Source organism: Opisthocomus hoazin, chromosome 17 (assembly GCF_030867145.1).
Source record: "Opisthocomus hoazin isolate bOpiHoa1 chromosome 17, bOpiHoa1.hap1, whole genome shotgun sequence".
Taxonomy (NCBI): domain Eukaryota; kingdom Metazoa; phylum Chordata; class Aves; order Opisthocomiformes; family Opisthocomidae; genus Opisthocomus; species Opisthocomus hoazin.
The window spans coordinates 8,370,813-8,442,901 of NC_134430.1; the positions used below are offsets into that span (position 1 = coordinate 8,370,813).

The window sequence follows — 72,089 nt, forward strand, 5'->3', positions numbered from 1 at the left end:
ACGCATTTACTGCCTCAGCTCAACTCAGGTGAGCATTTGATGCTGCCTTGTATCAGCACTGCCATCAACGGCAGAGCGCCAACACCCTTCTCTCCCTCTCTCCCCTCCTGTGCTCCCACATTCACATGGTTTTGTGGCAAGGACTGAACAACTCATCAGCATTAAAACACTTTAAGCCTTTCTTGTCATAGTTTTTGCCTAACAGTGCATTCTGAAGGCAAGCAGGTTCCCTCCTTTCTGAACTGAAGATGTTTTGGGAAATAGAAAGTTACAGAGCCCTACAAGGGACCAAATATTTATTTAGAGTCAAAACACTCTCTATTTGGTATCTGTAATGTTAAGTGAAGACAGCACAGGCACTGCTGAATTCCACAGAGCTTGCCCCAGCACTCCTGGGGACACACGCACCATGCAGAGCACGCAGAATGTGTAACTTGGTAGAGATGCACTAAGAGGGGTGTTAACGAATGCTCCTTTTTAGACAATTATTGAGGGAGCATTTCATTATCGGTCTTATTCTATCAGTCTTATTTCTACCAGTCTAAAGTATAACAGAAACTGTCTGTGGATTTTTAATCATTGACTTTTAATAAAATAATGCCAATTTAATTTTCTCATTTTCTACCAGTTATCATCTGTAACTATTTAGCAGAAGGACCTGTCACATACATTAAAACCCAGCCTTATCTTTTCTGTAATCTGGTATGTCCCCCCAGAAGACATACGATCCCTGCCAACTGCCATGGGCGACAAGGCAGTGCTCCTCTCGGCGAGCTGTTACTCGCTGTCGCTTCTCTCCCTTCCTAGAGGAAGATTCAGCAACTCATCTAAGCTGGCCAAGGGAGATCACCCCTGGCACCACACGGCTTCCTGACTAATCCCTTCCCTACTTCCTTCCCTGTAATTGTAAATCTTAAGACATTTTCAGGGAAGAGCAGCAGCTCTCCTACCCCACCCTCACCCCTCTAAACTCATGTGGGCATAGGGAAAAAACCTGGGGGAATACTGCTGTGGGGAGCCAGGATAGCTGAAGGGCTCAGGGCACCAGCTGTGAACTCCAGGGGAGATCTTGACAAGACATTCTAGGACTTAACTGGAAATTGAATTTCCCTCAAATAATTCACTGCATTCAGGATGCAGAATTTGTGAAATACAGTGTCACAAGGCTTTATTGGCATCATAAAACTCAAAGATCTTGCATGAACAAGGACAGCCAGAAAACAACAGACACGTGAAAACACTGCGCTAACCCGCGGGCTCTGCGGAGACCCCTGCCAGAGGACCCAAGTCAGCCTACAAGGTCTCTCTTTCTAACGGCATTCAGTTTTTTACTACCCATGGGAACATGGCAGGGCAGCCCACAGCCTGAGGAATTTAGGCACGCACAACCAATAAACATGTGGTTTTCCTATAAAATCTACGCATCTGAAGACAACAATTTAAAAAAATGTAAGCAACATACCATCATTAGGAACTAGCACCTACATTTTCTCAGGTATATGCTGTTGACAGCAAGGATCCTTTTTTAGAAAGTCAACGTGATGGTGTTCCCTTACTGCAGAACAAATGGTTTCTCCCGTAGGTGTGAAACCCAGAAGCTGGAAATGTTGCATCTTCACTGGGAGACAGGTTCTGGTGGCACTTGGAAGGAAAAATGATGGCCTACTCGATGACATGAGAACAGAAATAGACAGTAAAACCTCTTAACTTCAGAGCTTTACCCTGTTCTGGCCCCCTTCCCCCGATACCCACCAGTGCTAGGTAATTAGAAAGATCAGGTCAAGCAGCCCAAAAAGAAATCGGGATCAGGATGTGGATTTAATGTGTACAATTTTGATGGTGTAACATCTATTACCTCACCAAGATGGTACTGCATTTTGTAGATTATAAAGAAGTGGAGCTCAATAGCTGAAACAAACTGTTGGCATCTGCAATGGGTGAGACATTATTTCTGTAACTAGGACGTAGCTGACAGACCAGTGCGACCCTGGCATCTTTCAGCAGACATACAAATACCACTTGAGACCACAGTGTTAAAAATCCCAGCAGTGCACGGGATGCCACATCATCGGGGAAAATGCCACTGAGATGCTGCGTACGACCACTGCGGAGAACCCACTCGCCACTTTCTAAACACAATTCTTGGTCTGAAGAATACCGTGGGACCTGGCTCCATACCTGACAAAAACGATGTCTGTCTCTTTAGCTTGTCCTGCATCATATTCAAGCCCATGGAAATAGCAGTAACTTAAGGAACAGCAGTAGCCTGCTCAACGGGATCTATAAAACACTTCAGAGATGCACTTTGGAAAAGCCCGCCCTGTGTATAGTGGTGGTAATTTACACACACGCAGTAACTCTTGTTTGGTAAGAGCAGAATACCTTCAAGAAATTAAAAGTTTCACACATGACTGTTCCTTGGGATCAAAGAACTACAACTGTCACAGAATTCATGCTTAATATGCAAATTTGTTTATACAACAAGTGGCAGGATTAGTTTTTTTAATAGGAAAGCTGAACACCGAAGAACTTTAATACACAGCTTAAACACAGTAGGAGTGTACTAACGTGATTTTGTATGACTTGGTACAGTTCTTTGGTGGCACGTTTGCAGCAGAGCTTGTCTGACCAGTATACAAGAAACGCAAACTCATTCAAAGTCATTGCTTTAAAGTGACCCCTGACTTGGGAGCTCGACAGAAGCAAGGAGGAAGCAACAGTCCAAAAGGAGAGGCAAGGCTGCACTACTCTGTATTTTATTTTATTTGTTAGGCACACTGCAAGGACACACGGTACCTCCAGGCAGCCTGCACTCTGAGTTGCTGCTTTGGACAGCAAGTTGTGACCCCATCCCGACAGCCGTGTCGGAACGGGCGGACAGATGCACCGTCAGTTACAGTGGAGAAGACGGACATTTGCCATCAGCCTTCACTCACGTGGCAATTTATCCAACAGCCTTAGGGCAACTCTTCTGAAGTTTTTATCTTTCACACAGAAAAGCTTCACCCATGCCAGGCAGAAACTCTTTTGTTCCTTATTTCTGGACAACTTCTGTGTCCCAGAATATTTTTAATTATGAGAAGAATTAATTCACAAACTCCCTGAGGTTGTTCACTGGGGATCTGTGATTGTGGCTTCCTATGGAACAGAAAGTCATCAGTGCGGACTCCAAGAGGCAACAACAGGAAAGAAAGAAAACAACTTGAAGAAAGTTGAAGTACAATCAAACTTGAGTATTGGTCATGTGTAAAAAGAAAGAGAAGGAAATTGTGACCAGGCAGTTAAAGTGAAATCTCACCCGGCTTCAGGTATAAAATACAGCATGGACAACAGGGGAAAGGCTCAGACCTGCAGTTGGAGCCGTACCATTCCATAACATCTCTGCCCTCCAAGAACCTCAAGTATTCATTAGAGGAAGGCCTAGTGAATAGTGTATGAATGACATCTAAAAGAATAAATGCAAACTTCTCTGAAAAGTTTTCTTGTGTATAGGTAAAATGATCCCACTGAACTGTTACCCTCGTTAATCAAATTGCTACCTGTCAGTTACGCAACTGTCAACCAACCCAATGAAAATGGAAAGCAAAAAGTCTGTGTTTAAATGTCTTCAGGTTTGCAAAGACATTATAACTACTCCAAAACTACTATTAAAAAATAGTAAGCTATAAGATAACATGATTTGCAACGTACTACCTTAAATACCCCATTTACCAAAAGCTGCATCTACACATAAAGCAGCACTTTATGGGAAATAAATCCCATTTTGAAGGTTTCTTGTTTTCTGGCTTGTGTAAACATGGAGGAGTATCACCTTTCAAATTTCTTATGAAAACCGAGTTGTCCACAGGTCACTCAAGACAACTCCCGGTCCTTGCACAGAGCAGGCGTCCGTCAGCGCGTGCTCACGGATGGAAGTGGCAGTCAGCATCAGAGTACGCACTTGCCTCAGAACACACAGACGTGTTACCTTCGGAGGGGACTCTGCTAGCCTAAGGAGTCATCACAAAATTGTCTCCGAACTTTCAAGTCTGCAGATACTTGCTTTGGTGGAATCTATTTCTGTTTCTTTGCTGTTCCCCATGTAGAAAGTTCTTCACTGCTTTCTTACAACTCAGCAAATTTCTTACCACATTGAGTCTTGCATTTAATCATTTTCATTTTCCTGACTGTACTCACAGCATTTTAAGAGGTACAAAGCAATCAATGACATCAAGACTACTTTTTAAAAGATGTGATGTATTTTTAGGACTACACAAAGCAAAAGCTTGCACACTGCCGTTGTCTCACCACTTCTCCAGTCTGTAGCATACACACATTCTGTGTCTCATTTCATTCCTGCATTCTCATCTAATTTCTCTCCTTCAAAGTAAGTATTTTAAGTGCCTGAATTCATTCATACTGTCGTATTCGAAGCTCTGGTTATCTAGTCAAAATACAACTGCTTGATCTGAAACTGAGGACTCAAAACCTCCATCAAATTCACTGTTTGTGCTGACCAGTTCTCTTTCTCAAGGCACGGAAAGGGACAGATGGCTTTGTGGGACGCCCAAACACCCAGCGGCGTACTGCTACCTCTCCAGGCCCAGGACCCGCGGCAGTCATCACCTGTTTACTGAGTTCTCCATTAATCTCTTCTCCTGTTTTGAGATCCTGAAGATTGAAGTATGTTTGAACATGAAGAAAACTTGACATTAAAAGGTAATTTTTTTTTTTTTTAAGAGACAAAATCACTTTGGAACACAGTTCAGCTACTTCGGGTGTCTGACCCTGTTGCAGTATTTAACCTTTTGAACCTAACTTGCTTCCATTTTTAAAAGCTAGTGAGAAGAATCACGCACCATATTCCTTACATTACAAGAAGCCTACAGCTTAGAGAAACTACAGGAAAAGATATGCAATAAACTACACTTCTCTGCTTAGTGTATGGATTTTAATCTAACTTTAAAGAATGCCCAAACAACTTTTCTAAGTGTGGGATGAAGATGCTGTTTCTGCCTAGTTCTGGTCATAGCACAGTTCTCCAGATAGCTTTTTAGCCAGCCTTCTTCATTCCTGCATCCAGGCAATATTCACAGGCTGTTTTAAATGACGTTTCCCCAAGTCTTCTCCATTTCCTTTCCACTCCTACTTTTTGAGATCACAGTATAAAATCCAAACCACCCCAACAAAACCCAAGCCCTCAGTCAGGAAGAAGCTGTGATTGCTGCTTGTTCGTTAGCATCCTCATGGAGATTGCGAAATACCACTAACAGGGGAAGCAGACTCTGGGCCTCACAATGTATCCAGAAGTACGGCAAGAAACACGACACAGACGAATGAGAAACAGATCTTAAAATACTAGATTACTCTTCTGGTGAATCTTCCAACTAGTTTTTATTTATTATCCAAAAAGCTAACCAGGGAACCCAAAACGTGCACTGACACTTCCATGTAACACAACTCTATCGGAAGTCTGCCAATGCACTTCAAACACTGGTGGTGTATCAAGCACGCCCAGAAGCATCTCCATCCTTTAAAGGGAAAGGTAACTAGGACTTTCTCATCTCTAAGTGGCAAGTGCTTTCTGCCTGTACTAATTATAACTCTTTCAAGTCTGAAAAAAGCACAGAGAATATTATAAAATAAAAAGTAACACTTTACTTTTCAGTATCTATACTGTTTCATCAATCTGATAAATTATCTACAAATGCATAAAACTTACGCGACATTGTCCAATGCACTCAGAATGGTCCCAAATTCAATTACAGGTAAATGACATTAAAGACTTACTGTACAGTAAACAAATGGGTGAAAAACTGTAATTTATTGAAACTCATAACTCAAAAAATATAAGATGCTGTAGTGTACAATATGTTACACAAAGCACCCTAGGGTGCACATTCAAGTCAAGTAATAACTCCATCGCCCCCCAAACCCTGGTACCCTAGTACTTGTTCCATATACAATCATGCACATTTACTCTTTAAGAGGAAGCCCCCAGTATTCTGATGTGTTGTTAAATAGCACCAAAATCTGCGTAGTCCATTGAAAAAAATGGGGAGCTAAATTAACTTGGCCAATACTTTTGACAGATATTATACATTCATGGAATTAAACAGCCTAAACTAACCTAAACAGTGTGTACTGTAACAATTATTGTTTTAATTTGAAGTTCTCCCCATATAGCAGTAGTGGAGGCAATCTGCTCTAAGCGAAACTACTTACGTACTTCCTACACAAAGCTCATCTGCCTTTTTTGTTGGAAATAAGTCTATGAGGGAAAATTTGGATCTTTCAAGAACAACCACTGGTCTTAAGTAATGAAGCTGTTTTAAGGCAAGGTCTCCACAGTCCGTTAGTGCCTTGTCTAAGATTGCCCTCAAATTTTCTAAAGAAGGGGCAGATGACGATTCTGACAACAAGGGCTGGATCTCTGTTAACCGCCCATGATTATTTTGGGGTATGATTACAGTTTTGTCATTTGCAAAGTCATTTACTGGTGTATCCCCTTGACCGCCTCCTTCTTTTTGCAAGGTTTTATCTACTGGCAGCTGCTCAGGAGACTCCCATTCTACAACCTCATCAAGGTCATCATCATCATCGTCATCTTTTCCCTCACTTTCCTGAATGAATTTTAAAAATGAAGACTCAAATCCCATTGGTTTATACGTCTTTAAATCAAATGGTTTGGACACTGGAGGCTTCTGAAATTTGTCTTTTGTGGCACAAAGTACACTTCTTTTTGCATTTTGATTAGCTACACTATGTTGATGTCCTTCTGGGTCTTTCTCTCTTGGCAACTCTAATTGTAAACTTGAGAAGTAAGAGCCATCCCCTCTCTCACTATTCTCAGAAAACTCTTCAGGTTTACCCCCAACTGTCTCCCTGACGTTATGCTCTTCAAAAGAGGTGTTCTTTGAACTGTGGTTGTATTTTAAAGTGCCCGAATACATAAAGGCATTCGCATCAAAACTCACACTACTCGACGGAGATCTTTTTTGGTCTTCATTGCTTACATCTTGAGGATCACAGTCCGTATTTGGAACAAGAGGTTTTTCACTTTCCTGCAGGTACTCAGGATTAGCTGATTTATCCTCTTTAACTTCTACATCTTTTTTATCCGAGTCTAAAGCCGTTTCGGAGCAGGACTGTTTTTCAATCATTACGCCACATTTCACACAAACAACAAGTTTCTGAATCCGCTGCTCTATATACATATTGGTCATCTGATGTGTGCGCTTATAGTGCCTTACTATACTGCTTTCCAATTTGACAACAGACAAACATCCCTGAACCATGCAAGGGTACTGGGTCTGGTTAGACTTCTCTTTGCACATTTGTAGGGCTTCCTCTTTCGTCTTGAAATTCAACAAATGCTTTTCTCTACTTCTGCTAATTCTTTTAGATTTCACTTTTAACTGCTTCCCATTCTGCTTGCTCATGTCCAAACCGTCTTTCAAATAACTCTGTTCATTTTTATCTTTATCTTCATTATCTTCCTCCTCCTCCCGCCGATTTCCAAAGAGACTATCGTAATACTCACTGTGTCGGAAATATACATGTTGAGAGTAGTGACTGTAATTTGTGAAAATTCGATCACAGCCATTAAGGTCACAATGGATTTCAAAATCTTTGTCTAATTTTTCTTCATTGGCATGTTCTTCTATTAGGTGCTGTTTAAGCTTATTAAAGGTATAAAATACAGCAGGGCAATGGGCTTGGTTACAAGCAAATCTTGCAGATTCAGCTTCAGAAAGCAGTTTTTGATCCTCTAAGTGTTCATCGTGGAAGTCGCTACAATGCTTAGCAAGAGCTTTAGCACATAAAAAACGCTTACCACAATCTTTGTGTTTGCATGCAAATATTTTTTTACATTTGACAATTTCCCTTTTTGTTCTGGCTTTGTCTTTTTCTAAGCAGAGCTGTTCCTTATTATACTGGTGAACCGTTCTATAATGGCGAATCAAACCCTTCTGGTTGGTAAATGCAGAGTTGCAACTTTTATGTATGCAATGAAATGGTTTGTGGTACTTATGCAAGATGTAACATAAGTTTCCTTTAGCGACTGTTCTTTTGCTTCCTCTTCCCTGTCTTGCTTCCAGTACTTCCCTATGACTGTCCAGAGAAGCCATGTTAGATGATTTTCTTGTTACATTATTGTCTATCTCTTCACTGGACTCCAAATCCGTCTCGGAACTACAGTCATCCTTTTTCGGATGACACAGCTGTTCAGAGTGGCCTGAATGTTCAATGAATTCAACGTTGGTTGCACAGACAGGTGTTGGAACAGTGCTATTTTTATGCATGTTGTCTGTACATAAACCTACATGGTCAAATTTTTCATTAGAACATATCTTGTGAGCTACCCTCTCACAGCCCATTTGATGTTTGTTTTTATAGTGAATTCTCAGGTGTGTTCTTCTTGTAAATGCTCTTTGGCAAATATGACACTTAAATGGTGAGTACCGATGCTGGAACATATTTAACTGAAGAACCATTTCCTTGGAATAGTTATGCTTTTTAACATAATGCATTAAGAGAGCTTCTCTGGTCACAAACTCACAGGTACATCCTTGACGTTCACAGAAAAATGGTTTAGCTGCCAGTTGAGTAAGGTACTGGCTGGTTAAGTTATCTTGTTGCTCTTGAAACTGAAATTTTGAGGTAGTTTCATCTGCTGACTCAGGGCACTTGGCATCCCTAGATGAACAGGACCGTAAAGAGCCCAGAAAAGGCTTGTGTCTTGAAGAATTCTGAACATTAGAATTTTTTAAGCTTAGATGTTTCAAGCCTAACATTAGTTCCAACATGTTATCGTCAATATTTGTTTCTGTAGAACTGCCATAAAAAGATGTTTCGGGGGAAGCAGGACAAGTTTCCTCCCTCAGGCCATTGCTTCCTTTAGCATCTATAGTGCAATATAGGCTTTCTGGAGAGTCAGCATTTGTATCTGAATTATGACCTAACTCTGTACTAATGTCTGTAGGGGATTTACTGCCCTGAGTGTCGTTCAACAGATTGAGAAAGTCTTTCGTTTTCATCTCCGTATTTCTTCTACCTTTAAAGCGATATGGATGGGCCCTGCGAAGGTGTTTTTGCATACTTCTGGAACTTCTGTGTGTGGAACAGCAGCCTTCAAAACCACAGGAAAGGTTTTTTTCATCAAAGCAAACTGCCACATTGGAACACTGTTGCTTCACATCTGCTGGATGGAAGACTCCTTCCTGGGACATGAGAAAACCTGGAACTGACTGATTGTGAGCCGTTGTTTCAATCAGCAGAGGAGACGCCTGGCCTTGGTTCACTGCAGCATCGGTGCCGTGGTCTCCACAGTGAAGACTGCAATTACTTTCACTGTCTAGATCTTCACTGTCAGAGAGCTCTTCTTCCTTAATCTGTGGAATTTCATGAGAGCCTGAGGGATCCAAGTTACCATTCACACTGGAATTTTCCGATTGTTCAAGCAGTTGAGACTCTGGAAGATAACTGCATTTGTCTTTTGAAACTGACTTTTCGAGTTTTAGTGTCTGCTTCACTTCCCCATTTGACACGTCAATATTATGCACTGCAAGGTGATTCTGAAATTCAGTTTTTGAATAATAGAACTTTTTGCAACCAAAGAAGCTGCAGGTATATGACGCATCTCTGAAGTGCTGTGCCTCGTGATGGTAAAGTTGCCCTAAGTCACTGAAAACAATATTACAGCCATTTAGCTCACATTTATAGCGAAGATCATCATGCATTTGTTTGTGATTGAGAAGCTCATTAACTGACCCAAATCTAGCATAACAATCCATTGACACACACATATAGGGCTGAGGTCCACAGTGCACGCGTTCGTGCTCCCGCAAATGAAAGGATGTCATGAAGTGGCGGCGACAGAAAGCACACTTCTCTCTCCTGTTTTTCATATCCAAGTAGTGTTTTGCATTCTCGTCGTTGTTTTGGTGTTCAGCTTTCAGATGTACACTTAAGTATTTAAACTGTTTAAATACTCTAGAACAATCCGTTCCAGGGCACGGATAGATGTCTCTGTCCTGTAGCTGGCAATTTTCCAGGTGGCTAAAAGTGACGTATTCCTGTGCGTCGTTTTCAAAGTTTTTGGGCAGCTGTGGCTGATGCGACTTTTCCTGAAAGACTGGGGGAGGGCTGCTGGAAGCTGTGGTGTTTTGTGGTGATCTCTCTTTTTTCAGCAATATTTTCTTTTTAGGTCTGTGTGTTCTACTAGGTGGCATTTTAACATGTTCCATTACATGTGGTACAAAAAATTCCTTTCTCTTGAACTTCTTTGTACACACTGGACACGTATAAACACCATCTTCCATATGCATCTTAGAGTGGTGCAGTATTCGAGCCTCGATACACTCCCTTTTGCAGAGCACACAAAAAAATTTGTATTGAAGCCATCTCTGGTATCTTTCTGAAGAACCAATTGGTTTTTTCACTCTTGCTTTTTCTTTAGGGTGGTTTATTGTGTCTTTCCCATCATAATATTTATGTTCTTTTGCCTCATCGTAGTCACTAAAGAAAGTTTCTAACATGTCGGTTTCATTGATTGACATATTACAACTTGCGTCATCCTCCGAGTCAGAGGCTACTTTCCCTAACAGTTTAAGGCAATGTCGCTTTAAAGTCTTCCAGTCCCAAAATTCAGGATCAAATGGCCAATATGCTTTTAAAGCTAACAGCAGCTCACAACGGAGTGAATTGGGAACCGGTGCACTTTCTTCATCAAATTTTTGATCTGGTTGCATATAGAGCTCTTCCAACACATTAAATCCACTCAAAGTTGGCTCAAGTAAAAATTCTGTAAGCTGACAAGCTCTTCTAACTTCAAGGTCTTCTGGTAAAAGGCATGCAATTGTTTTACATACTGATGTCTTCATTTCATCGCTTCCGTTCGATCTGATCTGAAGGGCTCTCACACATAACAAAACAGACACAGCAAGTCCTGCTTCTTCCGCCTGTTTAAAAAAAACCAAACGAACAGCCACAAAACAAGTGTTAATTTTCTTTGACAAGTACTAGAACTGCTCTACGAAAAAAACGTGCAGTGAGAGCACCCAACAGACTCCAGCCCATTCAGAATGTGTTCAGGCTTCTGAGCGTTAAGCGCCCGAGTCACTGAGCATACTCTAAAAAAGCTGCAGTTTATTTTATGTGAGGAACCTTTTTTACTTTCAAAGTGAGGGGAGCCGCTTCCCATTTAGTGCACTCTGCAGAGGAGTCACTCGACCTAGTCTAGGCATTTGATGTTGTGAAACACCTAACTCCTCCGTCTCTTCAGGGAGCGACTCTCAATCACAGCGAAGTCAGATGTCTAAAAGAGAATGCTGTAAATGTTCCATATAAGTTCCTCCTGCAGCATCCACACAGAATATTAATTCAGAACATGCGGTACTGTGTAACAAGGAAATTAATGTGAATTCACACCCTGAAGCAAAATAGCCTTCAACAGCAAAAGCAGAACAGTAGCACAAATGATTCCTGATGAAGATAACTGGCATTTCACTTCCAAACCTTTTCTGAGGAGTCTATGCAACTTTGCGGTGCTGCTCAATAGCATCAGAAAGATACCTACAAATACTATTCGCATGCTCATTTTAAAAAATAATAGATTCCAAATTCTACATGGACTAAATTGAAAGTTACCTTGTTCCAAAAGCATACTTTCAAGCATAAAGAATCTGAACGCATGAAGTAACTATTTAGTCATTATTAGTAAAGATTAGTAACAGTTAAGCTACTTATGAATAGTGCAGACAGATGACATGTGGCTCACACAACCACCTCCATGCCAGCTCAGGTGGTAAAGATCCAAAAGAACAAAGAACAAGTTAAAAGAATCCACAAGCTCTTACACACACTGTGCACTGCCTACTGGAAGTCGCACAATACCACCTTAATTCAGTAACAGCATTCATTTGCTAGCCAGCAATAAAAAAGCTACTTCCCCAGAAGAAATTTTAATATGGTTTAGCAGGGAATAGAAAGAACTGGCATCTAATTAACAAAGTATTACGCTTTATATATAAAGTGCACATTCACACGTTTAAAAAGTAAAAATAGGCCAACTTCAGAGAAACTGGGAACAAACATTTCTCTGTGCAGTCATCACTGGAATTCACCTTTGCCAAATGAGAGTTCTGGACTTTCCTCTATGATCTGTCAAAAGGACAATCGTGTCACCTTCCTAATCTCTGCTTTGACTCTAAGACAGGGCTCTGGTAACTTGCTGTCCTCTTATCAAGCCACACGTGGTAACTCCCTGGGTTCGCAGGATTAACTCTAGTCAGTGAGAGAGACTCCCAGACAAACAAACCTGAAGCTGGTGAGAAATTTAACTGTAAAAAAGAATCGTGTCTGTTTTATCCATAAAGCATTTGATGCTTTAATTCTGAATTAACTCATGTCCATGTAAGAATGCAGAAAGATGAGCAAATTCGGAGTGGTATTATTAATTGAAACATTCATAAAACTGCAGTTCATGTGGCAAATTCTACTCCACACGTGCAAAACTACACTGATTTTCAGGAAGAAATGTGTGAAATCTTTTGGAAATGGTGACATTCCTAAGGGAAAATCCCGTATCTAATTTTAGGTCCCTGATCTGTGTAATACTGTTACTAAAATAGTTAAAATCCTATTATTATCAGCTAGCTTATTTTTCCTCCATTAAAGTGTGCCTGACTAATTTTTATTCATAACTGCCCTCCACCAGTCTACTCCCATGCAGCGACCAGGCACAAGAAATTTCAGTCTACCCAGTTCCGCGGGTCAGAGCGGCCATCCCAGGGAGATGGACACCTCCTGCTGAGCAGCCACCCAGACTAACCCCGGCTGTCCCTGCTCCTCTGCTCACCGAGAGCACGCTCTGCTTGTCTCCTGCCTAGGTGGCTCAGTTAACGCCTTCTCAGTGCTCCTCAGAGATTACCAGTTTATACAAATAGCTGTTAAACATCTCTTGAACGTTTCTGCAGCTTTCTAAAGACAGGCATCTGAATAGAAGTCCAGATTGTGATTGTTTCGAGGAACAGGTATTTTTACAAAAATATGAGACACTTCAGCCAAGTCTCCATCTCCTGGAGACGGGGCAGAAAATGGTGGGTGTGCTCCACTTCTGAACAGGCATCAGATCAAAACACAGCTATGCTCTGTTTGCAAAATACTGTCATGCTGTATTTTCAGAGTAACAAACAAACCATTCCACGCTGACTGAAGGTCACTTCGACGTGTCACACTGACACAAAACTGCAATGGCAGGCATTTTGCAGATATTGTTATTAGTAACTTGTTAGGCACTTAATCAGAAAGTATGAATAGTGAAATAAGCTTTATTTCACATCAGTTCAGTAAAGTTATTAAGAAATTAATGAATTCACGTAAACAGTTCTGGCTCTGTCCAAAGACTCTGGACTGCAGCTTACTTACTTCAGACTGTATGACTCTTATCAAGAAAAATAAATGCTGTAGTGTCTTGGCAATGATGCCAAACTGACGACATCTCTCCAAAAAGGAATCTAAAGAAGGATCTATTCTTCTCTGCAATTTGCTCCAGAAAAGTGTCAGTTCCCTGCAAAAAGTTGAAAGCAGAACGTAAGAAAAGTGCAGATACACACAATTTGTCCAGAGCCTACACACTTCAGTTCAGAGTTGACACCACCACAGTGTAAGCATTATTAACAAACAGCACACGCTTCAGTCAGCTCTCCATCTCCAAGAAATGCTGAAGAGAACTGTTGTTGTGCCTTACTCCTAAACAAGCATCAGAACAAAGTAGTTTCTCTCCTGCCATTTAACAGGGAATCACACTGGCAATGGAATTCATCTTGCTTAATGCAGGCACCTGTAGCTGTACAGCCTTCCTCTCTAGACTAGAAAAAAACTCCCACACCTCCAGAGCCTTAACTTTTCACACAGAGATTTAACGTAGGCACGACGAATCGTAACATAAAGCTCTTCTCTCCCACTAGGCAAGCGGCTTCAATGCCGACACGTGCATTCAAATGGCGTAACCGCCCCTCGGTGCCGTGCAGGACACCTGGAACAGGACACACCATGCAGAGTGCCAGGTAGGGAGAGGTAAGCTCAGGGCTTTGGGTGCTGTCTCGGGGCAGTGAGGTGTCTTACTGCTTGTACAAGCTGAGCACAGAGCTGTTCTGTTCAGCAATTTATGGCAGCCAAGGACACACAGCCGTGGAACGATGCAATCTGTCACTTTGTGCTGCTCTGTCATCACAAGGAGTGCCACAGCAAAGCAGCAGAGCAATAGGGTCTGTGTTTTTTACACCACTTGAAAGTTTTTCTTCTGGTCCCTTAGCAGAGCAAACTTCACCTTTGCTAACTTAACCACCCTGTGCATCAGATGATAGGCGTAGGTTTCCAGATACAAGGTCAGTCACAGCCTCCAGAACCCAAACCAGAAAATACAGCTAGGCAAACTCTACACTGAATACTGGCAAGGTTTTCCCTTCAAATTATTGCAGTCCTACTCTTGAATGATATGTGAAAGGGAATGAGGCCATGTTATGGATCTGACCTGGGAGACCTTTATTGTACAAAAAATGACCAATATTTACTGGTAACATTTTTGGGGGGCTTTGTTTGGTGTTTTTTGTTTGTTTTGTTTAAAGGCCTAGAAATGCAATTAAGAGCCTTTCATAGTCAGGAAGAGACAGCTGAGAAGCTAGGTAGGCCTACACAAAATTAACACATGCGGTATAATTCAAGGTGTTTTCATTTCAAATCCTAAAGCAGAACTAGAGATGGAAAAAAGGTAGACACCCAGAATATTGGAAACTTTTTCTACTACCATTTAGCCCCAAAAAGCTGATAAAATACAAAATTTAATTGAATATCAGGATGACTAACATGGAAGAACTGTATGAAGGGAAGCGAACGCAATGAAGGCACAGAATGCATATATATATAAAAGGTATCACAAAAACTTTAACTCAGTACCACCATAACAGAAACAAACAACTTTTTAAAATTTGTTTTATCAAGACATCAATAATTTTGTCTATTTATTCAGTACATTTACATAGTTGGAAGAAGAGCAAGAAAAGGGCTTCGCTCTGGATAATCCCTTCTTCCTCAGAGTTTCTGGCAGAGCAAAAAGTTTTCTGCGTTTCCCTGTTCTCTTTCTCATCCCACCCCTTCTTTCTGCAAAGCTAAAGTACGTTGTTGGAAGGGCTCCTGAAGGATGGGGACGTAGAGGTGTTCCTCAGATAATCTTCGCACATATGGATAGGCAAGAAAAGACAACTCTCAGGATTTGGGCAATTTTCCATGTCAAAACTGCTGTGAGGCCGAGCAGAGAGAACTCCAGACAGACAGACATTAGTAACAGTCAGAAGTAAAAAAAATCTTCCTAGCATATCAGACCAGAGAGAAGTTTTTTGAAGCTGTGCTTTGCTAGAGTTCATACTTAATGCCACTGGTGTTAATGCTAAAGATCACATTATATTACGGACTGATGACTTGCCTGACTCCTTGGAGACTACGCCACCAGCTAGCTCAGAACTACTGCCCAAAGCAGCACTACTTCTTAAAGCTCCAAACACGGCAGATACCGCCAGTCTTCAAAGTAGCATTAGACACTATTTTATGATTATCAGCAACAATCATTGCAAAATCTTCCAATTTTGGTGAGGAATAACATACACAAACCTAAGTTTGCTTTCATCTTCATCTGTGAAATGAAGCTTCACACCAACAGCATTAACTCCTGTACATACACGGTTTACGAATCTCCTCTTGGAGGTACAGACTTGAGGCTATCGGATAAGCTGAGCAAGCTTATGAAATAGCTTGACTTCTCCAAACATGCAAGAACAATAGTAAGAGGTTTGTGCTGGGTTGGAGAGTTAGCACTGTGCCATCAGGCAGATGCCAGGGCAGTGAGGATGGGAGGGAAGGGAGGCAGATTCTCCCTTTCTAGACTGAGAGTGATGTTGCAGCTGAACAGATTTAACAGCTTACACCTTCCAGAAGAACCAGTGCTGCCCTTTGCTGGTACTTGTCTGACCACACAGTAAACTAATCAAGCATTGATCTGTAGTCAGCTGTACAGTTTTGGCTGGGTTAATGAGCTGAGGCAGACCCATGCAGCTAGCACAACACTACAGCAAGAACTTATCTTCTGCTTTTTGGCAGCAGCAAATGATTAGGACTGGCTCAAGTGTGAGTATGGCACCAAAGCTCCACCTTCACCTGCTGTACAAGACACTCTTCTTTCACCTGCTGTTCACAGCTGTCAACAGGCCATTCTTCCTTTGTCTAAACCAGAATACTTTTAATCTGGATCACTTATGCTGGTTCACTCTGACATTGCATAAAGCAAGACTCGGAGCAGAATAATGGAAAGGGTGGCTGGCAGCAAGCAGGACTGCATGGGACTACATTGCTTGCTTGCAGGGTCTGTTAAAGGCCAGCCAGGGGCTAGCAGAAAATGTTTTGTCAATGTACTGCTACTCTAAAAATCAAGAAGGATGTGACCCAGAAAATTATGCAGGAAACAGTTTTATTTAAGGATCCCAAAGATGAGTGGAACATGTCAAAGTGCACAAGCTAGAGCTTGTCTGTTGAACTGAATCCGTAACAGCACAAGGGGAAGCTGACCTGCAAGCAACACCCTACCAGAGGGTCTCTGCTGTTCTTAGTCCCTGCTCTTCTCTCAAAGATACTCAGTAAATGTTTTAGTCACTACCCAGTTCTGGTCTATCAAATTGCATAATGCACCAGAAGTACACTATGAAAACCAATTAAAGCTTAAATCGTTTATTGACTTGAAACATCTTTACGCATGCCTATGATTAAATACACACAACAAAAAGTTATATTTTATTACTAAATCAAAATCCAAAAGTTGTTAATGATATGGCTAGAAAAACTCTAAGTAGAGTCCAAATCATCAGTAGATCAAGCATCACAGAGCAAAATAACCTTTCAACTACAATCCTGTCTTCTGGAACCACACAGGACCTTCCTTGAAGTGAATTAAGCAATTGCTGCCCCTTAAAACCAGCAGTTGGTCACAGAAAGGAGTATATCTCAGTTTATGTATTCAATTTAACTAAGTATTATACGTGTGTATTTATGCCTTATACTTAAGCATATATTATGGCTAGCAAGCAACCTCTAGTATGTGACTCCTCTGCCTTAATTTTAGCGGTAGGATTAGGCTAAACATGCATATTTGCAGTGAGTCCATCTTAACATCTCCTGTCCTTCAAGCCAGCTCTGACATTTGTCACGCTTTTGACTGAGCTCAATTCACTAAGGCAGAGAAGCCTCCCCATTTTGCGAGCCATAATATTCACTACATCTCTAATGTGTGATCTCATACCTCATCAGTAAAGGTGGCTGATCTGACAAAAGTAATCCTCTAAATTAAATGTTTTATGTCCTATCAGCCACCTGAATTCATCTACCTTATGGCTAAACAATCACTAGATCTGCATCCATCACAAGGAAAGCAGGTGGAGGTCAATAAACAAGGCCACTCCATGAAACAGCAGTTCAGCAGCAAGGCATCCTTATTTGCAAGCAACAGTGCTTTTCAAACAGACTTAAAGGTACAGCCTCAAAGTGACAAAGCAATCTGACTGTCAAGAAGTATTACACCATTTTCACAAGACAGGAGTCCATCAGCTAGTGAACTTCTTCAGTATGGGCTCCAGCATCCTGGAAGCTTTGCTCTTCAGTGGGCACGGACCGCACAGGTTGTGTGAAATTCTGTTGTACAAGGAGTGCTATGTACGGTACCAGAATTTGAATTTATACACCTATACAATTTCAGTGTCAGACAGAAGACTTCATTCTCCTGTCTCGTCCCTGGAAGAAGGCAGCTGGAACTTGAGGAGCTTGTCCAGACGGCAGCAGAGGGGGCAACTGTGGCGTACATGAACATAGCAGCACAGTTTAAACCAGCATCTTCCATTTGAACAACCACTGATGACAGTGTAGACATAACGATATGACTCCAGTACGAGGGACACAAACCTGCTAACACCTTCTGTGTTGCTAAACAGTGCTAACATTTGGATCTTCAAGCCTTCACTGCTTGCCACCTAGGCTAGCCAATTTTAAAGCTGATGTGGAAGGACCTGCTCTACGTTACAGCTGCACAGTGTTTTGTGTAGACTTAACCTTCGGCAGGGCCCATCATGACTGGCATGAGGATGAGAAATCTACATTTTTAATTGACCTCTCCTGACTCATTATTGCTAGACAGCATTACAGGACCTGAAAATTTCATTCGAATTCTGACTAATTTCAGGTCAGACTTTGTAATGCAAAGCAAAAAATCTACCCACAATTGTCACAAAAAAGAGATGTTATTCAGTAACAATAAATGCTACATTCCTGAAGTCTGTTCTCCAGTCCCAATGGTTTAAAAGTCTCAGCTACACGCAAGTCCAACTCTCTTCATCTGCACCCCAGGGATACAGCTTTTAAATAGAACTGTTTAACAAGTCTCCTTGGACAACAGCAAATCGTTTAGTTCTCCCTGAAAGAATGTTAGTAGTTGTTGGGGTTTTTTTTGTTTGTTTTGTTTCCTTTTTTCTTTTAAAAGGGATCATGGGATGGACTTCAGCCTTGTATCTCTTTGGACATGGGCCTAATCTAATCTCTAGTGACGCATTTCAGTAGTGAAAAAACAGTCAGCTTCTACAACTTCCAAGTGTGGTGGATTCTCCCCTCTTGAGTCTTCCACAAGTTTCTCTTTACAAGGTATGCTTTTGCTCAAAAAGACATTTCTGGCCTCAAACAGAAGCAGTATGTAAATGATTCTGACCTTTTTGTACAGATGATTGGACCAGGTTAAACTATGAATCATCCTGCTGACACTTTATTGCTACAAAGATTTTTCTTAATGGCTTTAAAATGTGGAGTAAATGAACAATGCCACAGCTGACTGAATCCAAATTCCTGAGATACACTTGAGATGTCTGGTAATGTAAAGCTTTATCCAGATCAGCCTTTAAACAGGTGAAAATTACACATTTAGCCATGCCTTGAAACCCAAACTGCAAACCCATTTTGTACGAGGCAGAAAACAGCTTCCCTGTTTTGGCTCTACCAGTTTGCCACTGCTGAAACAGAGATGCAAGAAGTTTCTGTACCTCCAGCCAGTTAAGAGGGCAGAGAAGTTTTATAGTCACAGTTTGGCCAAGATCTAGTACTAGAATTTTCAGAATTAAGAAATTATAAAACTACAAAAGGCTCCTGGAAGGGGAAGAACAACTGAGTTACAACATACTTTATGGAACCACAAAGCCTAGGGGTTTAGTATCAACCCAGACAGCACTGATCCAGCACTACTTACACAGCTACTATATCTTGCTGAAGCATTACCGTTAGTGCCAACAGTATGGCTGCTGTTTCATTTTTAAATAATTTAAACATTACTTTTGTCTAATTACTCTATTACTGTAGCAAGATGAATCTGTATTATTTTGTCACAAGTTATCTAGAAAGTACTTCAGTCTGATGTACTTCTGAAGTTAAAGATACATCCACTTTCTCTACAAATTTTTGTACTATATTAGCTCAATTCTCTTGCACTGAAACCAGTGAGGAACAGTTAGGAGCAGCAGTAATACTTATTACTTACCAAGAGCAATACACATTTGCTGTCTGAAGCTGATGAGTAAGGTATGTTGTACAAAGAATAAATGCAGTGTTCTCTTGTCCCTCAGCTTCCAGATTACATATGATGTCCAGTACTTCTTTGCAATCCACCTTTGCAATCTTAAAAGAAAAAAGGAAATGAAAACAAAAGGCACTTTACTCTCAGCATGTTTACAGAAGAAATACATGTTTACTGTATCAAAGCAAATGGTCTCGCAAACACATGAGCAGAACACTGTATCTCCTTTTAACACCCCCAGTTCATACCACACCTTTCAGCCACAGCATGGCATGAGAAGTTCCTGTATGTTAGTTCTCATCCCTTCTCAGTATTAATTTTCTTTGGGACCATCTTCTGTTTTGGGCAGTTTCGCAAAATACTTCCACACAGGCAATCTTATCTAAAACTTCCCATACCTCCTCTGCACTTGCAGGCATACCTGTTTTCTTCTTGAAAATCAACCCCAGGTCCAAAAAGGTCGAGAGATATGAAAAAGCCAGTCTCTTAGCCTCTTTGTGCATAAGTGCTGATTGCAAACAATCACACCTCAAAGCATGATGTTAAAAATAGAAGTGTTTAGAGGAGAGAGAAATCCCATGGAAGTCTGGAAAGCCTACTTAAAGGTAGTACCTATGCACGTATCAAAACAGAGCATTACCTTGGTTACAAGCCAAGTATTTTAGACCACAAACAGTACGAAGTTCTTTTACTATTAAGACAACACTATTTTTAATACAATTTTTCCACTGGATCTATTCCACATCACAGAATAGGCTGTACTCAAGCAACATCTACTTTAATCAGCTGTTGCTACTATAAATGATTCAAACCTCTTGTTAATCATGAAAAATAATGATATAGAAAGAACAAAGGGAAGTTAAAATGTACCAAACTCATTTTCACAGACATCTCATTCAGCAGGAAGAGCAGAAGCAGGTATACTACCCCAGTTTTCCACACAGGCTTGACACTGGAGTTCACTGAGCAATGTCAACATTTTCTAGGGTCTGCTGACTTTTGGTGTTCCAACTTGAGACCCATGACTGACCTCCTGCAGCAGACATTTTTAGAGCAATTCACAAGCTGCTTTGCTAATTAAGGAGGCAGACATCATTGCTCCTTGCATGTCAGAGATAACATGCACTTAGAATATCCACAAATCAACTGCCACCTCCTTCAGGTTGGGAAAGATGAAAAAGCAAGTCCATACCAATGGCCGCATGAAAGAATTCTGAAGGTGTTCACCACTGCACAGGAGAGAACACAGCTGTTCTAGCTTACAAATCGGAAAATAGGCTACTGTTGGACACCATCTCCCTCTCACACCCTTTGCCAGCGGTACCTTTTTTATGTTCACCCACCTTTGGCACTTACAGGCATCCAGGCTTTCAGCTCGTGTGGGAAGTCTGACTGAATACACGTCTGATAGCTGGGCAACTCCAGCCTTCTCACAGTATTCTACCACCTCTCTCCACTTCGTTATTCCTATTCTTTATAGATTACGATTTCCATCAGCACATTTTATAAAGCAAATTAGGAAGACAAAGCTAAGTGACCCAAATTTTTGTCTCTGGCAGTTTCCACGACTAAATGCAGCCACCTCCTCAACAATACAGCAAGCATCCTAAACAACCCAAGGGGCTGCCTCCAGTGATTTGGTACAAACCTGATCTTCCAGATCTTGGTTTCTAGAATAACAGAAAGTGACAGTGCACGTAAATATGGGATGTTTCCTCCACAAATCTCAAGACGACGTGGCAGCCTATCTGTGATTTGCTTGGCAGAGACTGTGCTCAGTTTCTCAGTTCCATTAAATGAACAATCACTGAACAACACTGTTTTAAAAACTACAAACTTAAAACCTACTTACTAGGGTTTCTTAGGCTACAGAATGATAAAACCCCACATTTTTCATAGCCATCAGTTACTCCTTGCTCAGACTCACACTATAACAAGACCTGGACCTTCTGCTGTGGGCTGGACCAGCAAAACAGCACAAGCATCAGCTCCAGAAACAGGCAGGCTGCAGCACCTGGAGCAGCCTGCAGTCCCACAGCACATTGGATTCACTCTCCTTCTCGCATAGAAACTTGATTCTTCTTGGCTCAACTTGCTCATATTCAGGACATTAACTACTGAGTAAGCAACCAGGCAATTTGTTGTCAAGTCCTGTTTATTTCAAACTTTGTCAGTGGTCCATCTCCTTTCAGATCTTGGGGCTTTTGGGTTTTTTTGTTTGTTTAAAACAGTATTTAAGACAAAATGTCCAAATGCACAGTTTAAAATCATTCAGCAATATCCAGTCAGTCACTTAAGTGACAAACCAGACACTTACTAAAAGAAAGTGGCTTTACTAAACCTGGAATGCTGACCAGTGCTTCTGGTGCTCTGTTAGAAACCCAATAAGACCAACAGCTGAAGGAAGTTCAGAGGCTACAGAATGAAGTGTATTAAGGTATTTTAAATTAGAATTATTGAAAAATGCTGTCATCCTCCCCATGTTCTGTTAACAACAAGGATGCCAGTTTATTTATCAAAGTTATTCCACGGAACATACAACCATGTAGGATTTATCTTGTCTTCCATGTCATTTTAGCTTGAAGAAAAAGTTTTAATATTACAAAGATATTTCATTTCTTATGTCATCATAAAAATTTCCTACTACTAACCTAAGCCTTCTACCAGTTTTTTAGTAGGCCGTCGTGTTAGTACTCCTTAGAAAAGGGGAACCCAACTTGCTTACCTAGGGAGACTTGCCCTCCTTTCAGGAGCTAGAGATACACCATGAGCTGAGTAAAACCAATTTCATTTCAGCTCAGAGACTGTAAATTCCTGCCAGCTGAGTTGCGACAACATACTCTTGAGTCTGTAAATGCAGGCTACTCTTTTGCAGAATATTACCTTATTTACATTAAACAATGCTGCTACAGCTGCAAGAATTTGGGAGCTGCTGCCTCAAAGTTTAATAAAAGAACATGTTTTATATCAAAAGTATTTCAGTAAGCATAGATAGTTTGCAGAGCAAGGAAGATTTTGGTTAAGTCCTTGTAATCTTTCAATCAAATTGGAAATTACAGAGGGAAGAGAACACGTAGCTTAACTTTACAGTGGAAACCACACAGCAACTAAGAATATTTTTGCAAGCAAACTCATGATAAGCAACTATCCTTCCCCAGTGTTTTATCAAGCTTCACTGCCTTTCCCTCTTGCTCTTCTAAAGATACAACCCAAGAATAATTCCTTATTCTGTAGGCAGTATCTGGAGAGGGCCTCCAAAAGATGACTTTTCTTTAGCTTCCCAGCTGAATTTTTATGAATGGGATAACAGACATTTGCTTAAATTTAGACTTCAAGTGCTTCACACTCAGATTTTTGAATGGTCTTTCCCAAAGAAAGCAGACTAAAAAAGTCCGACTTTGATGATAAGAGATGGCTATACAGAGCTCAGCTGCAACCTAGCCAACAGCCACTCCGACATTCTACGGAGATGACCAGTTACAGCTCAAAACAATCAATCTGGCTTTCATTTAAACTGGTTGTTTCAGTTGAAAGCCTGTTTTATTGCTGCACACGGCTGGCACTTGCCTTGCAGAGAAAGTCATCTTAGTGTCTGTAACAGTAGTTGACAACACCATTTACTATTGCAAAAAGCATGAAGCCTCAAATATTAACTCCTGTGTAGGAGAAACTATTCAATTAGCATTTTAATTGGTTCAATAAAATTGGAAAATTCAAGCCAAACACTGGAATCAGTAAGCCAGACAGCAATTCTTAGCTCTGTTACTTTCTGTTTCTCACAGAGCAGCATGAGATTATTGTGAACAAATAGTCATACAATTAATTATGTGTGTGCCTTAGGATCAATTCAAGGTACCAGAAGGTAGCAGAAATGCGAGGCACAACTTTGTCTTAGTGTACAAACACAGACAGTTACAACCATATATACACATACATATATGCACACACGTGTATGTACGGCGTTTCCTATAGACATGGACGGAAATAGTTCGCTAGCCTTAACTTCTAGGAGCTCAGCAGCTTCCCGTCCAAGCTTGACCTCGCTATTCCAATCACTTCTAGTTGCCGGGAAGGGATGGCCACACATTAACTAACCTTTCAAAACAAATTCTCTCTCTCTCCAATCCTCCTCAAGCTGTCTTCACTCATCTTCACCCTTTGTGAAACATTCACTTTCTCAGCCAAGTGCTGTTCTTCCATCTGTCCCATCCTACCCTGAACTTCAAATTTCACTTCACCCTTGTTTCTCTCATTACAGTTCATTCCCTCTTCCCCCCTCTAGGTTTTCGGCCATTGCCACCTCTTGTTCCCCAACAGCTGCCATTCTTTGCGTGCTTCATCTTTCATCCATCTCTTTTCCCTGCTTATGATTAGACCTGATAACTTTCTACCTGAGGAAGATGACAGGCAACATGAAGATACAACACAATAATCACATTCTGAAAACAAAGGTGGAAACAAAAGTGTTTTAGAAGTCTCAGATTTCAGCAATTCTGTAAAGAGTGCCAACTATGCAATTTCTGTGACCCAGCATGCAAAGAAATACGACTTGCAAATCCTCATATTGCAAATTATTTACGTCAACTTTCTGGTGCTGTAACACCACTGACTTTATACTTTTCAGAGTGTTGGCTACAGGTCCAGTTAAGTGCTTAGTGGCTTAATTTTCCCATAAAGGTTTAATTAGAGCAGTTACCATAATTTGATTCAATTAAATCAATCTGTATTCTCATTTCTATACTTGACTAGCAAGTAAAGAGACTTTTCTGAGTATCTAGGTAAAACAGAGACAGCCACACTTCACAACTCTGAAACGAAACTAAAATCTGAACATAATTTCATGTGATTTCTACACCATTCATCATTAGCAGCTAATCCAATCCAGTGACATGCTGCAAGTCACCCACAGAGCTGGGCCCCTCCAGCACGCAGGTCGTGTCTGCGGTGAGGTGTTCCATTGCTCCTACAGTACAGCACACTGAGGGGCAGCTGGCTCGGAACGAGGAGGCTGTCTCGGAGTAGGCCAGCCAAACACTTCTTTTTCAAAAGAAGCACATTTAAAGGAATGCTTTTTAAGCAGTGCACGTGTACAACAAGAACACTCCACACAAGTCTGCCACTCACTCAGCAAGTGCAGACATCAGAGTTGTATTTTTTTTTTTTTTAAATATGTGAAACTTCCCCCAGTTTCACAGAGCCTTACTCAAAATGTTCAAGTCCCACATTTAAAACCCACACAACTAACAAAACCAGGGAGGTTTATAAAAAAACAGCTGTGCGAGATCAAGAGGCAACAGAGGCCAGAGTCGTCTGACCGCTGTTGCGACTGCCATGTGTTAACACAAATCATTACTACGTCTGCTGCTGTAAGAGGAAGACTAACTGCTAAAAACAAGTTTAGGGTTCTGAAGCAACAACTCGAAAGGGTTTTCTGTTTGTTTTGTGGGGTTTTTTGTGGTTTTTTAAAAAGCTTTTCTTTCCTATGTCAGAACAGCTACAAGTAACCGCTCTCGGATTTGAGCCAGAAAAGGCAGCCTTCTAATTTTATTTTGCTTACAAGGGGTACTAAAGTTCCAAGCTTTATTTTAAGCTTTCAAACACATCTAACCTTGAATGCAAGCAGGTAGCACACACTTCTCTACACCAGCAGTTAATGCAAATGTTCTTTCCTACTGCAGCCTGCAAAAGTTCGTTTCTCTTTTGGAACTCTGCTGCAACAGTTTGATTCTTCAGCTTCAGTTCTTAGCATTGCAGAAATAAATTCTAAAATGCTTGATAAACAGACATTAAAAAGCGACTATGGATTACTAACCTCCTTAATGGAGTCTTCACTGGGCAGCATAGAACACACACATGTGATGTAGGCTTGGCGAAAAGATGAAACGTTTGCAATTTCTGGAGAATCTGCACACAATTTTGACAAGAAAGTGGCTTGTGGGATGCAGTTTGACTTCATCAAATGTTTTATTCGCATCTGCAGAAAGGAAGGCCCTTCTCGTGTAATCAATTTATTAGCTAGGAAAAGAAAAAAGCCTTTGAGAATACACCAATTTACAGCTGACACTTCACTGAAATTGTCTCACTACATTCACACTTCATTTTATTACAAACTTGTGTAAGTATGGTCAGCTTTATTAGGAAACCGTAGATGGGATAAAAAGTGACAGCAATAAACAGAATATTTTCTCCCAAACAAATTCAGACCAACTGTGTAGGGAGAGAATGCTGGGCTATAGAAAACGGACCGCCTCCCCCCAAGCACAAGCTACCATCCATCAAGGCAACACAAAGTACGCCAACGCAGTGGCTGAAAGACGCTGACCAGACCATACAGTATTTTGAACAAGGTACCAGTAGATTAGCTGAGACTCAAAATATTCAACTTTTAGTTGTAGCTTCATATGCTAAAGAACCAAAAATATTTCAAAGCAAGCATTATGTACTTTTTAACTAGAGATTTTTCCACCCACGTTGTTAAAACCCCACATAATGCCAAAACACACCAAGTTGAGGGTGAAAACGTTATCTTTGTGGTACTTTGGAAGAATTGTGTTTAACACACACTAGGCTTATGGTCTAGATCAACCAAATACAAGTAATCATTATGAGACTGGACGAACTAATTCAACAGTAAAAATGTAACTTCAGATTATTTTCATAAGCAGCTAGCAAGATTTACTTAATCTGACTAAAAACCTCACAGATTTAGTTTGATTCTCCTCCCAGGTACTTACCACCGAAACACAGAATATATCTCCAGTTGGAAGTGACTCACAAGGATCATCGAGTCCAACTCCCTGCCCCTCGCAGGACTGCCTACAACTAAACTGTATGACCAAAAGCGTTGTCCAGCTGCTCACTGAACTCCGCCTGGCACGGTGCCGTCACCACTCCCCCAGGGAGCCTGTCCCCATGACCACCAACCCTCTTCATGAGGAACCTTTCCTCATGTCCCATCTGAACGCCCCCTGATGCTGCTGCATTCCCTTTCCTCGTGTCCTGTCGCTGGTCACCAGAGAGACCAGTGCCTCCCCTCTGCTGCCCTTCTTGCAGAAGGTGCAGATGGCAATGAGGTCACCCCTCAGTGACAAGGCCACCCCTCAGCCTGCTCTTCTCCAAGCTGAACAAGCCAGGTGACTGCAGCCACTCGTCCTAAGTCTTGCCCTCAAGACCCTTTCCCATCTCGGTGGCCCTCCCCTGGACACACTCCAATAGTCTGATGTCCTTCGTGTGTTGAGGCACCACAAGCTGCACCCAGTGCTCGCGGTGGGGCTGCACCAGTGCGGTGCAGAGTGGGACAGTCCCCTCCCCAACCAGCTGGCCGTGATGGGCTTGGTGCACCCCATGACACAGCTGGCTCTTTGGCTGCCAGGGCACACTGGGGACTCCTGTTCCACTGGCCATCAACCCAGACCCCCAGAGCTCTTTCTGCAGCCTCTCGCCCCCAGTCTGTACCTCTAACCAGGATTATCCCATCCCTGGTGCAGAATCCAGCACTTGCTCTTGCTAAATTTCATGCAGTTGGGGATTGCCCAGCTCTCTGGTCTCCCCAGGTCTCTCTGCAAGGCCTCTCTACCCTCGAGGGAGTCCACAGCTCCTCCATGTTCAGTATTGTCTGAAAACTTCATGCACATTTGACTCCTGCATCCAGATCATTTATAAAAACGTTACAGAGCACAGGCCCTAAAATTGAGCCCTGGGGAACCACACTGGTGACTGGCTGCCAGCCCGATGTAACCCGTTTACTACAACCCTTTGAGCCCAACCCATCAGCTAATTGCTCTCCCAGCATCTTACGGACTTGTCTAGCTGTACGCTGGACATCTTATCCAGAGGGATACTGTGAGAGACAGCATCAAAAGCCTTGCTGGAGTACATGTACTTTGTCTTAGCTCATGAAATAGTATGCTTCAAGCCAGCTATGGTGCCCTTCCCAGCTTAACATAAACATCTACAGAAAGTCTTGATACTAGTTCTCCAGATTTGTACATATTTTTTCAAAAGACCCTTGAGAATTAAGAAAGAGGAGTCAATACATTCTTATTCTTTATGTAGTAATATGTATCAACCAAGAAATAAACTGTCTGATGATTCATAGAAGAAATTACGGAAATGCCTGAGATGTTCTGATAAAACTCAGAACTGGCGTTCAGCAGCTGTAGTCAACCAGCTACCTGGAAAGCCTGCAAGAGACTCTGGATTAGTCAGAAAAGAAAGTTTGCTTTAGAATAAGAACTTATAGGAAGAGCCACTGCATAAAAATATTTTCACAATGTTAGCATCTTATTATTACTATGTTAGATGGGTAGCTAAGAAACCGATAGTATATAAATTTCTGAAAGAGAGTATTGTATGCAATACAAGAGAGTTCTCATGCTTTCTGCATTTAAGTTATTGTCTAAACAGAAAAAGAACACGTTCTACTAGACACTGCATTAGTTGGCAGAAAGCTTACAATGTGCACCTAAACAGAAACTCATTTCAGGGGCCAAGCACATGCTACCTGCTTGCAGTGAGACTTACTGGCATTCTGCAGAAGTTTGCTTAGTGGCCCATTAGAGGCCATTTTAACATCCAGGTCTATGGTACTGGGTTCCATTTTTCACAGGAAAAACCTCACAGCTGACACTGACACTTCACATTGATGTAACGTCAACGGAGAAGGTAAAAAAAGCTGGGTGACCAAGAGCCCGTCTGCAGGAACATTTCCAGTTGCTAGGAAACAAGCCTCCTCTCCTTCTTAAAAATGACATCTGTCTATGATACTGTGCTTGGAAATTTATCAAGAAAAACTAACAATACCCATCCTATTTGAGAACGAGACTGCTACCTCAAGGTGGCCAAGACATCACTGTTAAGGAAGAACTCTACGCAGGCTTGCTCACTCAACACGGGAACAAAGCCAGCTATCCAGGTGAAGCACACCATTCCTGGGCATGTCAATAATGGCTTTTAATGCCCACAAGCATTCAAAGCAGTTCTGTATTCCTGTTGCTACAGCTCTTAGCTCAAAGAATAATTAAACTTTTTTTTCAGGTCCTTGAGAAGAAAAAAGCAATACTAGGAAAAAAAACAGATATTCTATTTACCTCCTCTAAGAATGATGTGGATTCCTCACTTCTTGTTACACAGCTAGATAGGCATTTAGGAATTGCTCACATGAAGTTTTTACTGACATGTCAGAGCCAGCTGGTCAAGACATGGGAAGTGTTTTAAGAGTGTGTAGTCAGCCAGACAAATTCAATGCTTTCAGGCTTTCAGTCACACTCTCTCATCTCTGCCTGAAGACAGAAAACTGGCTCACGAGATGCAGGAGCTGGACTCACTGCTGGTATGGACAAGCGGGTCTCAGCTTGCCACAGCCTTCAGGAGTGGCTGGCCAGGAGGTGTGGCCCCTCCAGCGAAGGTCAACGACAAGCTGAGCTCCTCTGCCATGCAGATGGAAGGATGAAGGTAGGAGCAACAGTCAGGTATCTGACTAGTGATTTATTCCTACTTTAGCACTTCATTTTCCTCTGCAGTGTCCATTCTTTTCCAGCAGCCTGCCTGCAACAACCTCCCCTGAAAAGGGAGCAAAAACTCATTTTGCTGCCTGTTCCTCAGAACAGTTGTTTTCCCCTCAGAGAACCTAGTTTTGTACACAGTCCTAAATGTGTTATGTTTCCAAAGAAGTCCGTGAGCAGATTTTCTTGCTCCTTCTCTTCCCAGACCTCCTGCTGTTGTCTGTTCTGTCCCAGTGTTCTACCAAGCATCTCAGGACTAACTCAGCTTGCTATAGCAATCAGTGCAAAGACACCGTGCAACCCTTCCCTCCTCCAAACCCTTTAGAGCAGTAAAGGGTCAATGCACTTTCACACTCCACATGTATGTAAAGGGCACTCTCATCCCAGACAAAAAGTAAGGATAAGAGATAGCCCTCTCACCCAAAACACTTGCAGTATAAGATGAATTTAAGTTATACCACAATATTGTGAATACAGCCTTTATAAAGCATGAATGGCACGAAGGCGTGACAAGACTTTGTGGTCACTATGAGAAGTGCTCAAGAGGAACAGCATCTTGGGTGAGCATTTCCACTGAGAGTACCTCAGGAACAGGACAACGATGCGCTAAAGAGCAGTAAAGTATGTTAAGTATGCACAAACCACACTGAGGTCATATATTTTACAAGAGCAGTGTGACGGAGAGTTCTCCCAGTCTTCCTACAAACAAACTCATGTCAACAGAGACATCTCAAGACGTTGGTATTCATCTTCTTCCCAAATGTTACTATTTGTTAAGCCAAAAGAAAACCAAAAACCCACAAACAACTTGAAATAAGAGTATTAAGCTAACTTCCTCAGGCACAGAAGAAGGTCGGAGGGCAAGACTGCTGAACACCATCTAGTATGTTCACTTTGGGATGCTCGTATCATTTAGCCATCTAAAAGGCATAAGCAGTAATGATTTTTTTGCCTCCCTTTCCTCAAGCAATCATGCCCAAAACAACCACCTTGAGCCAGCTGACAGCACAAACCAGCAACAGCCACCCTAGAGTGATGGCAGTTTAATTTATTAACAGCCATAGCAGCTTCAGCTCTGTCTGCTGCTTCTGTGAAACTCTTGCTGGAACAACTTGCACAAGCTGTATTTACAGTCGATGTCAGTTCCTTTTCAGGGCCAGTGCGTTGAAAAAAGATAAATTAAAAATTTAAGAACTGTAATCAAGAGAGACGCGAACATGTCACATTTTCAGGATCTTCAGTTCAGGTAAGCATCTGATGATCATTACCATCAGCTACCAGTTCACAACACAAAGCTCCAGCTGGGCACATTGAGCTACTCTCACATCTGGCTTAGCCGTGGCCCACAATAGCAAAACCAGGAATGCTTTTCAGACTTGTGCTGCAAAAAGCCAAAAAGCACGCATGAAATAGAAGGCATTCAAAGAAACTAAGTTTTCGATGACTGAAATAACATCCATTTACATCAACACTTCAGAAGCTACTCTGTGAAACTGTTGTACTGAAGGACAAAATAGCAGTTTGACTAAAACAACTGAACACCCACTGGCCTAGAGCTCGTTCTGAAGCCCCTACTCAACACGCCTAACAGGAGAACCATCACCCCTGCTGCGACCTGCAGAAAGTGCATTTTGATTCCTGCTGTTTCTAGCACATGGAGCCTGGTAGTCAGAGAACACCACATAGATCAAAGAAGTGACACAGGTTAAAGGAGGAATGCAAACCCGGTAACTAACCAGTGCCTTAGGATCTCCTATGATAGCTACAAGCATTTACTTGATAGTACTGATTACCTGAAGCATTTACCTTCTGAAGGTAAAAAAAGATTAAGTTAATCTAGTAGACCTCTAGAGATAGTTGCTTAATCCCAGCTCCAACCATGTCCTACACATGGCCAAAAGAGTAATTCCAGCTACCCAGACAGACTTTCTGCAAACCAAGTATTACTACAGCAGCATGTGACTTTCTGGAGCAGAGAAGAGCAGGGACTAAACAAAGAAACAGAAGCAAAATACAACCCACAAGATTCTACTAATCCTAACACATGGTACATACAGCTTCATGGATCAGTTGGTATTTCAGCAGTAACTTCTGTAGTCACTGAATTACACTTGTCTGATGATGTCACTAAGATAAACCAGTTACATTAGCAGCACAACCTAAGAGTCAAAAGATTTTCCATGCCATAATTTGTTGGCACAGAGAGACAGATTTCTGTAAGTTTTCATTTTGCCTTGCACCAGAGTATAGGGTATACAAATCTGGCATATTCATCTTCCTTCTGAGAAAAGAGCAAACTTTATATATGCCCTCAAGCTACTTCTTTCTTCCTGTAACGTTTTAGGGTTTTGACTCAGTGACTCACGATATGCATCATTTTGATTTCTTTGAAATGTTACTGAACAGCTGGCAACAATTACACAAGACTGAATCCTACGCCCTACGTTGTCCTTCCCAGCCTTACATTCTCTCCTACAATTCCCTGCAGACCTTACCTGTTCAACATGCTTTTAGTCTCCCAAGAGGCTGACAAGCACAAAACCAACGAAATAAAAAACCCCTTCATCCTCTGTAATGTAAGGGCACAGAATTATTTAATTACTGAAGCATTACTTTACCATATCTGTAGCTATCAATTATCGCCATTTCCCCTCTCACTATTTTTCCATTTCCATCACTAATAACGCTACTGCTTTCATCCACCACTTTCACAGTACTGGCTGCAAACCCGAGCAGCAGGAACAGCAGAGCACTCTCACTGTCTCTCTAGATGCTGACACGCACCACGCGAGCTCTGCTACCACTTACTGCTCCCTGCACTGTGCAGTGAAAGCACCCAACCAATATCTACATCATCGTGCTTGGGTGCTAAGATGACACATTCAGATAGCTCGGAAAGCTCACAGAAAGATCTTTTGGATGTCTAAGCAGCTATGTTGCATGTCATCAGGCCACAAGGATGGCACTTATCTCAATTTTTGTGCTCTTCGATACCCTGAAAGCAAGCAAAAAACCAAACCAAACCAAGGTTTCCAAGACTGCCACGAAAGCAAGACACTCAGCAAGAAGTGACATTAGGCAGATATTTGGCTTCTTATGACTGCTCTTTATTTAAGATGTCTAACTCTCTACCTTACGATTTACCTGACAAACTGGTCTAACAAGGGATTCGGAAGTCACATTCAGACTGTTTAAGCACCCTGTGCACTACTCCAGACTATGAGAATGCACTTGTGCAGTTACAAAATTGCCAGAAGAGCTCCAGCGAATGTCCTGTTGCTTCTGCTTGTACGGTATGAAAGAAACACCAGTGAGGACAACTCTTCTGGGCATGTATTTGGATCTAGCTAAACAGGCAAATGCGTACTAAATAAAGAACACGAATAAATCAATAGTTTCAAGGTTGCCAAACGACCTCAGAAATGGGAGCCTACATTCAGCCCAATTCAACACGGTCAGAGATATGTCAATCAATTGGTTTGTCAGCAGAAACTTCAGTCCAAACTGAAAGGCAAAGGCCTGAAGAAGCTAGTTCTACCCCATCACTGCTGAAGTCAAGAGCAGTCTGCACCATACCAAAGTCCTCCTGCACAGGAATGAAGTGTAGCAGCATCTAATAATATAGCTATTGATAAAATAGTGAGGTGTGTAAGAAGGAGATCAATCTATAATGGAGTCCACGCAGATACATATGGAGAAATCACTCCTACTGGAATTCACACCAGTCCTCCAGAAAGCAGCTTGTGGCTTGCCACAGATAAAGCAAGTCTGCAAAGCTAGCTCACCTTCAGCCCTCACTGGCACACCACTGAGTAAGGGATTCTTCAACAGCTGAGGGTTTTCCATAATATGGACCAATTTTGAAATGCAAGTCCTTTTGAGTAGCAATACACTAAAAGCAGCAACCAGGCAACTGGATGGCCTAACAATACTGTAAGTGCAAGACTCCAAGACAGGACATTGGTACGGAATGCAATTCTCTGCAAGACAGGTCGCAAATGAGATTAAATGTTCAAATGTTTCTGCCATACTATCGAATATCTGAAGTGAAGGCTAGCAAAGACTGCAGCTCACCCTCAGCTACTTTTATTTTTTAACGCTTTCTAGCACAGGGAAGCAATATATCCTCTCAAGTAACTTCAACGTGTTTCTCATCCATTTATTAAAAAGTACTAACTTAACTCCACAAGAGGCTACCCAAAATCAGAAAGAAGGATTCTTCTATGGAAGAAAGCCTGACTTAAAACTTTTTTACACTCCTTTAATTTGTAAGAGAATATTTTAAGCTCTTCTTCCCCTCCATATTGTTTCAATTTTAGATTACCACCAAGGTAAACTGCAGTCTCATGTACTGTTAATGAAACAGTTGAAAGAAATACCTACAAGTACTTAATGGTACCACTAATAGATATGAAAAAATTTCCGTGAGAGAGAGTGTTTAAGAGAAGACATTGAAAAATTACATAAAGTGACACTAAAACCCCCTTTTCCTCACCTCTCAACACTTTCTGATTCAAGATCTTCTTTACAGAAGAAGATTACACAATGAGCTTCCCAGACCAGGGCTTGAGAAAAGGAAACCTCCACAGTCCTGTTGCCCCTCCACAGGCATCTTTTATGCCTCTGAAAGGTGTGGACACACACAGTTCCTCCCGGTGAAGCATTCAGGAGAACATTTAAGATCACAGACTTATGGAGAACAAACCACCTCAGGGAGCAAAATTTCCCTGTTTTTATGAGAAAGAAATAATTCCTTTAAAACAAAATGTTTCAAAATATTCAAACTGATGGACAGTATAGCCCAGGCAGAGATGCGTTAGCCAGGACACATTACTCAGAGTGCCAGTAAGATAGTTTCATCATAAATATTGTTTAGCAATGTACAAACACCACTGCACAATGTAATTTAAAACACAGCTCTCCCCTAACTTCAAATCCCTGGTTCCCCACCAAAACTGCACCATGTAATTTCTTAACCACCACATATCCTCTCTAGAATCACATTCTTACCTTCCTCAGGTTCTACTGGTTGCTGGGATAGAATTTTAAGAAGAACTGGATTTTTCCATACTCCTTCCCTTGTGACATCCACCAATATTTGGAGGTTGTTATTGCCAAATTCCAGTAAAGCATCATGTGAATCCTAAAAAATAAAAAAAAGGTCATTATAAGTCTTTGTGAAAAATTAAACCAATGTAATTTTACATTACTCATCGTAATATTTGACTGTATTCTAATAATTTCACACCATTCTTCTAAGTCATTACTGTTTTGACATGCTTGCACTGGGATTTTAACAGCACAACGCCCTTTCACTTCTCTAATTCTACAGCAAAACTTCCCAATTTGTAAGTACCGAAAGTTAACTGAAACAGCTTAACTCAAAAAGCCTAATCTGCAGTCATAACTCTTGCAATTTTTATGTTTCTCCATGTACATGTGTCCATATCAACAAAGTTACAGAAATTATTGTATAACAGACAAAGGATGATCTTGTGTCAAAGCATTTAGTGCCATTTAAGAAATCAGAATGAAGACTATCTAGTTTCCAGAATTAATAACAAGATGCCGAGAGTGCAAGATTTTACATCTGGTGTGAACACGAGTGAGAGGAGCCAGTCAGCCCACTCCTCCGAGCGGCATTAAAGCCGTCACTCACTGGTGTGAGGAAAGCAAGGCGGGAGAAACATCCATGAGCTGTGTAAGCAGCAGTGCAAAGCGACAGGCTCAGAAATGGCTCTCAGCAACCAAAAGGGTGAGGCTGGGGTTGGTCACATGAAGATGCAGGTTTGCTGGTCGTCAGGGATGGAAGAAGTCTCAGGGAACTAAAGAACGAGGAAGCAGAGCACAGCAGACACAGCAGAGACTGCTGGACAACACTCACAACCCAGACCAAACTGGATCATGAATAAGTTCCTTTACTAAGATGAAAAGATCCTTCTGCTGGATACAGAGATACCATTTCCTTAGAAATTAATCCATGCCCAGTGCTTTTACTCCAAGATCCAGGGGTTTCTGATCCTGACAGCTGTGACGCTGTGAAGGCCGACCCAGAGACCCTACACACCAAAGAGGTCTCCAGCAGAACTTCCTCCACCAAACCCGCACACACAGCACACTACTCGGAGTGATCAAGGCCCTACCACTTTCAATAAGGAGTGAAGAAGGGAAGAAAAAAAAGAGACATTACACATGGAAACAAATCTAGAGTTTAATGAAGAAGAAAAACCAACTGGAAATAGATTCCAGCACTTAAAATCCCTAGCAGGAAAGCCGACCTAGGGAGACTTGCACTGAAAAAATTAAAGTATCACCACAGAATTTCCTAACACTGACAAATTGAAGCCAACTAACTGTAGTCAATTTGTGGCTACGTGTTCAGTAAAAACGCTTCTCTCACCGGGCACAACACGTCATAAGTTTAAGAATTAGTCTGCTCTGTAACAACGGCCCCTAGTTCTAGTAAGCTGTGGTTTAAGCTGGCAGTACTTTTAACACTATTATTAACCTCAGGTTTGCTTTTGACAGCCTCTGCTGTATCCTCTATTTATACTGCAATCAATTCCATGTTCTGAATTATCAGAATTAAATGGGGCTGATGCTATGACCACTGGGAATACCAGAGTAACCAGAAGACTGCATTCCACACTCCAACACACAGGTTCCTGAGTTACCTTCTATAACGAAGTGAATCTGCTATGAAAATATCCAAGACTTTCCCACTAACCACTCATAGTAAAAGGCATCCTCACATTTAATGATTAGATGCCCTTTAACAAATTAGATCAGACGTCAGATGCTAATTTCAGACCAGCTCCGATGTTTTGATGTAACTATCCGTTTCCCTTCTAACACTGCAGCAAACTGCACTCTGTAAATCTCTGCACAGGAGAACTTGGATTTAAATCTTGGGCGAAGCATCTACCCACTAAGGAGTGAAGGTTTATTTCCAGCAAAAGATTCACGAGCTGAAAACGACTTTCTTGCAGTGAAGGTTTCAATTACACTGATCCACAACTGTCACAAGTAATAGTCTCAGAAGTTTCTTAAAGGACTGTTCTTGCATGACTCTGAAACAATGCTATCAGACATGGTACTTAGTAAATCCCAAATTAAAATGAAGTACAGCTAACACAGGGTTCTTCCCTCCTCATTCCCCAATTATGTGTATCTGCTCCAAGTATACCACAGCATACTTTGTGTACTACATGGAACAAATGCCAGTAATCGGTAGTAGTCTGTGTCCAGTGGCAGGTTTATACAGATCCATTCTTCCCCTGGAATGTCTGTCTGTCTCTAGAATGTGACGCTAAGCGAACAGGGCTCTCCAAGGAGCATCTGCATCCGGATGACCTCAGGGTGTTCTTTCACTAAATGGAGAACACAGGCAAGTTTAGCAGAATATCATTCCCAGCAAGTACCAAGTGACGATTCCAACAGTCAAAAGCGGACCACAGAAAGATACCTACGCTCCTACAAAGCTCATTACAGCAACCACCTTTCTGCTCGCCCATCTGGCACACAATGAACTGTGAAATTTTAGAGGATAAGCAAGAACACTGGGTAGTGTTCTGCAACGCAGGCATTCGGTATCTGTAGGAGATCTTGTTGTCACAAGAAGCATAAGGAAGTCAAGACAAAGTACAGCGTATTTTGCATGTTTCCTTGTAAGCTGGTAAGACAGCACAAAATGTATTGCTGATTCCAGAAACCAGTATTACTGTGCTCCATAACTAAGCTAATCTTCTTCCTGCGCTACTCATGATATTAAAGTGCTGTGACGTCCTGACTAACCTTTAAATAAACAGGGTTTCCAGCTATAACCAGTCTTTACTGTAGTAGGCAAGATGGGAAAGGAGGAAGGAAACAAAGCAAGTTATCAGTTGCTGCTGTTAAAATTCTGTCTGACGATTAGCAGCCAGGAGGCGGCCAGTCGGAATCCATGTCTCAAGGTTTGGCACTTGACAAGGACTTGGATCTGGGGTGTTGCAGAGAAGCTGCCAAGGCTTGATCTCTGACTATCACCACTTGCTGCTCAGACACCTGGGCACCAAGCACACTGCACACCCAGAGTACACACAGGGCTCTGGGGCCAGACTGAAGGACACGAGCTTCCACCTGGGTTTCTTCACTTAGCTAAGGAAAATAAAAGGCTGAAAGCAAAACGCAGGCCAAGGAAAGTATGAGACCAGCTCAACAGGACAGAGCATCAAGTAACAGAGGACACTGAAGTGGCTACGGTACTCAAGAACTTCGCCTCAGGTTCACTGGTAAAGTCTTCACTCTGGCCTTCCTGGTCTCTACGATTAGAGGCAGAGCTGGGGTGAGGAAGGGGCATAAAGCCCCACAACAGATGAGCTCTGAGACAGTCATGTTAGCAGCCATGGTACCAAACAGCACAAAGCCAAGAGTGTAGATGGAAACACAGATGTCACTGCAAGACCAGTACTAGCTCTGAAAGGTCACAGGCACTGGTGACTGGAAGAAACCATCAAGCCCGTTTCCAAGACCAAGTGGAGGAAACCCTGGGGAACTACAGGCCAGTCAGGATAACCTGTACCCAGAAGACTATGGGGCAGATTCCCCCAGAAACCACATCCAGGCACCCAAAGAACAAAAATGTGACTAGGAACAGCCAGGGCTCGCCAAGTACAAGTCACATTTCATTAACCTGACAATCTTCTCTGATAACAGGCTACAGGTGACACTAGAACAGTCAGACTTAGCAAGGATTCTGACAGTCTCCCCTAGTATCTTCAAAGCCAAACTGTAAAAATATTGAAAAGTGGACAATAACGCAGGTGGAAAAATCAGCTCAACTGCCACGCTCAGAAGGTTTGTGACCAGTAGTACAAAAACCAACTGGCAGCTGTCTCCCAGTAGCATTTCTCAGGGGTCAACACTGAGCTGATACTTTTAACATCTTTATTAATTGTCTGAATAACGAGACACAGCACGTTCTCCTCCAGTCCACAGCTCATGCAGAACCTGGGGAGCAGCTGACGCTGGAGGGCAGGGCTGCCATGCAGAAAGATGTTCAACAGGCTGCAGAACATCGCTGACAGGGACTTGCTGAAGTCCAACACAGGCAAACACAAAGTGCTGCACCCGGCCTGACCCCAAGTATCAGCAGGGTCTGGGGACCAGCTGGCTAGGTAGGTTCCAGTTTGGCACAACAGGCCTGCAGGGTCTGTAGGTGTTGGTCAGCAGCGAGCCCTTACTGCAAACACGGCAAACTATGCTGAACAGCTTCAAACAGAGCACGAACAGGACATTGGCGCAGCGTTTATTCCCCTCTGTTGGGTACTTTTGAGACCCCACCACAGTACAACACTCTGTTTGTGGCCATCCAACTCATTTGCCATAGTGGAGCAAGCCCAGCAAAGGCCACCACAAGGCCCACACAGTCTCAGCAAGAAAGGGTAAAGAGGGAAGGTCTTTGTCTTTGCCATACTACCCAGCAGGCAGTCGGAGCTGGGCTCTTCTTCCTGTCTGGTGAGAGAGTCAACAGAATCGTCATGTAAAGGGAGATTCTGTAAAGTGTGGGTGGGGGAAGTGCACCAGTGTTTAAACACTCTCACTTTTAAAAGACTACCCAACAGTTTGTGCAATCTCCACTCTTAGAGACACTCAAAACTTGGTGGGGCAGGACCCTACGCAGCCCGATTCAAGACAGCTCGTACTCTCAGCGACGAGGTGGATCAGACAACTCGAGCTACCTTCCAGCTCCGGCTGCTTCACGACTCCTGCATGACGGACACCTTCAGAGCGCTGCATCTCCAACGCATTCACTGAAAGCACACTCAGTGGGAGTCAGTGCTTCTGCCCTGCACTAGTTCTTCTCGGACCGCAAGACTAAAACTAAATTAACATCAAAGGTGAGTGAAAAAGCACACATTAGGAGTTCTTTCCAAATGCAGAACAAGACTGCAAACTTCTACCTTCCAAGGAGCACCAAAGCTAAAAGCCTCATAGCTGAATGCAACAACCAAGCAGTTATGATCACTTCAGCCATCTCATCTTCCTCAGCAGTACCTAAGATCTTCTGTAAACACTGCCTCAATGGTGATTTTATTTGTGGGTAACCGCTGCAACTGTGTTCCAACTCTTACCTCCTAGCATACCTGCTAACTAAAATAAATTATTAAAGACTAAGCTACTTCTAAGAATGATTATAAGAAAGTAAAACTTGCAAGTGAGCTATTGGTGAGACCACCTCAAAAATCAGTTGTTGATTTAAGTAGGAGAGCTGGTGTTAATTTGCAGAATCCACTGACGGATTTCTGGCCTTGAGCCTGAAACATTACTCACAAGGTCAAAGGAAAAGAAAAATGTTTTGGAATTTCACAGCTGCACCCTAAAGGCACAAGCGACTTTACATGTTCTTAACAAGAGCTCGAACTGCTCTTAACTAACAGCATCAAAAGACTACTACATGAGCTACAACACACAAAGCTTTCAGGCTGTATTTAAGCATTCAAAAATACCACTGAAGCAATCCTTATGCTAACACAACTGTTCCTCCTCTCAAGTCTTTCCTTCCTGTGCAAGCAGGATCAGGAAGCCAAATTCACCAGAAAGCCTCAGGGGAGGAGTGGGGGTGTTTTGTTTTGTTTTAAAAAATTAAAGCATGATCAATTCCCCACTTTACACACAGCTAAACGGCATGCCAGTAGAATCACACAGGTGAATGACAGACTTAATGGTTAAGTCAGTGCTATTGCCAAAATATGCTCAAGTTATAGCCTCCGGACAGCTTAAAAAATGTCAGTGGATAATAACAAACTGATCTAAATTTATATCTATGAAGTACGCAACCACAGTCCAGAGTTTCCGTAAGTGGCAGTTATGATCATATAGGAAGTCTATGTATATCATTTTATCCTCAGACTTGGGTGACTAAGAAAACAATTACGGGCCTGTAGGTAGAAGGGATACTGTATCTTATCCACAAAATCAATACAAGCCCATTCTGACAACCTCTGTTTTTGACCTCTCTCAACTGTACAGCACCACGCATTAAGTCTTTCCAATACAAGAGGCTGCCAGAGCATCCACCATTCACTCCCCTCCCACTGACGTCAGAGCTTCCACCTCTACCAGTCTCCAGCGCAGATGAGGTCACAGACCAGGTCAAAGACCAAGTCCAGAAAACCATCAGCATTTAACAGCCCATGACTTTGAATTTCACCTGGAAGACTGAACTCATGAGCTTTACTGAGCTACAGCGCAACGTGAAGGCATTCAGCGCTTGTCACCCCGAGGTGAACTGATTAGCAAAGCCCTTCCAGTTTGTACCAAATAAAGGCTGCAAGTGCCAGGTTCCTCCCAGTTACGACTTTTAAGAGGAGAAAGGATACCACATCTTTTCAACAGCATGTTTTCTTGAATTAAAACAACAGCCAAATCAGAACAGTTCTCGTTATCAGAAGACCTTTAGTAATCAATGTACATTTCCTTTGAGGGTATTGTTTGTGAAGAATCTGAACATATAAAGAGCTTCAACAAAGCATTAATAATCAATAAATACTTAACAACTTCACTGCAAGTCTTGAGAATTTGTGCCATTTCCTGGCATCACTTGAATAAAAGCACTTAAGACACTCCCAGCTCTTACCATTGAGAAATAGTTTAACAAACATGAGACAAAGAATCACCTCTTAAATTACCAGTGCTTTACTGTACTTGGCTGCACTGCAGCACTGCAGGAGACAGCTTTAGGAAGGCACGGAGAGCTCTCAGCACATATTACATTCAGCAGTGTCACCCAAACATCTGCTCCAGCAACTCCAAGGTATTTATCTCTGATGAAGATCAAACTGCAAACAGGATTGTCAGCTCTGCACAGTTTTGAAAGGCAAAGAAAGGGAAACACCAACTCCTGGCTGTATGAACTCACCCTCTCTATTGACAGGGCAGGGTTATACTCGTCCTGGCCCCAGCAAGCACTCACTAACCAACAAGTGCCAAAGACCATACAAGTAGATTTCGTATTGGCACATGACACTAGTTGAGATTCGTTGCCTCTTAGCCATACTTATCCCAAGTCCCTCTGCTACTGAGTCACGTTCGGAGGAGCCAGAAACCACCACCTCAGAGAAAGACAGCACAGACCACTTATCTGCTGCTGCTGAAACAAGATGTAGCTGATACCAAAAAAACAAAAACAAAAAAACCACAGACAACTTGGACAAGAGGGAGGCACTACTACTAAAAAGACTGCTATCCCTCAGATCACGACATTCTGCAATCCAGACATCGAATGTAAACAATGTTTTCCCAACAGCACCTCTTCTCTAACCTGAAAGGCTTGAGGACACAGTAGAGAGCCCAGTTCAGGTATGAGAATCATTCATGTTCCAGCATCTTTGTATTAAGTGCTGAGAGAAGAAACTTAGAAGGTGAGAAAGAAGGGGCCTATTACACAAGTCAATTGATTTGCTGAGTCAGCACTGTGTTTGAGATTCAGAGTATCGATACTGAAATACCAAATACGAAATTCACCACCATATGTAACACAAGTACCTAACTACTGTTAGTAGTTAGTACTGCAATAACTCCACTTCTATTCTAGATGCTTAGCTGAACCTTTCATCATCAGACCTAGTGAAGAATGTAAGACTAATATTGATGGAAATATTTATGAAAATCTACTATGAACAGTCCAAAAATATTTGAAGAAATCTAATGCAAAATTTAAGTATATCGATCTCATTAAGTTAGGACAACACCATAAGCAGGTCCTGAGGAGAGGGACACAAAGCATTTAATTCTAGATGAAGTCAGGAGAGAATAACACAGTAAGAGCCTATGGACACAGTTCAAGAGAAAATACAATCCTTGGAACAGTTTACTGAAGATTCCAGAATTTTTTGGTCCTGGCAATTTAAACTGATCAGCAAGTACTACAGTGCCACAAAAGTTCTTGTTCTACGCTCATCCTCAATACACAGCTTCTCTAGAGAGAGCATTCATGCTTTTCATAAGGCTGAAGGGAACCCCATTCCTCAACCCACGTTCAATTCCCATGACAACACATCTCCGCTCCCAGTAAAGCCATCTTTGAACGCGTTGTTTCACCTTCCTCAGCTGGCCAGATGACACCCAGCCCCACAGCACCTCTCCACAGCGTTCCTCCTTGCGACTGAGTTTACCTGTATCAAGGGCCCTGCTGTAATTCTGCCCTACCCTTTCATGCATATTTTACAGCATTTCCCCACCTGTCTCTGCATCCTTTGCCTGCTGCTATCGTATAAAATCTGTGCTGAGACTCTTGCCGTACAATCTCACATCTTGTTTTCATTTTACACAGGCTGCCTCTGGTCTTGCTTAGAGATAAGGAAAACTGGACTTGTGGGGGGCTGCAGGGCATAACTACTGTTACTTTGGGTGAAAGAACAAACAGGTTCAGACACCAAACAAAATTTCTGATAGCATTTTGTATGCAAGCTGGACACCAGTGACACTCCGTTTTCAGCTTTAGAACACTTCATACACCTTGCTGCTTTGAAATGCAAGCCCTTACCTTTCTGACTCCTGGGACAAAAATTTATCTGCAGTTTCACAAACTCTCGCTACCTGTGCAGATTGGTGTGGAGCAACGATTACTGCAGGTAGATCTGAAAAAAATACCTCTGTCCACGTTTGCTGCAACCACTCGTTACTTTTGGAGTTATAACCCTCATCAGCCACACTCGCTCCTTTTGTTAGGGAAGGAATAAGCACACTCACATCTGTCAATCTGAAGCATGTGCTAATATGTAATTTTGCAGTGCTTTGCTACTGCATTTGCCTGGAGATTGGCACATTAACATGGTGACAGGCTTTAAATTTACAAGTCCTCACATGAGAGCCTATGAGTGATTCCTGACTAAAGGTCTGTATTGCCCTCTGTACGACTGCATACTCTTCTGTTACTCTTCTTCTCTGATGACGAGTGGGTTCCTACTGTATTCCAGGGCAGTGTACAAGTGTTCTCATTCTCACATTTCTGCAGGAGTGCTACTTCAAAATCTCAATAGAAGCACCTGTTTGTAAAAGTCCATAAACCTCTTCAGCGATGTTTCAGTGTTTAATAAGCTTTGCCCAAATCTTCTGCTATCTGAACCATGGGGAGCATTTGGTGAGCTAAACTTGGAAGCCACAGTTTCAAACAGTCCATACAAAAGCCAAGTATATTACTATACCTGGCAGCAGCACATCTTGACTTTTCCCTTAGTTCTAAAGTTGACACGAGAGATCTGGGCTTGTGTCACCCTTCTACCCCTGCAATTTAGTAGTTTCCTTCCAACACATTCAGCCCAAATGAAGTCATCTCATCTGACTAAAAGCTTGCTCTCTACTGACAGAAGCATCAAAGCTCGATCACTTGCTTCAGAAACTTAGAAACGTGCATGTTTCATGTTACATCATTGAAATGATTCTCCTTGGCAACAAGAATTATCCTTGCAGATCCCTCCAGTTAAAAGCTAGCAATTCTTAGCGCTGCTTTATACCTCTGCTATAACTGGAAAAAACCTGTATATGTCCTTCCACACTCTGAACATGAGACAATATCTTGTTTCAGGTCTAGGCCATCTCCGTTGCAAACTTATTATATGCCTTTTAGTGTATGACAACCTCATAAAGCTTAGGAGGGATCTTATCACCATGTTCCAGTATTTAAAGGGTGGCTACAAAGAAGATGAAGACTCCCTTTTTACAAGGAGTCACGTGGAAAAGAGAAGGGATAATGGGTCAAGTCAGTCCGGGGGAGATTCCAGTTGGACACAAGAGGAAAATTTTTCACAATGAGATCAGTCAGCCATTGGAATAATCTCCCGAGGGAAGTGGTAGATTACCCAACATTCGACACTTTCAAGATTGCCTGGACAGGGTGCTGGGCCATGTTGTCCTGACAGTGGTTTGGCCAAGAAAGGTTGGACCAGGCGATCCTCGAGGTCCCTCCCAAGCTGATACTCTACAATGCTATGATTCACTCCTCTTTATCCAATGACAACTGGATTAGTGAATTTCAGAGCTACCTTGAAAACACTAAGTTTCAACTTCCTCCATCAGCCCTAACACAAAAGCTGAGCCTGGGAGCTGACCAACCTTATCTGTGGCATCCCCACAAACGAATGGGTTTGGAGCACAGACTTAGCCTCTGCAACACCATGGCTAAGAGATACAGGCTATGTGTAACAGATAGCATAGCTGGGTATTGTCAAAATAAACTGATATACCTTCAAACTTGGTTCTGGAGTGCTGCAATGTCCATTATGATCTGCTGTAGTCACTAAGGGAGTCACACGCTCCAGCACTCAAAATAAAGGACATCTTTGACATCGCTAAGATCATAGGATTTAAACTTTACCCACTGCACTTCTTTCTACTACCAAGTACGTGTCACACCCAGCTGCTTTTGGGGTTGCCATGACAGTAAGTATTCCATGGTTTTTCACGAAAAGGAGGTCTGTCCACACCTGAAGTCAGCAGTCACAGATCACCTCAGTCCCTTCCTCTACTAGCAGGACTACAAAGCTCTACTAGTCTGCTTCTCTTGGTTTAAAGTGCCAGGTTTATTCATCTTCAGACTACTGAAGAGTTTCCACGCCTGCAATTTCCTTGACTGCAGCTGTAGCAGAAGCTCCTTCAGAACATCTACACCTGCACCTTCAGAGATACCACAGCAGCAGCAGCCAAGCCCCAGGGACTGAGGAAATCCCCAGTCACAGGGGTACAAGGGTGATAAGGCTGGCACAAGAACAGCGTCAGGGGCTAAGCTCAGCTCCTCCCAACTACTTCCTGGCAAAGTCTTCACTGCAGTAACTTCCAACTGACATCAGCATCCAGCTTCATCAGTCACAGCTACAGCCAGAACCAGCAACAGCAGCAACAGAGCAGTCCCTGGTCCTGGAAGGGTCTATTAGTGTAAACACAGCAAGACTACCACTCCTGTCTCGGCTCCATGAGGAACACAAAGCCGTGCAGACAGCTAGGTACTACCTTCAGATTAAAACCATGAAAACTTCTCTTCCTCCTACATAGTCTATAGTAGCCATCTTCATTTGAGTGTAGGAACAGCAGCATTATGAGCTTGTTTCAGCACCACCTCAGAAGAAACACTTCTAGTAACCACCCGTCCCACTATTTTCATCCCTCTCAAATCAGGCATAGACACTAACCTGCCACTCAGATCTCCACAAAAGCTTTTTTAGTCATCTTCAAAGTAATACTTCAGAACTGCTACACCACTCCACCTAACTCAGTCTCTCCCTCACACAAACCATTACAGAGATCAAGATTTTCTACAGTTCTCTTGCTGCAGTTGCCACTGACTGTGTAGTTAGAAATCTGCTGTGGGATCTAAGGCTGCCAGTACTGTTGTTGCAGTCTTTTGCTGCTCAGGAATTCATGCTGCCTAGCTAACAGCAATGCAGGACAGGCAGAATTCAGGGGACGGGTAGAAGAAGAGGAGCACAACAGCAGCCTTTTGTTTTTTCAATAATATGTAAATCGGAAAAAAAAAATTCAGAGCACTTACCTCTATGGACTGACAGAATCCTAACCACACCTCATGCGGCAATTCGCTTTCAGGAATTGAAAGCAGCAGCTCAAAACAGCTCCTGGAAAAGTAAGAGGCAAGTAAGCAAGCTACCTGAACACGTTATTACGTTAAATAACATTTGAGGCACATACTACTTAGCATTCAGATAAGAAATGACAGTAACACTGAAACATGTTTGACTTCACAAATCAGTTCAGGGCCAGGAGCAGTCCCAGAACCAGGCAGGAGTCATCACATGGAAAGAGTACTCCTTTTTATTAGGCACAATCTTGCTAGGATAAGATTTCAGCTACTCTTGTAATCCCAGATAGTCTATCCAACATGGCTCAGGAACACTGCATTACAGAATTTCTGCTCTTTCTTCTCACAAAGGAACCTAATATTCATTCTGAATAAAACTCATTTGACCCCAGCACGGTCTTTTCGCCTAGAGTGAGAATGAAAGCCAGCTTCAAATCATCAGTGCTGATATACACAAGAAAATAAAACTAAAGAACAGCTTGACAGAAGAAGACACGTGTATCAGCATAGAAATGGACCTAGAGAACAGATCCCTAACAGCATCCTAAAAGCAACAGACTGACAAGGTATGTCAAGCGCTATGTCAAGGTATGTCAACAGCACAGAAACGGGCCTGCAGAGCAGATTCCTAGAAGCACCTTATGAGTCCTTGATAGCATGGGGTGGGGGGGAAGCATTCAAATACCCATGGTGCGAACTGCAACAAGCTCAAGAGCTTATCAAACCAAAAAACTCCCATCCACATTGATATCCATATCAAAGATGGTTAGATTAATGTCAGAGTTAAACAGATACGACTTTAAAATCCCAGTTCATTAATTCAGGGAGCTGTTGTATTCACGTAGCTCAGTTATCTACAGAGTATAGGTGGTGAACATCCTCTTGTTTCTTCATTACCCCAAGATCCTGCTTAAAAATAGGACACTAGTCACTCAGTCTTGATTTTACACCCAGGAAAGTTTGTTACAGCCCATTTCCAACTGTGTCAATGATTAATGTTAGTATGAGTCAGCCCTATCACAGTGGCATGTGAACTTCCGCTGCGTACCAGGTTTTCCAAATGAAAATTCAGGAAAGTGGGAAGCATTCACAAAGTTTTCACATCTCTGAAATATCCAGCAAAGTTATAGAATATATAGGTCTCAAATAAGTTCACATTCCAAAAAAAAAAAGGGGGGGGGGGAAGCAAAACCTACTTGATATTCCCTCATTTAGACAATCAGGGCAACACTACCTCTTTTCAGAAACAAAAAAGGAAACAACTGTATGTATTTAGCACATTCATCTCATTTCAGGGAAAAGCCTTGGAGAACAAGAATCACTGTTTTCTAGAAGACAAAGCAACAGCAAGACTACTGCCTATGCTGTTCTCAAACAGGGCCTATCTAATCTTGTACGGGACGTATGGATCACCTAAACCCCAACTGCTGCACAGAACAATTTGACCTAATCAAACTCAGTATGTTAACTATGACACTCAGTCTAGAGGTTCACAAGACCTACACATAGCAAAAATGTTCTCATAAATCATAACAACATAAGGGAAGAAAACTGGTTTAAGACTCCACATATAATAATGCACTGAATAACCGCTACGAGCTACACCTACGTTGTTAGACAGTTCCAACTCATGCTATTTCTTCTTTAATACCTCCACTCTCAAATGTTAAATAGAGGAGTGACAGGACAACACATTCAGTCTTACCATAGACAGAGGAGCTGAGCTTGGGGAAGGGGAAAAGGAAGAGATGACCATAAAGCAAACACGAGTTTCAAAACTGTCTAGTACCCAAAAAGAATGACTTTTCTTCCCCCCTTCCTCCCGACTTTTGATAAATATATTGAACAGTTAGCTGCAAAATGCTATGCCTGATCAGTTTTTAGCCAGATTCAGCTGTCATATACACAAACAATATCAACTGGACAAATACTGAATTAACATCTGGCCATCCTTTTCACATTTCAGAAGTTTGCCTTCACTGCCCAATCCTGTTCCTCTGAACAGAGGTTTAGACCTGCAAAAGCTCTGAACACTTCTGCTAGACAGGCAGAAAATACAATCGTCTTCATCACTGTCATTCAGTAATTATTCACATCATCAGGCACTAGACTCTCCAGTACTACCATGCCCATGAAAAAGTGGGCAACAGGATCACCAGATATTCCAAGTGTCATAGGTCTCCATATTATAAAATAATCAGGACTCACTTTTCCTTTGAACTCAAGCTTGGCAACGCAAGTTAATTCACGAGTCCTGATGCCTAGACCCCGGTGGCTGCTACTAGAGTATCAAAACCAACTTTGTACAAAGTCTCACAGCAGCTGAACTCTACTTCAACATAAGCAAAACCCCCTCCCAAAAACACAAACCAATCAAAAAAACCACTAGCTGTGTCCAATTTTCATGCATATCAAACAGACTTTTCAAATCAAATAAAACATTTGCAAACTTCACGATCAATGTGTTTGAGAAGTCTTTTGATGCAGACCTCACTTTGAGACCTGAAGTCAACCAATTCTATCTACTTTCACTCTTAATTCCTGGAAATACTTTTTCTAGAATATTATCTTATCATATACACGATATTGGTTATACAAAATATCAGCTTTAAACAAAATGGCAAAGCAAGGTATTACAAATCATTTTTCTGTACTTAACCCTTAAGGTGCTACTTGGACAGTGCAAAAGATCTGAAATAAGATTTTCAAAGCATTTCGTACACAGAGATGACAGTCTGTGACAACAAGAGGGCTGAATGTATGCCTCAAGAGTTCTTGTCTGTCATAGTAACATAGGACTGAGCTGAACCAAGAACTGCAAAATCTTTCATTGTGAGTCCTTCAGTCTTCCTGCGGATCCCAACACCAAGCACTCGAGTTTGGCAGTCACTCCATGAGCAACCTGGAGCTCCGGGTGCACAGTCACCACGTCAAACAGCTTACAACCCAACTGCAACAGTAACATCCAGGATATTCCAATTACAATTTCATTGGCAGAAAAATAATTGGAATTCTAAGTCACATGCCTAATTTTTTTTATAAGAATTGACTCAAAACACACAGCTGCATAAAGACTAGCCAGCCTACTCTACTGGCAAGGCGGGGAATGGCCATGTAGCTTAATACTTCCTTTTGGTCCTTATTACACAATACTTCAAAACGCACCTCTATCCCCAAATGCCCATTTCCTTCTTTTTTGTAATGCAGCTGAACGGAATTCAGGTATCAGGGCTAAGACCCCAAACCAAAATACCAGGACCACTTCATGAACGCAAGCCTTTCTACCCTGCTCTACCAGTACCACCACAGTATCGAACTATGCAAAAATCAATTCCAAACTTTAATCATAATTTTTGCAAATAACTGTTTTGTTGTTGTTTTATTTTTTTTAATAATGAAACATTCAAGCACTTGCTACAGTTTATCTCAAACACTCAACTTCAAATAATCTTTTAGAAGAAGGTCTTCTAGATTTAATTTCTTTATTCTGGATGGAATAACTCCAGGCAAAAATCAACACATTATTTGCACACAATTATTCTGTAATCACTTTATAGCTCATTCCCTATTACTTTATGACAGAAATTTTAAAAAGTAAATTTTAAAAGCTTGCAGGATTGTGTTCATCTTTAGGTAGTATTAGAACATTTTTCTTATTCTAAGCTTCTTACAGTTAAAAAGATGACTAATTCTACACTGGATGATCCACTGAAATAGTTCACCCGTTGCCAGGAATTACTCTGGATTTGTTAAGAACTGAGTTAGCTCTTAGTGACAGACAGCAGAGTGGTAAGTGCAAGTTAGTGAATTAAGTTACAACAGTTTATTGGCTTGAGGAATGCTTTGTTAGAGAGACAAAGCAGCGAACCCTCACGTGCCCCCTCACAGAGGTGTTACAGAAAGCAAGCACGCTGTTCCTGGAAGCAACGTGGGTCAGACTCGGTAAGTACAACCACGAGGCGAGAACAGCTCAAGAAATTTGAGTTAGACTGGTCTTCTCAGCTGAATCCAGTTTTGCTACTTAGACCAGACGACGTTCAGATCTCCCTTCCCTTTTCATGGCTGAAAAAGCTTATGAACACCTTTGCAACGGTGCAGAAATGGTGAACTCTTTCAGATCAGTGCCACCACAGCAAACAGGAAAAAGTGAAAGTAATCAAATGTTAGCTACTGGCAAACACAATGTGAACTACGAACAATTCTTTCTACATTTTTTTAACTTTAATCTATTCATCTCAGGACCATATAAACCATTTTCAGATGGCAGTAAAGTTTTCACACTGACGGTACGGTGAGTGGCATCTTCCCCCTCACACAGTACCCTCAGAGAAAGCACTCACAGCAGCTCAAGTGAACAATCAGCCTCAATGGCTTCCCAAGATTCCCAAGGACAGACAGCTAACCAAACCCTGGTGAAAGATGCCTTTGATATGGTTAATTCTTTATTAATTCTTCTATAGAGGCAACACCTTTGGTATAGTAATACTGGGGGGTAAGGGGGATGTGTTGGGCTTTGTGGCTGTGGAAGCCAACAGCCTGACTTCTACCTGACCAAAGCAGGCATGGTCCTTCACGGCCACGGCCAAGCAGAGCAGCCCTGCTCCCTCCCGATCATTTGCCAAATCTGAAAACTACAAGAGCAACCTCTCCAAGCTTTTCTTCTATTTCTTAGGATTAGAGAGTGGACCAACAAGGTCTCAGACTGCATCAGCATCGTGTTTCTGATGAGGGACAGAGTCTCTACATCATGTCAGATTTACTGTGAAGATACAACTTGACCTGGCTGGGTGGCAGGGAAAGCCACGTCTACCGAGTTTTGCTGTTACTGGCTCACCCTGCCGGGAAGGATGTCAGGAAGAGGAAGTTCTTTCCCCTTTTCCAGGAGGGATACTGGAAGCGAATGAGGATTTCAACAGTAAGTATAGCACTTCTGCTTTAAAACAGGAAGCTTGCTCATTTCATTTCCTATCAGGTTCAAGTCTGAAAACACACAGCGCGTATTACAGCTGTGGTAACCCAGTTGTCTCCCCCAAAATCACAGATACATGGGAACCGCATGCTTTCATGTTCCCAACCAGATAATAGCCTTCCTCCCTCATGGAAGTTAATATTTATCTTTAATTCCCTGTCCTAACTTCTCTCTCCCTCCCTCAGAAACACCTCTGTAAAAGAAAAACATGGGAGAGTTGAGTTAGGTACGCCATTTACCTCACCCTATCTGTGACTTCGCTTGTCTTTCTCATTCTTTAGATTCCTCTCAGATACAATAACAACAAGAATAGGGGAGATTCCAGCAAACCAGCCTGTCTCTACTGTCCTCCACCACACAGCTGTCTGAATATACAAGCAACAGCAAACAAACTCCTCATACTGAAAGATGGAAGAAACCACATTAGCAGAAGCAGAATATTCCGATTTTTCTCAACAAGAGAAAAGCAATTTTGATAAGGGATTTTGAAACAAAACTGGGATTCCCAACCCCAAGAATGTAACAATGGCAAAATATATGGAAAGTACTCCAGGTATTGATGACCTGCATACAAAGACAGTGAAAGATAAACTTTTTAAGTGACACGAGTAGGAAACAGCAGAATATGCAAGCTAAGTAATGAAAATATGATGAAGATGAGAATACTCTATTCATAAAGAAGCAGTCTGCAAAAGCAAAATATATGTATTATGTATCAGGTAAATGATTTGCATATTAAGAAGTTAAGACCGACTTTTCCTCATTTCATACGTTGTCCCTTCTTTAAAAGAAGATTTAACAATCTTAAATCCCCCCTTTAAAAGAAGATTTAAAAAAAACAGAAAAAAATCATTCCTAGTTCATATTTCTCATAACTCAAAAATTCAGGGCATCATACGGAGATCTGGTTCTGAGCTGTTGATTAACATTGTAAGTCAGTACCTTACAAAAAAGCATTTGACCAAGGAGTTCATCGCAAAATCCTTCTCGAAAGAAACCCGACTTCAGACCACAACGCAAGTAAGCTACTGATAGCAAATAAAAAATAGCGCATTGAAAACCTGTCACAGAATTGCTTTTATTCTATGATGATCTTTTTATTCAAGGTTCCAGATCTTCACCCTTCCCCCCTTGAATGAAACCTTACTGGCGAGGAACGCCCAGCCCACCAAGCTACCCCTCTCAGGCTAAGGGCAGTAACTGAATGTACTCCAATGTATGTGAAAGCCCCAGGCTACACTCTTCAATTACAAATAGCTGCTTTGCACTTAAAACAGACTTTGAGGAACTGCAAGTTACTCCAACTTAGCTGATGGACTGCAAAACAGTTCTCTCTTTTGTTGGAAGTCATGTCTACAGCCACTGGTGAAAGAGCTCAGGCTGAATTACTCTACTCTGCTTTGCTGTCCTACAGCAACAGCCCACAGGCACACCTTAGATTGCCATAAATACAAACCGGCTCATCTTTTTCAGAAAGGGCCATGTTCAGAACTACCCTGCATTACAGATGAGAGGACACACGAAAGCAGTAACTGCAGAGCAAGTGATACAGGTTTATAAAGCCATGCATGAAAGTCTAATATTATAGCTTCTGCTTAATGAGGACCACACTGCTTTTTCTACACAAAAAACTAATAATTTTCAGAATGTTTAAGAAAGAACAGAACCTTCCTAATACCTGCATAATTATCCAAACACAGAACACAGACTTACCACTTGTTCACATTAATTAACAAAATACTGAAGTACATTTTTGTGGTACGATTAAAAATGTACTAAAGACATTTACTAAACAATAAATCATAAATACAGTTGTCAAATTAAATATTATACTATTTCAACAAATTGCCCTTTCATTTATAAAATACAGTTCTTTTTTTAAATATGAATGTACCAACTTAAAACTTACAGCACTAGCCTGCCAAGTACCAAAAGAACATCTTCACATTCTGTAGTCAAGTAAGGTCGCGCATTAGCAAAGCTTTGGATGGAGATTCGATAGACTTCCAAAAAAGGTAAAATATGTTCTGATGCACCCCGACTGCCAGCATACTGAAGTAGAGTCTGAAAGAAAACGAGTTATCATTAGAAGTTCTCATAACACACTTTTGTCTAAAAAACAAATATCAATATGCAATATCAAGCATATACAGTGGAAGAATTCTGGAAGTGCGAAGTTTTTACTCTGAAGGAGATTCAAAAACGGCAGTTTTTCTCCTCAACAGAAGTTCTCCCTTAATTCAAAAATATTTTCATTTATTTTATTATTTTGATAAAGTTATCAGAATTTCTACTGGGGAACAAGCTAGAGGCATCCGGCAGAAATGTAAACTGTTAAGCTAAAAATCCAGGGAGAAGTTCTGCACTCAGCTTCTTTTGTACAACAGCCATGGAGACAGAACCACATATGTAACACTGGAATCTTTATTACGAGTGAGACTGCAGAAAAATAGACAAGAAGTTCAAGATTAAGACCATTCTTCCAGCTGTAGTATTTTGAAGATACATGTATTACCCATGTAGCAAACATGAAGCCATTAGAAGTGTATACAGAGTCCAGACCAGACCGTTACGTAGTCATTTTTCAAATGCAAAATTACTCTCGACCACAGCAATCCTACATTGTCCAGGCACAGTACCGAAGAAGCAATGTAAAATCTAGCCAGTTTTAAGAGAAAACAAAGTAAGTTTCAAAAAAATCAGCACAAGGATGACAGTAGTGTCTCCCAACCTTTTTAAAACTCCGCTACGCCACCAGGTTATTTTCCTGCGGGTTATAAAGTAACACTGAGAGCAAAGCACTTCACAAGTAACATCCCTCCTCTGTACGCTCGCCCTCCTACAACTCCAGACCAGTTACACTTCTTACCAGTTACAATCTCCCTCTGATGCTGCACCCTCCCTAGACCAAAACCAAGTACCAGTCTTGGTTAAGGCCAGCTGCCAAGCAAACCACAAACAACGAAAAAGCCTGTGCTTTGTGGAACCCTGAGGCCCCATAACTCAACACGAGCCAAACTGTCCGAAGGGGATGATCAGGTCATATTAGGCTTCAGATCACGTCAAGCTGGGACTGACACGACCCATTTGTTAACCCCTTAAACACACACATGATCATATCAGACTATGGCTGGAAGGAGGAAGCTACTGAACAGACCCTACAATGAGCTCACTAAACAGGAACTAAGCAAGAAATAAGTGGCCAGCTACACACTATTTTGTGGACTACCCGGTATAATGACAGTGATCTAACTACACAATATTAGTCCTAGGGATAAAAAAATAAGCACATATCCACCAGACTGGCAGAACCATGTGGGGTATTTAAGGAAAAAAAAAAAAAAATCAGTAACATAACTCCTAGGTGAATGAAAGTAACACACTGTCCAAGAAACCACACAATATTAATAAAGACACAGGGAGGGTGGGGGAAGTGAAGACTGAAGTTTACAGAAATCACCCTTAAACATAGCACGAAGATCATTAGCAGAAGCAATGAATGACTAGTAACTAACCAGTCTAAGCACTTCTCTAACAGACTAATGATGGATTTGATAATATAACTCAAATTACACATGGCATTAGAACCATTAAATTACATTCAAAAGCTGTTACACTGTAATCCCTCAAGATACTCAATTGATGACTATGGTAAAGTCACCTGTTTAGTAAACCCTGCAGTAACACTACCATCATTTCTGTATTTTCTACAGAAACAGAAGATCAAACACACAAACCTCTGCACTTCTCTAAAAATACATCCATTAAAGCCAACCTATTTGAAAAGCCAAATTTAGTACTCAATTATTTTGACAGACACTTAGATCATGAACTATCTGGTCTGTGTAAACCACAAAACATGGTAGCATATGTCCTAAGATTAAATAAACTTACTAGAAAACACTGCACCCTTGCTTGAGTGCTTTCCTAGCGCTGAGATCAAAGCCTCAGAGTTAACAATTTGTTGAGCAGCCATTTATCAGAAACTTCTCCCCAAACAGACGAGCAATGATGGTTTCAGTGTATAAAACAGACTCAAGGCAAGAGACTTATTAATCGCTTGAACATCAAAGATAAGTAGTTTTGAACATTATTATGGTACAGACTTGTCCTGGCAGTCTATATAGAAGATAAAACTAGACAATTTTTAACTTGTCAGGAATACATAATCTACATGCTCAGTGAACAGTCAAGTAACATTTTTATAAGCAATTGCTACCTTACAGTCTAATTACCTAAAAAGAGTATTCAAACATTTTAAGTTTGGCTAACACACACCTGCTTACACTCTGCCCTGTCCTCCCTCCTTTGGGCACAGTAGCACAGCTAACTGGTGGTGGTGTGAGAAGAGCAGAGGCTGCAGGCACCCACCCACCCACCGCGCGATCTCCAGGTCAGCCTAGGTCCTCAGCACTGCACAGATTCCCACGTCCTGCAATGCTGCAATACCTGCTTAGCTGCATTTCTGCTGAAGCATCTGTTTTTTCGCTCAGAACCAATTTAAGCATGTCCAAGTTGCCTCACCTGTTATCACAGCTTTAAGTCTCTGTTTAAGAAAAAAAATTCCACCTCTTCTTAAATGTACCTGATTGCAACTGGCAGTCCTCAACTGTGTCACCCTCGGTAACTTCAGCAAGCCACCAGGTGCTCGCATTGGCAGACGGGATGCTCCGATGTCCTACGGCCTCCGCTTCACACCTATGACAGTACAACCTCAAGCACACGCACTGCTGATTCTGGCTGGCTGCGCGGGTACAGACCCAGCTCCCCACAGACACAGTTCTCCTGAGGGGAATATGCAAAGCATTCACACCTGTACAGTGTAAAGCTGCAGAGTCAACCCGCTGTTTAGGGTTCACAGGTTTCTCTGTTGTGTTATCCTGGTCATCAATCTTACTCCCCCGCTCAAAAACAGGGATCTTCAAGGAAACTGTCCCATCCAGCATCACTCCCAGAACAACTACTGGAAAGCTGCGGATGGTGGCAGAAGTTTACGTGTAGTAAAACACAGCACCCAGACAGCTCAAAGCATGGGAAAGCTCCTGATCTGGTTCACGCCTTGTTGTGTCCCAATATCCTCTAATTTCCGCAGCAAACCAGAGCACCTTCCAGGCCCACGCCGCATACGTACACACAGGATGGCAAATCCACTGCTGCCCTAAAACATTTCAGCTCTCCTCACCGCAGCTGCTTCCCAAGATCGCCGTTAAGCCCAGTTAAACTCAGCTTCTCTCTAGGGAGTTCTGCTGTAGCTTAGTAAGCTTATGGCAAGGAGGGTACCACCGGTATCAAGTTATTAATACAAAATCGAGTTCCTTAAATTTCACTTAGCAGCAGGTCTTAAGTTATTTTTAAGTTTTATTACTCAAAGTCTGCACAACATTCACAAATATCCCCAGTCAGATGGAGAAACCAAGACGTAAAATTACATCCTAACCACAGCGGCTGGACTGCACGATGACTTCACAAACCCAGATCCCACTGAAGATGCTACGTGACAGACCAGCACCTTCACGTTTTCCGCTGTATCTCTTGGTGTACAGCCACGACAATCAGAAGCACCCCAAACCCACAGCAACGCAAGACAGATGCTTCTCATTTTTATCTGTATTATCCATCACAGTGTTCTAAAATGAGAGTACCATTCGGTAACAGTATGGTTACCGTTTTTTTTTGTTTCTTAGGTAACTACCTCCCATCAGATTCTGTTGATCGAGCACCTCTAACGCTTTATCTGTACCAAACCAACCTGGGCGGCTGGACCTCTATGTGTACTGACCATCCTGACAGCCTCTACCAAGTATCAGCTGAATATCTGTTCCACTGTTCTGATGCACTGGAGAAAAGCTGTGCAAAACTTGAAACTTGGAGAAAGTCACACGTCACAATGGGCTCCCTGGAAGTGCAAGGCCACCGATCCTAACAGCACGCGTAACCTAGGACACACACAGCAGCGTGCAGCAGCATCCTGCAGTTTGAGAAGCAAGAGTTTTGAGACCTAACAAATAAACTCCTCCTGTTTCAGTAACTGATAAGGTAAACATCCTCCCAGAACGGTGTGGCAAAGTACACAATCTGTGGGTGCAAAATGGCAGATTGCCAGAGGTAACGCCACTTATCCATAACACACCAGAAAGATTTTTTGTCTCATTTGGCATCTATCTGCCGCTCACCATTCAAACACAGTGGCTGCATCAGCTAAGATGTGGACAAACTATTCTGTAAACCAGACTTTTTTTTTTATTTTAGAAACCAAAAGCTCTTCAGATTCAACAGGGATGGGTCTCCAACCCAGCCACCTGACAGCAACTATTCAACGTCAGAGCTCTCAGTAAATGATGCTGTGGGGAAAGCAAAACTAATTCACTATCGAAAGAGTTTATTCCAGAATAAGTTATCTCCATCACTGCAACTTTAATCAAGTTTAACTGTTCTCCTGGAGGCCAGCCGCTCGGCTCAGCGACCGCCGATCCTCAGCCTGCGCCAAGCAAGCACTCCGATGAGGCCACCGGACCAGAGAAGCCCCCTCCATGCCCGATGCGAACGGCGGGCCGCTCCCGCTCGGGGTGGAACGCGCAGGGCTGAGCCCGCAGCCGGGAGAACAGACCCGCGGAGCTCCAGGGACCGCCCGGAGAACGCGCGGCCCGCCGGCCCCGCGCAACCTCCCAACGGCCGCCAACGGCCCAGGCCCGAGGCGCGGCCGCAGCCCCGCGGCGAGCGGCTCCCCCGGCCCCGGGCGGCCGCGCAGGCCTACTCGGCGGCGCCGAGACCCCCGCAGCGCCTCAGCGGGGAGCGGAGCCCCGGGAATGCAGCCCCCCCGCCCCGCCGGCAGCCCCGGGCGCGCAGCGCGGTGCGGCGCGGGAGGCCCACCGGGCCCGGCCCCGCCGCCGCCTTCCGGCCCACCCCCGGCGGCCCGTACCTGGCAGAAACCCCGGCAGTAGGCCCGGGACGAGGCCTCCGACACCTCCTGCTCGCGCAGCTCGGCCTGCAGCTGCCAGAGGCGGGCTCGGAGCGCCGCCGCCAGCCGCGGCATCTCGGGCCGCGGGGCCGCCTCGGCCTCAGCGTCCGCCATCTGCGCCCGACCCCGCAGCGCGTAGGCAAGGATCACGTGACGCGCGGCCGTTGACCTCATCGTCCCGAGACGGCGTCACGTGATGCTCGCGTCACTCTCCGCGCGACCCGCCATCTGGCGCGGCGGTTGGGCGCCTCCAGGCCGGTCGGCGTCACGTGACGCGGCGGGTGCGTCTGCCGCGGGGAGGCAGGGAGGGAGGGGGCGTGGCCTGCCGCCTGCCTCCCCGCCCCCAGCCCGCCCTCGGCCCCGGCCGCGGCAGCGCGCGGGGTCCTAGCGCCGGGCGCTGGCAGCGGGATCCCCTGCGCTGCGGGACGGGGGGGCCGGGAGGGGCCGGGAGCTGCGGAGCGCGGCTGCCGGCGGAGCGGCGCGGGGGGCGCGGGCGGCGCTGGGTTTAATCTCGTGTTTAAAAACGCGTTGCTGAGAGCAGGGGATCCGTGGGGCGAGGGCAGCCCTGGAGGGTGCGGGCCCTCGGGGGAGCGGCAAGCGGCGGGGTCGGGAGGCTCTGCCGGGGTGAAAACCGGGAGGGCGAGGCCCGCCGTCGGGCTGTGACCGGTGCCGGCGGGGCTTGCCTCTGCCAGGCCTGCCTGCGAGCGGCAGCCCCGCCGCCCGCCCTGGAAGGGGCCCCGCTCCCGGGGATCCCGCGCCAGCCGTCTGCGGTCAGGCGCCTCGGCTTCCTGCGTTCCTCATGCTCGGGGCGTAGGGGAGGTGAAGTCCTGGCGCCTTCTGCAGGAAAAATCCCAAAGGCAACCAAAAACCAAACAACGCGTTTTCCTGTGGTTTGAGTCTCGGCAGCGCAAAGATACGCTGTTTCCTTTTTTGATTTGAGAATTTAGGTCAGGGAGGCCCCTGGCTTGTTGATGAGCGGATGGCTGGAGTTTCTGCGCTCCAGCGAGACTGGAGACTGCTCCTTCTCATACTCTGCCTAATGGGGTGGGAACAGTGGGAGGGAAGCGGGTCTCTGTCCGCCTGGTTAGAATTACCTGCTTTTCTTCTGCCTCAGTCTCTGCAAGGCAAAGGAGAAAGGGAGAGGAGCGGAGAAGTCAGGAAGACCTGTGGTGAGTTGGCGTGGAACAGTTTGGGAGGCTTTCCCGAGCCACAAGCAAGTTGTATGATTTCAGCTCATAGCTTTGTGGTGCGAAGCGAGTGGGGTGCTCAGCTTTTGGAGAGGTGGGTGAAAACTAACAGATGGGTTAGGAGCAGCAAATCTACCTGCCTGCAGGTTTACAGCCAAAGGGAAGTGTCCTGGAAAGGAGGGAAGAGATGTAAAACAAGAGCCTGGAGCTCCTGGCTCCTGGGCCACAGATCTGCCCATGAGCTTTTGCACATCCCCATTATCCTCCTACAAGTTTGATGGTTCTGTAGTTTTCCTGTAGGGAGAGGGTGTCTCCTAGATACCAGTCCAGATTGCATGGTGGGGTGAACAACAGTCTTTAAGTATGAGAAACCTACTGTTCCCCCTTCAGAGTGGACCCTTCCCCCTTTCCAAAATCTGCAAAAGTCCCCTCCTTGCACAAGACATTATATGGAGCCATGGATATAAGGAGAAACTTTTTAACCATGAGGATGGCCAAGCAGTGGAGTAGGGTGCCGAAAAAACTTGTGCAGTCTCTGCTCTTAGAGGTGTCCAAGACAAGACTGGGTAAAGCTCTCAGCAGCCTCGCCTGACCTCAGAGCTGACCCTGGTATGAGTAGGAGGTTGGACTAGGTCCCGGTCCTTTCCAACTGGAGTTATTCTGTCGTTCTACTGATGTTTTTCAGTCTGGTCCGGAGTCCTGGGCTGGGAGTACAAGCAAGTGAGCACATGGCCAGAGGTCGTTGTCCAGCCCTCTGAGCTTGCTGATGTCCTGCTGTCCTTTCTTTCAGCTGGAAGGGGCGAGGGGCTTCTACTAGGCCTGCACTGTGAATGCCAACACGTCTTCTGACAGCAAGGAGAGGGAGGCTAGAGTGGACTCCTCATGGCAGATGCACAAAGTTGACAAAGGGCCACCAGGTCATCAGACCAGTTGGGGGAGCTGGCTGGCTTGTGATGGTCCTTGGTTCCTCTCACACCATGCTCAGGAGAAGCACAGCAGCCGGACAGGCACCCTTGACCTAGCACATCCGACTCTCTCTGCTGACTGTAGGCCACCACAGCCTGCTGCCAGGTCCTCTGCATGCCAGCAACTCCCCTGCCCATCGCCCTGGGCACTGGGGGAGAGCGGCCAACGGTGTTATCCTGCACGACATCCACTACATGGAGCGGCTGCTGCGGAGAGCCGTTACGTACGGCTGTGAGCCTTATCTGTCTCCCAGCAGCTGCTAGGAAAGGCGGGAGGGGGATAGATCGCTGTAGAAAGGCCGCTTTTCCATCCCTCCTCTCTGGAGTTTTTAACCTCCTGCCATCTCCTCGGGTCTTGACTCTGCTCGCCTGGGGCAGGGGGAAGGCTCTGCGTTTCAGCCTCCAGCAGCAGCAAGGAGCACCGATGACAGGCAGAGGGGAAAGGCCAGGAGCTGAGTGCATCTGGAGGCGAGTGCAGACATTGCACAGTGGGCGGTGGAGGACGACCGCGGAGTGCTTGTGTGCATACCCCTGCGTGTAACAGCGAGAAAGGCGCTTTGGATGTGTTTGTACACCTTCACACATATGTACTAGTTATACGTGTTTAAATGCATGCATATATATGGACAGATAAAATACATGTTTATAATTACATATGTGTATGAGAGCCATTGAAATAGTTGGAAGAACCTTTCTCCTTACCCTGGGGAAACATTAAAGGCCCTTAGGGCCAGGACGTTGTCCTTACTTAGCCCGTGTTCTGTTCCACAGGGATACCTGGGGTTTAATAACTCCTTGCCGTTGGTTGCCAGCTGAAGTCCAACCTTTTTATTTACATGCACTTTTTAAAGTATAGCTACATATATATATATATATATAAAAATGTATAGAAGATTTCATCGGTTGTAGTTTGTTGGATTTTTTTAATGAGATAATGCAATTAATTGTAAATTTTAAATATCCACTGAAACAAAATTGTGTAAAATTAAAATGTGGCTTCACTGGCCATCTTTTCTACGAGTCTGCCACAGAAGCTTTAACAGGTCTGGGGTGAGTGTTCTTCAGTGAAGAGGGAGTGGGGCAAAAGGCCAGTCCTGTGAGCCAAGTCAAAGGACCCCCACTCAACCCTTGCTCATCCGCAAGAGAGACCCATCTGTGAGCCTAACCAAGAGGCCCAGCCAACCTCGCTCCCCACTCCTGGGCTGCTAAAAGCAGTCTTTGTCCTAGCTAGTCATATGTGCTTCACTGGCACGAGGTGGTGACAAGAAAAACCTGGATGAATTTAGAATTATGCTCACTTTAATTTCAGGCTGTTGTACCACAATTAGAATTTCAGTTCTCTGCTTCTGTCATCAGTCATGCATATTTAGCTTCAAATAGGTTTTAGACAAGAAACATGGTCAAGTGGGGAGAAAACCAGATATGCAGACATTCACTTACGCACAGACTACCACAACCATTAAGAAAGTCTTTCAAAATTGGGAGTGTGCAGTGCCAGAGGAGCACAGCCAAAGAGTCAGGAGTCTGTATGCAATGCAGGGGGCTACCGTCAGGGTTGGGTGTTCCGGTAGGCATCCAGTAACACCAGTGGCCGACTGCTGGAAAGTCAGCTAACACATCTCTCACAGGCAGGAAAAGCCAAAGTATAAAATACCATTTGTTTGATGATGTCTCCATTTCAGATTGCTTTCTGCTTCTTTTCCCTTTTCTTTCTTTCATCTGTTCCTTTCTTCTGTATATCTGCAGGTACAGAAGCCCAGGAGTTTCTTTGCTGTTCCTGAAATGCAACAGCATGCAGTACGGGTCTCAGCTTTTTTTTTTTTTTTTTCCTGACGGGCGACTAGTTCCCATTCTTTCTTTGTCCTTCTCTTTGTGTCTCAGAACAGGGCCCTCTCCTTAACAAACAAGAATAGGAACAGTAAATGTAAAAGGAATGAGGAAAAGAAGATTCCAAGCCGCCAAACTAGTGGTTTGCAGTTAGTCAGCAAACAGATCTGTGCACGGGAAGCACAGCTGAAAGATGAACTCAACATGTGAGTGTCATAAAAACCTGCAACACATCTCCCATCCAACAAGAAAATGCCGTGTTCCCACTGCTTTTGACAGGTGATAATGACCTGTCAGAGTTAATATGGACTTTTTGTTCAGGGGAAACATCTCCCTCGCACAAGTACAAGAACGTGCACCACTTCTCCAAGAATCTCCCTTCCCAGGAAGCTCTGCTCCACTGGCGCTCTCACTTCTTCTGCCTTGAGGGTGGGCTGTACGTGAACCCAAGATAGGGAGAGGGTCCCCTCAGATCAGTGAGTCACTTGAGAGGATTCCCTGAAAGGATGGACCGAGATAAACTGCCCATTAGGTAGCTGAGCACAGCACTACGATACTGCCCTAAGGCCCTCCCTTCTCAAGATGAAACAAACCCAATCTTCCAGCATCACCTTGAACATCCCAGGTTCCTGTGCCCTAATGGCAGGGTGAAATGAGAGAGTTGGTCAGAATGGGTGCCTGGAGACACCGTGCAGATCTGCTCTATTCTGCTGTGGAACTGTCTGAGGCAGCAATCTAGTTTCCCTCCCAGCCCTGTTTCTGAAAGGCCCGTGGAGCTTTCCCTCAAAATGCACCTGGTGCAACTCAACATCTACAGTGCAGAACTATTCCCTGTGATACTACCCTTCACCTGCTTCTTCTTGTCCGTATTCTTCAAAAGGGGGGGCTGGCTGAGGGGCATCGATGGCCTAACAGAATCACTTTTTTGGGTAATGATTTCACATGACAGGAACACATTCTCCTGTAAAAGTCAGTTCTTCACCGGCCGAGGAGGGAAACAAGGGTGCTTGACACAGAATTACCAAGTGAATTTATTCTCTTTCGCTATGTGCATAGCGGTGCCCAGCCTGGTGCATGGGGGATCCCATGGCAGAGGAAAGCAGGGTTTGTGTGTGTTAAATCCAGATGTGTAGACTGATTGAATCACTTGCGTTAAGGCGTGGGCTGATCAGTTACTATTGCTCGCGTAATCGGTATGTACTTGTCCCATGCGGGACCAGTACGTGCTTGTCCCGTGCAGGTGGGGGGTTACCCTGCATTCTGGTCAGGTGGGGCATTATGCTGGATTCTGGTCGCTGGCAGTTCTGGCCCTGGTTATACGCTTGGTTTCACTGAAAGGTAAACATTCTGTTGTTTTGCTGCCAGCACGGGGTGTCCTTAGCTGGTAAGAGCTGGCTTAGTTTGGGTCTTTGGGTCACATCCACCCCAAGGTAAAAGCTGACGGTCTCAGGTAGTTTTCATTGTGCTAAGCATACCAAAAAACCCAAGAAGAAGAATCGAACAGCTATTCTGACACGTGTAAAAACATTTTGACAAGTTCATGCAAACTGAAACCGTGTACAGGTTAGGCTGCACAGAAGACATCAGGAAATGCAGAATTTGAGGGGTGATAATTCTTAGATACTGGTTTTGCATCATAGTTATGTGACTTACACTATTTTATATTTATATTGGGCCCAATGTGCAAGCAGGGCAATGCGGCATGGGGCCAGGTGGCAGAGAGAGCCCCACAGGGACTCACCACAGGGTTTCTTACCCCTCGCTGCTGCTCGCAGCCCCTGCTCACCGAGAAAACGCCCCTGAGCAGCCGCAGCCCCTCTGTGCCTCCACGCGGGGGCTCTGCCCCCCTGCCCACACTGTGGTGCCTGCCTGGCTCACCCAGCCTATCCTGGGTTCTCGCCCAGACCCAGCCCTGGCCCCGGTTCCTCCGAGGTGCGGGGGATGCCACGACGCACTGCTCGGGGCTGGGGGCTGGCCCCTGCCCGCCTACCTGCTCCCTGCCCTCATCTCCAGCAGCCTGGTTGTCCCGGGCTTGCAGGGGCACCAGGAGGAAAAGCAAGAGGAGGCGGGTGAGGACCACGGCCCCCCACGCTCGCACCATGCTGCTGCTGCTGCTGCTGCCACTGCCGGGTGCTGCCTGCAGCTGGCATGGCGCAGCACGGCAGAGCAGGGCTCTGTGACCTCGCAGCCCCGCTGGGCCGTGCCCCCCACCAGCTCTCCCCAGCGTACCCCGAATCTGCACACTATTGCTTTTCCTTGTTCTACAGAGTGTGGCAGGAGCAGAAGTGGAGAAGAGTGGACCTAGTTTGGGAGGCAGCACAGCTTATGGGAGTGCACCAGCACTCAGGTCGTGCTTCAGTGTCAAAACCTCTGTATGAAGACTGCACGAAAAAGCCCAGTTCAAGTGCCTTTACTTGCTCCTATTATCGTCAGGCAGAATTCTACAAAGAAACTAGCTTTTCCACCTAGTTTTGGTACAGCTTCATTACCTTTAAAGACACCACTTTAACTTGCGGAAAAGATGAGACTGCACAATCCTCCGATTGTAAAGTAGGTATGTTTTATTCAGCACTGGACGCACGGGGGTTAGCACCACCAAAGACGTGCACGCCGATATTGCCAAGCCATCTATAACTTATACAGTTCTATTTTGCTTATTCATATACACCTATACATATGCATAACCTTTCCCGCTTCGTATTAAAATTAGTTCCAAGAAGTCATTTCCATAAACTCCTCTCAACTGCGCTTGCGTGGTGCAACAGACTCTTTAGGAAAGACAGGCCAACAAGGAGGGGTGGTGGAGTTGCTCTGTATGTGAGGGAGCAACTGGAATGCATTGAGCTTGGCCTGGGGGCAAATGAGGAACAAGTTGAGAGCTTGTGGGTTAGAATTAAGGGACAGGCTCATAAGGGTGACATTACGGTGGGTGTGTACTACAGGCCACCTGACCAGGAGGAGGAAGCTGATGAGGCCTTCTACAAGCAGCTGCAAGCAGCCTCACAGTCACAGGCCCTGGTTCTCATAGGGGACTTCAACCACCCTGACATCAGCTGGGAAGACCATACAGCTAGGCAGGTGCAATCCAGGAGGTTCCTACAGAGCATCGATGATAACTTTCTGATGCAAGTGGTGGAGGAACCAACAAGGAAAGGCGCTCTGCTGGACCTTGTATTAACAGACAAGGAGGGACTGGTGGAGGATGTGAAGGTCGGAGGTAGACTCGGCTGCAGTGACAATGAAATGGCCGAGTTCAGGATCCTGCGTGGAGGAAGCAGGGCGATAAGCAGGATCAAAACCTTGGACCTCAGGAGGGCTAACTTTGGCCTCTTCAAGGAGCTACTTGGAAGAATCCCATGGGCCAGGGCTCTCGAAGGCAGGGGGGTCCAAGAGTGCTGGTCGCTCTTTAAACATCACTTCCTCCATGCTCAGGAGCGGTGCATCCCCCTGAGAAAGAAATCAAGCAAAGGAGGCAGGAGACCTGCATGGTTAAACAAGGAGCTTCTAGTGGAGATCAGGTGGAAGAGAAAGGTCCACGGAATGTGGAAAGAGGGACAGGCCACTTGGGAAGAGTACAGGAATGTGGTCAGAGCGTGCAGGGATGCGACGAGGAAGGCCAAAGCCCACCTGGAATTGAAGCTGGCAAGGGATGTCAAAGACAACAAGAAGGGCTTCTTCAACTACATCAATAGTAAAAGGAAGGCTAGGGACAATGTGGGGCTGCTGCTGAATGAGGTGGGTGTCCTCGTGATGGAGCATGCAGAGAAGGCAGAGCTACTGAATGCCTTCTTTGCTTCAGTCTTCAGTGCCAAGGCCGGCCCTCAGGAATCCCAGGCCCCGGAGGTAAGAGAGGAAGCCTACAGAGAAGATGACTTTCCCTTGGTCGAGGAGGACTGTGTGAAGGATCGCTTAAGCTATCTGGACGTCCACAAATCCATGGGCCCCGATGGAATGCACCCACGAGTGCTGAGGGAGCTGGTGGATGTCATTGCTGAGCCACTCTCCATCATCTTTGAGAGGTCCTGGAGGACAGGAGAGGTGCCCGAGGACTGGAGAAAGGCCAATGTCACTCCAATCTTCAAAAAGGGCAAGAAGGAGGACCCAGGGAACTACAGGCCGGTCAGCCTCACCTCCATCCCGGGAAAAGTGATGGAGCAGCTTATCCTGGAGGTCATCAACAAGCAAGTGGAGGAAAAGAAGGTTATCAGGAGTAGTCAGCATGGATTCACCAAGGGGAAATCGTGCCTGACCAATCTGATAGCTTTCTACGATGACATGACTGGCTGGCTAGATGAAGGGAGAGCTGTGGATGTTGTCTACCTAGACTTCAGCAAGGCTTTCGACACAGTCTCCCATAATATCTTCCTAGGGAAGCTCAGGAAGTATGGGCTGGATGAGTGATTGGTGAAGTGGATTGAGAACTGGCTGAATGGCAGAACTCAGAGGGTTGTCGTCAGTGGCTCTGAGTCTAGTTGGAGGCCAGTAACTAGTGGTGTCCCTCAGGGGTCAGTACTGGGCTCAGCCTTGTTTAACTTCTTCATCAACAACCTGGATGAAGAGTTAGAATGTACCCTCAGCAAGTTTGCTGATGACAGCAAACTGGGAGGTGTGGTAGATAGACCGGAAGGCTGTGCTGCCATTCAGCGTGACCTGGACAGGCTGGAGAGTTGGGCAGAGAGGAACCTGATGAGGTTCAACAAAGGCAAATGCAGGGTCCTGCACCTGGGAAGGAACAATCCCATGCATCAGTACAGGCTTGGGGCGGACCTGCTGGAGAGCAGCTCTGTGGAGAGGGACCTGGGTGTCCTGGTGGATGACAGGGTGACCATGAGCCAGCAGTGTGCCCTGGCTGCCAAGAAGGCCAATGGCTTCCTGGGGTGCATTAGGAGGAGTGTGGCCATCAGTACGAGGGAGGTTCTCCTTCCCCTCTACACTGCCCTGGTGAGGCCTCATCTGGAGTACTGTGTCCAGTGCTGGGCTCCCCAGTTCAAGAAAGATGACGAGCTACTGGAGAGAGTCCAGCCTCTGCTGGCTACAAGGATGGTGAGGGGACTGGAACATCTCTCCTACGAGGGGAGGCTAAGGGAGCTGGGCTTGTTCAGCCTGAAGAAGAGAAGCCTGCGAGGGGACCTAATATATACTTACAAATATCTGCAGGGTGGGTGTCAGGAGGATGGGGCCAAGCTCTTTCCGTTGGTGCCCAGCAACAGAACAAGGGGCAATGGGCACAAACTGAAGCACAGGAAGTTCCGTCTGAATATGAGGAAGAACTTCTTCCCTCTGAGGGTGACGGAGCACTGGAACAGGCTGCCCAGGGAGGTGGTGGAGTCTCCTTCTCTGGAGATATTCAATACCCGCCTGGACAAGGTCCTCTACAGCCTGCTGTAGGTAACCCTGCTTCGGCAGGGGGGTTGGACTAGATGACTCACAGAGGTCCCTTCCAACCCCTACCATTCTGTGATTCTGTGATTCTGTGATTCTGTACCTTCTTGTGGTGGTCGTCAGGGGTCGTGGGGATGAAGATAGGTGACTCCTCTTCGTCACCGCTAGTAACCTTTTAACTCCACACAGGCTTAGTTACTTCTTGGCCTTTACCCAAACTACAGAACTGGCTATGGTTGGCTTCACGTGTAGATTTCTTGTTCTGTAACTCTTCTTTCCAGCATTATTACTCAAACAGATACAAAATTCGTGGAGCTAAGGAATTTGCCAAGCTCAGGAATTTGCCGAGCTGAGGTAGACTAGCATTACCTAAGTCTTCATAAGCATTGTCTAAGCTTATTTATTTCTCTGTTTCCCTTAATCAATTTCTTACCTCTTCTACTCCAATACAGCCTCACAGCCCAGCAAAATCATACCTCCGGTAGTGAACCCTCACCCTACAAAGATGGGCACTCTACGGGAATACATTACTCTCAAAAAAGAGACTCTCTCAGCCACTATTCCTCTTGATTACCAAAGTTCAGACAGTGTTAGTAAACCACAACAAAAGCACAGGGTTCTTATTTACATTTTACGGAGCCCGTTATATCAGCTGTTCAACATGAAGTCCAGCTCCAGTCTGAATCACAGAATAAGAAATGCCATCTCAAACACTGCAAGATGCTGGAGGACCTGAGGTCTTTGCCCAGGCTGAGGGATGCAGCGGCTGCTTTTCCACTTGCAGGTGTAACGTGTGGCGAAGCTGAGCAGGGATCCCAGAGATGCACACACAGAGACACATGCAGGCAGAGGACACTGACACGGCCAGACACACAGACGGCCACATATGAGGCACTGCTGGCAACGGCTCTTGCACACAGGACTCACAGACACCACAGACAGCCACGCCCCCTCCTCCTTGTGGGATGGCAGGGCAGACACACACGTGACGCTCTCAGTGTTCAGAGCCACACACAGAGTCATGGATCCCTTGCGTACACGCGCGGCCTCTCTGTCCCCCTGGCAGCCCTGCCCACATCTCGTCCCTCTGACCCGACCCACAGGTCCTCGACTTGTTGGCTGCTCCATCGTGGTGCTCTCTGCAAACCAGCAGAACTCAGACATTTCTTCTGCAGACGCTCCACACCGGCACGTCTCCCCAGGTGCCAGCACATACCCCCTGCCCGCCTGAAAGCCCAGCCCAGACCTGAGTCCCTGCTTGTCACCAGCTGGGCCAGCTTGAAGGTTGCTGGTGAAGGCACACGCATAGCCCATGCACCTTGGGTCTGGGGAAGATGCAGACCCTCGCAGACACTGGTCCCCCAGTAAGTGGTTTTGAGGACAGGCACTGTTCCTGCGCCAGTGCCTGCTGGCCCAGACCCCCACTCGCTCCAGCAGCTGAACTGAGACCCCCCCCTCATCGCACTAGCTGCACTGGGACCCACTCCAGTAGCTGGCACTGCAAGCCAGGGGTGCCTACACCCCCAGGCTGACTCCACGAGCTGGCACCCAGCCCACCCACGCCAGCCCCCAGGAGCTGGCACATAGCCCTTTCAGTTCACACACACACAGCACAGAGAGCAAGATGCTGCAGAGAGGTGTAGTTAAGAGAAGATTTAATAAGTAGCTATAAGAAGACAGGACAGATGTCATCTGTGTCCTGCAACCAGCCACTTGTCTCTGGAGACTCTGGTGTCATCAGGTAGTCATCTGAGACTTCTTCCACAAGATTAGAGGGGACGAAGCCTCTTGTGCCATCAATCAGCTCTCCCACATACCAGCCGTCTTCATCCACATCTCCAAAGACATAAACGTACTGTCCAGCAACCAGAGGAAGCTCTAGTTCAGGCCACTCATTGAGACCGCTGTAAGGATCATAGCTGTATCGAGCTATGAATGCTCGAAGCTCTGCCAGTTGTTTTCTCATAGCCTCCAGGAGGATGGACTCCTTGTCTGCTCCCAAGGTGGCCTGGCACGGCCTGGAAGTGATGCGGTTGGATCTTTCCATCCGTTCAAGTTCCTGAAAGAGCTGCTGGCCTTTCTCCTCTTTCCCCTGGAGCGCTGACTCTGTCTGCTTGTGTTTCTTCTCCCGCTGGCAGAACCTCGCTCCTCTGCCACTCACCTTAGGTGCCCTCTCTGCCAAACCCATCTGCCGATGGAGGCGAGCGTTTTCTTCAGCCAGCCGGGTGTTTTCATTTCTTGCCTCCTTAAGCTTCACCTGTAATTGCTGACAAGTTGGGCAGTGGGTGCTCACATAATGGGAGCCCTCTTCATCTGCAGCCACTTGTGCCTGAAGCTCCTCAGCTGCCTTCTCTGAGAAGCCATCCTGTTTGTCCTGTGCCAGCAGAGCTCCGGAAGGCTGTTCCACCTCTCCCGCCCTCTGCTGAGGAAATGGTGGCCTGCATAGTTCCTCAGTGGAGCTTTGGGTGAGCAGTGGCACTCGAGTATTGACCAGGAGATGGATGGTCTGCAGTTGCCTGGCTCTGTCTTGCAGCTGCTTGCTAAGGAGATGCAGCTTAGTGGCCTGCTGCTTGAGCCTCTCCTTCTCATCCCGCACTTCAGGAGAGCTTGCCTTTCTCGGAAGACAGTTCTCCTCTTGAAGGACACTGCATCACCTCTGCAGCTCCTTCAGGGCGCTCTGGAGGTGGCCGTTCTGCTCCAGCAGCCTGCTGTGACTGCCACCAGGCAGACAGTCGTCCTGCTGCCCGACAGTCTGAACACCCACCTCTGCCACAGACCGCCCACTGCCGGCCCTTCCCTGTGGCGGGCAGCCCCAGCCCTGCGGCACCGAGTCTTGCCCCGCAGCCTCCAGCAAAACCTCCACGCTGTTCCCTTCCTCCTGGAGACAAGCGTCTCTGAAGCTCTGCTGGGTTTTCCGCTGCCCTTCTCCATCGCGGGAGGAAGGCGCCGTGAGGCTCTCCAAAGAGCAGAGCCCGATGGCCCCAGTGCCCGGGAGGGTCTGCAGGCAGTGCCGGGCCGTCGCCTTGGCCCTGGCCTCATGGCAGGAAGCGGTCTGCTTGCTCTCGGACTGCTCCAGGATGTGCTTTAGGAAGAGTCTCCTCTGCAGCAGCTGTTTGTCTTGCAGGCGGCAGACATGAGCATCCTGCTCGCCGTTGATCTCCCTGTGCAGCTTTCTGAGGACGCCCTGGAGCTTACCATGGGCCTCGCTGCTCGCCCAGGCTCCTCTCCCCAGCTCCTTGGCCAGCTGCTGCTGCAGGTGCTGCACCTGACGGACGGCGTCGCTGCACTGCTGCTCCAGCTCCTCCTGCAGCTCGTGCAGCTCAGCCTCCTTGGAGCACAGCAGCTGGCAGATCTCCACCGACTGCTGCCACCAGTTCAGCTCCTGCAGCCGCTGGAGCTCCTGCGCCTGCCGCTGCTTCCATCTGGCGTGCAGCCATTGGGCCAGGAGCTGCCGGTCCCGCTCAACCTTCTCCTTCAGCCCATGCTTCTCAGCGACGAAGTGGCGGTGCAGCTCGTGGGAGCGGCGTCGTTCAGCCTCCAGCTCAGCCCGCAGCCTCTGCAGCCGCTGCTCGTGCTCGTTACTCTGCGCCGGGCCCCGGCAGGGCGAGGGGCGGCTGCACGGCACAGGCCCCCGTCCCGCAGCATCCCAGCTCATGGCTGCAGGGATGGCAGCCAGACACTGCCACCAACAGCCACCAACATCGCCTGTCACTGCCTCTCGCAGCTGCATCCGGCCGTGGCCGTGCAGGAGCGGAGACAGCGTCTGCAACCAGCCGGGGTGGGCGAGGACGGCTTTATACACCTGGGCTGAGCTCACAAAGGAGGGGTGGGGCGCGCAGCCTTGTGACCTGTGTCCTGGCCCCGAGGGCACAGCGTTGGTGTCACCTAATGCCATCTCCTGTAAACGTGCCCTTCTGTTCATCGCCTGGTTGAGTCCTTTGACTAGTCTGCAGTGGAAAGTCCTGAGAGGTTTTGGTTATTTGGATTGAAAATGACATCTCCTGGGGTGTAAGAGCTGCCATTTTCGCTCTCCACACCCTCAAACTCCGTTGCCATGTCACATCACCCCGGGTGCCATCAACTCCTGGGGCTCCCTGGGTCAGGAATGGTGGTGCTGGGGCAGACACCGGTGCCCATGGGGAGCTGCTGGCCATGCCGTGTTGGCCACAACTGAGCTGGCTGAGCCCATCCCCACAGTCCCTGGGGCCTTGGACCCTGTGCCAGTGTCCACAGGGTCCTGACTGCCCCCTCCCACCACAGCGTGGCCCCTCTGGGGACCAGCCGAGACAGGCACAGGGCACAGCCCGGGGAAGCTCCAGCCCTGTCACCCTTCTGGGCTTTCCCCCTGTGCCCCACCATGGTGGATCCCATCTCTGCCCATAGACTGGTGAGTGTCCTGGTGGCGTAGCAGGTCGTTAACTACTTCCTCCTGGATTGTGGCAGGTTTTACTCTGAGAAGGAGTTTAGAGAGCAAGGGGGTCCAGCCTGAACCTGGTGACTCAACGGGAGGGTCTCCCTACGCCTTACACTTCTCTTTTACTTTGTATAAACCATTTTCTACTCCAAACCCCCTTTGATTTTGTAGTCCATTCATTTAATAAGTAACAGAGTGAACCTTGCCAAGGAAATTTGTAAGATCACATTTTCTAAATGTTCAGTAAAATCTTTTCTTGCAAAACCTTTGAGTGATTCTGGAAGTGACCTCACCACTCACTTGTGAAAATGCACACGCACAGCCCGTGCACCTCAGGTCTGGGGAAGATGCAGACCCTCACAGAGCCCTCACTCACACTGGTCCCCCAGTAAGTGGTTTTGAGGACAGGCGCTGTTCCTGCGCCAGTGCTTGCTGGCCCAGACCCCCACTCGCTCCAGCAGCTGAACTGAGACCCCCCCCTCATCGCACTAGCTGCACTGGGACCCACTCCAGTAGCTGGCACCGCAAGCCAGGGGTGCCTGCACCCCCAGGCTGACTCCAGTAGCTGGCACCCAGCCCACCCACGCCAGCCCCCAGGAGCTGGCACATAGCCCTTTCAGTTCACACACACACAGCACAGAGAGCAAGATGCCGCAGAGAGGTGTAGTTAAGAGAAGA

General features: G+C 44.8%; 1 protein-coding gene across 3 annotated transcripts; it reads right to left on the bottom strand.

Moving 5' to 3' along the window:
• Positions 1 to 5,402: 5,402 nt before the first annotated feature.
• RLF (RLF zinc finger) lies at positions 5,403 to 57,810 on the bottom strand. 3 transcript variants are annotated; one of them, XM_075437954.1, is made up of 9 exons: positions 57,598 to 57,649; positions 55,264 to 55,376; positions 52,588 to 52,742; positions 45,665 to 45,746; positions 34,150 to 34,282; positions 25,449 to 25,651; positions 19,601 to 19,737; positions 13,411 to 13,552; positions 5,403 to 10,943 (listed from the first exon to the last, which is right to left on the bottom strand). In XM_075437954.1, exons 2-9 carry the CDS (start codon positions 55,330 to 55,332, stop codon positions 6,201 to 6,203), a joined length of 5,664 nt encoding a protein of 1,887 aa, XP_075294069.1. In that variant the 5' UTR covers positions 55,333 to 55,376; positions 57,598 to 57,649; the 3' UTR covers positions 5,403 to 6,200. The 3 variants fall into 3 exon arrangements, with proteins under 3 accessions (XP_075294069.1, XP_075294068.1, XP_075294070.1); XM_075437953.1 differs by lacking the exon at positions 55,264 to 55,376 and having other exon boundaries at positions 57,598 to 57,810; XM_075437955.1 differs by lacking the exons at positions 45,665 to 45,746; positions 52,588 to 52,742; positions 55,264 to 55,376 and having other exon boundaries at positions 5,404 to 10,943; positions 57,598 to 57,765.
• Between the last annotated feature and the right edge of the window lie 14,279 nt (positions 57,811 to 72,089).

Bases quoted from the DNA above. Each gene is read 5' to 3' on its own strand.
- RLF (XM_075437953.1), bottom strand. From the start codon at position 57,810: ATGAGGTCAACGGCCGCGCGTCACGTGATCCTTGCCTACGCGCTGCGG. The intron at 52,743-57,597 runs GTACGGGCCGCC...GTTTTCTTTCAG, and splicing joins ACTGCCGGGGTTTCTGCCAG to ACTCTACTTCAGTATGCTGG. The intron at 10,944-13,410 runs GTAAGTAAGCTG...TTTTTTAAACAG, and splicing joins TAAGAGTCATACAGTCTGAA to GCGGAAGAAGCAGGACTTGC.